Source organism: Oncorhynchus clarkii, chromosome 10 (assembly GCF_045791955.1).
Source record: "Oncorhynchus clarkii lewisi isolate Uvic-CL-2024 chromosome 10, UVic_Ocla_1.0, whole genome shotgun sequence".
In the NCBI taxonomy this organism is placed as follows: domain Eukaryota; kingdom Metazoa; phylum Chordata; class Actinopteri; order Salmoniformes; family Salmonidae; genus Oncorhynchus; species Oncorhynchus clarkii.
The window spans coordinates 7,947,082-8,019,170 of NC_092156.1; the positions used below are offsets into that span (position 1 = coordinate 7,947,082).

At 45.9% G+C, this 72,089-nt stretch overlaps 1 protein-coding gene across 6 annotated transcripts; it reads left to right on the plus strand.

Moving 5' to 3' along the window:
• The first annotated feature begins 5,540 nt into the window (after positions 1–5,540).
• Positions 5,541–13,155, plus strand: LOC139417972 (heterogeneous nuclear ribonucleoprotein A/B-like). Of its 6 annotated transcripts, none has more exons than XM_071167003.1 (10): positions 5,541–5,610; positions 5,719–5,823; positions 6,274–6,500; positions 6,823–6,991; positions 7,093–7,251; positions 7,369–7,524; positions 11,230–11,344; positions 11,597–11,797; positions 11,889–11,974; positions 12,507–13,155. In XM_071167003.1, the coding sequence occupies exons 3-9, from the start codon at positions 6,283–6,285 to the stop codon at positions 11,957–11,959; spliced, it is 1,089 nt and encodes a 362-aa protein (XP_071023104.1). In that variant the 5' UTR covers positions 5,541–5,610; positions 5,719–5,823; positions 6,274–6,282; the 3' UTR covers positions 11,960–11,974; positions 12,507–13,155. The 6 variants fall into 6 exon arrangements, with proteins under 6 accessions (XP_071023104.1, XP_071023107.1, XP_071023109.1 ...); XM_071167005.1 differs by having other exon boundaries at positions 5,579–5,610; positions 11,230–11,338; XM_071167004.1 differs by having other exon boundaries at positions 5,581–5,610; positions 11,230–11,341.
• Positions 13,156–72,089: the final 58,934 nt, after the last annotated feature.

Genomic DNA, 72,089 nt, shown 5'->3' on the forward strand with positions numbered 1-72,089 from the left:
TTACTTAGTAGTCTGTGCTGCATCACAAAGGAAACAAATAACATGTATCCAATCAAATTCATAATCAAAGATCAAACCAGATCATTCATTATTAACATCATTTAGGGAATTCAACAGTCCAGTTCATTAAGAAGTCAATAGTAATCATCCGCGAGTCATTTAGGCTCGTAACTATTTATCATAAATTATGAAAGAATACAAACAGTGAATGGTTATACAATCTATAATCCCATTATCAAAGTCAATCAGTTAGCAACAATGACGTTTCTCATTTCACTCTTTCAATTGTCTTCATGTGTACATATAATTAATTTCAATACACATAAACCATATCGATTGCATAATTGGCCTATGAGGATCCGTAGGGCCGTGATCATTGACAATTCACATTACACAATATGTTTGAAGCTGCGCTCCAAGCCGCGCTCCGCGGTAATAACTATTAACAGTAACTGAATGGCCCACTCTCCCGATCGCCACAGATAATTCAGATGAAAGGTAACATAGTCGGTGGATTCATGGACGCACAGAACTTCTGGATCAGATGGAGTTAAGGAAGAGAAAGCAGCGAGAGCAGGCGATGGCAATTTCCTCCTTTTATGGAGTTGAGATCTGTCGGACATTTCCACCTGACCTAATTAAAGCGCCCCTGGCCCAGCTGAGTAAATGGCAATGAATTAAAGGAGTATTCCACCAACTCCATGGGCCTTTTCTACAGCCACCCCGGAAATTTGTTAAATTCCACACTCCTCAAAAAAGGCTCATTGCCCAGGCATAGTCTTAGTTATATGGCCCACCGGCCAGGAGGCTCGAGGCAGCTGAGGGTCCACCATCATTACTACTTGGCCAGTTTCCAGGCTGGCCATTTCTCTCCGCCATTTCCCTCTGTGCTGTAGACATGGTAGGTAATCCCGAATGAATCGGGCCCAAAAATGGTCAGCTAAGATTTGTCTGTGTCGCCACCGGCGTCTGCCTACGAGGTTGGTATCAGCATACATGGCTTGAGGAAGTGATGCATCTCAGTGTCCCATCAAGAGCATAGTCGGTGTAACCGGATCGGGGTCAGCGATGTCTGCAGAGAGATATCCCAAGGGTTTGGAGTCAATTATAATTGGGTGGATAGCATCTGGGTCCAAAACCTCTGCTTGGCGCAGCCTCCCTGCGACTCTGATCACTCCAAGGATTGGATCATATTCTGGGGCAAGAGAGAGAAGACGGCTGTCCTTAGCCACTTCCCTACCGGCTTTCAGAGCTTTTAACTCCTCAGGGAAGCTAACTGCTTGTGCTTGCTGGAGGAGTGGTGTCTCTGCCGCGAGGGATGTAGGTATAGAAGCCACCCCATCTGAGGTCTGGTTTGTGGCGGTGATCAGATCCGGCAGTGTTTGGGATTGTGTTAGGTCAGGGAGAGCCGTTGTTGGTTCCGTAGAAATGCTGTAGCATTGGGCGGACCTCCTTAACTCATGAGCTTCAGTTGGTTGCGGAGGGGCCGTACGCCTGGGGGCTGTCGGCCACTCGTTCTCTGGTTGGGACAAGCCTGCCTTCACAAGGTTATGAATCTCTCGGTTATGAACTTCTGCAAGCTCAGGATTCTTCACCAGGCGTCGCTCCGTTCCACGCAGTAGTGGGAGTACAGCCCGTGTCGTGGTTGCCAGAGGAGGATGGTTGGGCACCCGTAGCAGTGGGGTTGCATACCTGCAAACGCCATCCATTTCAGTGGTGGTGGTGCTCTTCTCCAGGAGGTCTAATGCATAGGAGTCATGTTTCGAGCGAGTGACCTCCTGTAGCTTCCGGTTCGAGAATGTGTCCATCTTCCAGAGCATCTCAACATTCCGAAGGAGGTTAGTGGCTGCATCTGGATTGCTTCTGGTGAAGAGGACTTGCTGTGACTGTACAGCTTGGGTGGAGAGAAGTAGATGGGATGGACCTTGCACAGCCCAACCCAAGGATGTATGGACAGCAATGGGCCCTCCTTCTGGTCCAGCTCGTATAGGCTCAGTCGGGGTGACGAGATGTGGGTGGTCTGACCCAATCAGGATAAGTGGCGCTACTCTGGCCAGGTTAGGAAGAGGCAATCCTCGTAGATGAGGATATTGTTTCTGTAGAACACTTACCGGGCAGGAGTGCTCTGCGAGATTCAAGCCATGAAGGCATTGGTGATGTTATAGGCCACGTCCCTGTTTCCTGAAGGTGAAATGCTAAAGGTTACAGCAGAGCCTTTCATTTGGATAACATCATGTCGCACCGTTCTGAGATTAAGGGTCTCGGGGTCCCCTCCAGGTTAAGCTGACGGGTGGCCGCCGTGAGAATGATTGTTCTTTCTGACCCATCATCTAGAACAGCGAATGTATCAATGCTTCTCCCTTCACTTTTCAGAGTGACCTTGACCACCTTCAACATGACCCTTGGAGACCGGTTCTGCTGGTCGAGGTACAGCTCCTTTGCAGCTCCTACCATCAGCATACTCTGCTCCTTCTGTGCTTGCGGAATTAGATCATGCAACACGGTGAGATGGATTCCTTTACAGTGGTTGCAGGGTTTCCTCAATGTGCAGGTCTCCTCCGCCTTATGGCTACGGGCACACTTGTAGCATCGCTCGCCTGAAGTGATCCAGGCCTTCAATTGAGTTTGAGTGAGCTTTTTTACCCTGGGGCATGAGCCAAGGAAGTGCCCCTTACTATTGCATTATGGGTAGTAAGGCTGGAATTTGATGGTCTTGCTCTTGAGAGGGGTCTTCTTCCCAGGTTCCTCCCCGGCCTCACTATTTAAGTACATGGTAGTGGGATTTGGCCTTTTCTGTCCCTCGTGGCGTTCAAATTCCTTCCTTCCACCGGTGGCTATGGCTGAGATTGTGGCCTGGTGAGCGATGCTCTTCGCCTTTGCCTTCACCTCCAACCATGCGGCCAGGTCTCTAAGAGCATAGGTGCTTCTCGAGCCCTCTTTCAGGATGCCCTTATTCAAACAGTGTTCAATGAAACTGTCTCTGAGGTACACTGGAAGTTTGCTAAGAAGCCTGTCCATGTGGGAGCCACATTTCAGCTCGTTCCCGTCTTCTCCTTCAACGGATTGGAGCATCGAGGTCAGGGATTGGACAGCCAGGGAGAATTCTTGGAAGGCAGCATGGTCTCCCATTTTATTGGAGACGTGTTCAGGATGTTGTTTAGTTCATTCTGGACTAGCTGACGTGACTCACCATATCTCACCTTCAGGGCCTGGAGAGCAGCAGTGTTGCGGAGTGCATAAAGGATTGGGCCAGCCTGTATGCACTGGGAAACCGCAAATGATCCATTAGTACTTGGTATTTGTAGCGTTCTGACAGATGACTGTGAATACCCAGTAGGCTCTCCAATGCCATTTCCAAAAGGACAAATTCACTCTCCTTTCCGTTTTCAAAGTACGGCAGTTTGGGTTTGGGAATTCCATAGGCTGAGGCTACTAGAAGTTTCATAATGTTGGCTCCCTCTTCTGGTTGCGTGAAGGATAAACCCGGGACTTCTGATGAGCCCACTGTGGCCTCATTGGGCCGGTCCCCTACTGTCCCAGACCCACCATTTGTGGCAGCCGGAATAGGGCGAGAGCCCTCCGACCTGTTGTTTGAGGACTGGCCTGGCCCTGGACGAAAGAAACGATTTGCCTAGGTTGGTAATTGGCGGAAAGGCGAAGGAGTGATGCTTTGTCCAGATGGAGGAATGCTAACTTGTGTCACTGGCATAGAGGGCGTTGGCGGAGTGGCCTGTCTCCCGTGCTCCGTGTTGGCTGTTGACCCCGGAGCCTCCGGGGACTGTGGGCCATGCTGTACCAGAGGGTTATATATTCAAACATTTATTTAACAAATAAACAAATTCAAACGTGTATTGTACGTCAACAGGGATAGGCTAAATTATGAATGTAAAACTAGCTACTAAATAGAAGAGATAATGATCTAGTAGTTCATACAAGTAAATTAACTTTAAAAAATGTATTAGATAATGTTACTTTGCTGTCTACAGTTTTAAATTTGCTGTTGTGGCAAAATCAATTTGATTTCATCCCAGCAGGAACGCATCGAACCAAAATATTCCTTCGGGGAAGCTCCCAAGCCATCAAGACCCACGCCTCACGCCATTGGCCGTTCGCTTTCACCACGGCGTTCGAGGAGTAGCAGTCTGCCTACCACAGTGCCACATCCAACCAGCTAATAGTATGATTATTTACTGACAGATAGCAAGCTGATAGCAAGCTAAATGCCACCACACTCCATGTAAATTTAGCAAGCTAGCTAGCGGATTAGATAGAGTAAAATTGCTTGTTTTCAGATACAAAAATAGAGCTAAAGTTGCATCATTGGCATGGTGGTTTTGACCTGGGTCCACCCTATGTTTGAATAAAATCTTGGGGTAAGGATGACAGCAGTGGTGGAGCCGATGGACGATACGGATTTCACTTATTATTGACATCTACAGGTGGCCTCTCATTAGGCAGGATTAGGTGGCCTCTCATTAGAATCGGCCTTGATTATCACATTCACGGACATTGATTTTTGGTCCGACCAAATCCAAATCTATCATAGACGTCTATGTTTTGTTCAGATTTGGTGCGGTCTGGACCAGACAAACACAGACGTTTATAAATTACATTACATTTAAATTACATTTTCAATTTTCATTCAGAACTGAAAATGTACCTGATATCATAGTCTGGAAAATACGTATTTTTCAATGTCTTTAACGCCTTTTCAACATCCGGAATAATACGACTTTTCACCTTTTTATTCAGAACCTAAATTGAACCTAATTTTAACATCTGGAAAATACGTATTTTAGACGTCTTTTCAACGTGATTTTGCTTAATGGGACTATTCTACTTTTGCAGGGGCGGCATATTTTTGGTCTCGCCTAGGGAGGCAGAAAGGCAAGGACCGGCCCTGACCCCTTGCCTTGGGGGACATGGTAACTTTAGCAGGACAAAATGCAACTATACGGACAAAGTAGAAAGGGAGAGAGGAAGAGACAGTCCATCAACAGCATAACTGTAGTTTTTGTATCTAAAACCTGCAATTATATTTATAATTCAATCTAATTCGTTGGCTAGTTTGTCAGTTTACATATAGCTTTCATTGTATTTAGCTCGCTATCTGTCAGTCAATCGGAGCTGGCTGAATTTCTGCAGTCTCGTGACGCAGCCGGTAGCTAGCGAGCTACTTTGCCGCTTTGGATGCAGCAGGCAGACTACCGGCCGAGATCAGCCATGCTTTTCTTCGCCCTCATGCAGGCTAAATAGCGATATAAATCAACAGTCAATCCAGTAGGGTCTGGAAACTATAGTCAACTTCGATTGGTCAATCTCAACGGGATGTCGCGGAGTAAATTCAATAAAATAAAACAAATCACTTCATTCAAATGTTGGTTCTTCATTGAAAATGAATATTTGTTTTGAATATTGTGTTTTATCGCCCCCCAAAGTGTTATATGAATCTATTGTGAGTTTCTCCTTCGGGTGCAGCGGTGGAAGCGTTGCTGAGAGCCCATTGGCTATCGGAAAGGTCAATGTTGTGGGTATTGAAGGTTTGGGAGCTTTTCCCGGAAGAAACATTTCGGTTCAACTTGCCAGGAGGAACATCTCGTGTGACTTGCGGTAAGTAGGTGGCACTTTATTTTTTATTTTTTTTGCAAAGAAGCCAATAGGAAAACACTTATCATGATGACAACGTTTAGATACCCAATCTTAAATTACTTCTTACAGGAGCGCTCTCTTCCGGTAGTATAAAGATTGCCACGAGTTAGCTCGCGGAGTCGGAGAGTATCCATCTTGAAAAGCAGCCTCCGGCACCTTGCTCAATTTTAAACGGTAAACGCCATTTGTATTTGTTTACCGCTCACGTATTGAGTTATGTGATTCAACGATTTATGTCATCTGCCATTAAGCTAGCTAAATAATGTATTAGTTACCTTAACGTTAGCTATTGCTAACTAGATTTGTCAAGTCAGGCACCACTGGCAGGCCGCGAACACTAACAGAATAACCAACTAAATTTAGCTAGATTAATTGCTAGCTAGATCTGTTTTAAGATGTTTTTTTTTGTTGCAGGCGTTTGAATTGTTTCTGTACAATTTGCATGAATGTGTATGAAGTAAAACGTTGGCTCAAAGTGATTTGTGTTAGCAACATTACATGCTAACTAGCCAGAGAAGCCGGTTAGCTTTATGGCCTGCGTCAGAATGTGCACGAATGTCTACAACAAATGTCATGCATTTTTAGCTAACAGCCAGCTAACGTTTCCTTTATCCCCATGGGTAGGTGATCACTATGTCTGACGACGCAGAACAGCAATTAATGGAGACGTCCGAAAATGGAAACGAAGCAGAAGAGTTGAATGGAGCAGAAGAAGCCACATTACAGGCCGAGACGGAGGAACAAGACAAACAGAGTTGTGAGGAAGACGCTGCTGTGGAGGAAGTGGACGCCCAGAACGGAGCGGCAGAAGGGGGACAGATAAATGCAAGCAAAGGCGAGGATGACGCTGGGTAAGTTTATGAATGGTTGTTTTACATAGTCGTATTATAATAACGTTAGCTGCAAACGTTTTATCTTTTGTTTAGTCTTGGCGCCATGCCCAGCCCATTTGGGGGATGGGCTTCAACTGGCTGGCATTGTTACACTTATGCAATCGGTGTTTTGAGTTGCGGTGATACAACCGAAGTGTAAACTCCCAGTTTTATTGGCCTGTACAAGTTTGTAAGCCACAATGTGTGCCCCCCCCCGAACTTGAATGCAATTTAAGTGCCTGCTCAGTTGTCAGTTAGTGAGCTTTGTCCTCGGTCCTTACTGATCTGTGTTTCTCTGCAGCAAAATGTTTGTTGGTGGACTTAGCTGGGACACTAGCAAAAAAGACCTGAAAGACTACTTCTCCAAATTTGGAGAGGTGACAGATTGTACCATCAAGATGGACTCAAACACAGGAAGGTCACGCGGGTTTGGGTTCATCTTGTTCCAAACGGCAGCAAGTGTAGACAAGGTGTGTGTTCCATGGGAAAGGTGACATGATTTTGATATCTTGCATTTGTGGAAGTTGGGCTTTGTAGACAATTATTTTTATTTTTTTGGGCAACCTTGAAGGTTCTTGAGCAGAAAGAACACAGGCTAGATGGACGACAGATAGACCCAAAGAAGGCTATGGCAATGAAGAAGGAACCAGCCAAGAAGATCTTTGTTGGTGGTCTTAATCCAGAAGCCACAGAGGAGACCATCAGAGAGTACTTTGGAACCTTTGGGGAGGTTTGTCACTGTCCTTCTATCATTCTATGATGACCTCTGCAGGACCCTCCTGTGTTTCAGTAGCTACGGATGTTATTGATGTGTTATTAATTTGTCTCTTTCCTCAAACCTTTTTAGATTGAATCCATCGAACTCCCAGTGGACCCCAAATTCAAAAAAAGGAGGGGTTTTATCTTCATCACGTTCAAAGAAGAGTCCACTGTTAAAAAATGCCTTGAGAAAAAGTTCCACAATGTGTGTGGAACTAAAGTTACAGATGGAAAGGAAGGTCTTGTATGTATATTGATTTATTTTTCTACTTACTGTTGGTGGAGATGTGCATGCTGGGTGCATCCTATATCAATTTGGCTAAGCATCCTATCTGTGTGTGAAATGCAAACTTGTGTCTAATTGCAACTTTATTTGTGTATAGTCTTCATTCCCTGCTGAAATGCTTTGGGGCATGATCACTCACCCTGGCTTGAAATAATGTATCCTCACTAGGGCTGGGCGGTATACCATAATTTATGATATACCAGTATCGAAGTACGGACCGGTTTGGGTTTTTACTTTAACTTCTATACCGGTATTTGAATGTTTGGTTTGTTAAATGTGATAAGCTGTGGGTAACATCCATTTGCATAGTTTACTCGGCTACTTGAGTCATCTCTCTCTCTCCATGCCGCTTTCTACCGACCTAGCCCCGCCCCCTGTCATTCAAAGAGCGCATTGTTGTTCCTCAACCGCATGATCAATGCAGCACATACAACAATGATGCTGTTTTCACTTTGCTTCTTAATCTAAATCCACTAGCGTTCTATAATGACACTATTAGTTTGTTTCTTACATCAGCAAACCGCTCGTTTGTCTTAGCAAGTTGCCCTAAATCTGCAGGTGCTATTTGTTAGCCGCTAATAGCTATATGTTAGCTACATGAAGTAGCTAAGAGAACATGCAATGTATCTGATGTAATCGTTCTATTTCCAGGATTGCAACAGTTATGCTCAACTTTTACTTCACTGCATTCCTAAAGAAAATACAGTACTTTTTACTCCATACATTTTCCCTGACACCTAAAAGTACTCGTTACATTTTGAATGCTTAGCAGGACAGGGATATGGTCCAATTCACACAATTGTCAAGAGAACATCCCTGGTCATCCCTACTGCCTCTGATCTGGTGGACTCACTAAACAGAGAACATCCCTGGTCATCCCTACTGCCTCTGATCTGGTGGACTCACTAAACAGAGAACATCCCTGGTCATCCCTACTGCCTCTGATCTGGTGGACTCACTAAACAGAGAACATCCCTGGTCATCCCTACTGCCTCTGATCTGGAGGACTCACTAAACAGAGAACATCCCTGGTCATCCCTACTGCCTCTGATCTGGAGGACTCACTAAACAGAGAACATCCCTGGTCATCCCTACTGCCTCTGATCTGGAGGACTCACTAAACAGAGAACATCCCTGGTCATCCCTACTGCCTCTGATCTGGAGGACTCACTAAACAGAGAACATCCCTGGTCATCCCTACTGCCTCTGATCTGGAGGACTCACTAAACAGAGAACATCCCTGGTCATCCCTACTGCCTCTGATCTGGAGGACTCACTAAACAGAGAACATCCCTGGTCATCCCTACTGCCTCTGATCTGGAGGACTCACTAAACAGAGAACATCCCTGGTCATCCCTACTGCCTCTGATCTGGAGGACTCACTAAACAGAGAACATCCCTGGTCATCCCTACTGCCTCTGATCTGGAGGACTCACTAAACAGAGAACATCCCTGGTCATCCCTACTGCCTCTGATCTGGTGGACTCACTAAACAGAGAACATCCCTGGTCATCCCTACTGCCTCTGATCTGGAGGACTCACTAAACAGAGAACATCCCTGGTCATCCCTACTGCCTCTGATCTGGAGGACTCACTAAACAGAGAACATCCCTGGTCATCCCTACTGCCTCTGATCTGGTGGACTCACTAAACAGAGAACAACCCTGGTCATCCCTACTGCCTCTGATCTGGAGGACTCACTAAACAGAGAACATCCCTGGTCATCCCTACTGCCTCTGATCTGGTGGACTCACTAAACAGAGAACATCCCTGGTCATCCCTACTGCCTCTGATCTGGAGGACTCACTAAACAGAGAACATCCCTGGTCATCCCTACTGCCTCTGATCTGGTGGACTCACTAAACAGAGAACATCCCCGGTCATCTCTACTACCTCTGATCTGGAGGACTCACTAAACAGAGAACATCCCTGGTCATCCCTACTGCCTCTGATCTGGTGGACTCACTAAACAGAGAACATCCCTGGTCATCTCTACTGCCTCTGATCTGGAGGACTCACTAAACAGAGAACATCCCTGGTCATCCCTACTGCCTCTGATCTGGAGGACTCACTAAACAGAGAACATCCCTGGTCATCTCTACTGCCTCTGATCTGGAGGACTCACTAAACAGAGAACATCCCTGGTCATCCCTACTGCCTCTGATCTGGTGGACTCACTAAACAGAGAACATCCCTGGTCATCCCTACTGCCTCTGATCTGGTGGACTCACTAAACAGAGAACATCCCTGGTCATCCCTACTGCCTCTGATCTGGAGGACTCACTAAACAGAGAACATCCCTGGTCATCCCTACTGCCTCTGATCTGGAGGACTCACTAAACAGAGAACATCCCTGGTCATCCCTACTGCCTCTGATCTGGTGGACTCACTAAACAGAGAACATCCCTGGTCATCCCTACTGCCTCTGATCTGGAGGACTCACTAAACAGAGAACATCCCTGGTCATCCCTACTGCCTCTGATCTGGTGGACTCACTAAACAGAGAACATCCCTGGTCATCCCTACTGCCTCTGATCTGGCCGACTTACTAAACACACATGCTTTGTTTTTAAATTATGTCTGAGTGTGCCCCTGGCTAGCCATACATTTAAAAAAATAAATATGTATTTTTTTTTTTTTAAATACGTATTTTTTTTTTTAAATGTATGGCTAAAAAAAAACTAGAAAATTGTGCTATCTGGTTTGCTTATTATAAGGAATTTGAAGTTATTTGTACATTGATACTTAAGTACATTTTATCAATTACTTTTAATACTAAGTGTATTTAAAACCAAATTATTTTACTCAAGTATTTTACTGGGTGACTTTTTTACTTGAGTAACTTTCTATTAACAGTTCTTTACTTTTACTCAAGTATGACAATTGGTTACTTTTTCCACCACTGCAATTGGGTGCAGGAAATTATAAAAGTGCTGAAATTAGTTTTGTTTGCAGGTGAATTGTTTTATACTGTTCAATCAGAATGGAGAGACTCATTGAAACCACTTAGAATATGTGTTGCCACCCTAGGAGTTCTCACTACTAAAGCACCCTGGGATCGCTCACTGCTCCTGGAGCACCCTGGGCTCGCTCACTGCTCCTGGAGCACCCTGGGCTCGCTCACTGCTCCTGGAGCACCCTGGGCTCGCTCACTGCTCCTGGAGCACCCTGGGCTCGCGCACTGCTCCTGGAGCACCCTGGGCTCGCGCACTGCTCCTGGAGCACCCTGGGCTCGCGCACTACTTCTGGAGCAAATGTTGCGCTTTTATTATTCTAACTAAAAATACCATTAATTTTTTTAATACTGTGATATAATATTTTGGCCATATCTCCCAGCCCTAATCTCACCGACATTTTCATGTTGCATGCAAGAGTTTCAGACTTGTTTTCATGGTGTTAAATTATTTGACCGCTTCGTTACATCAATTTGAACACATTTTCTTATTTGCATTTTAGAATTCAGATCTACGTTTTTTTTTTTAAATGAATTGTATTGACATTCAGTGTCTGACTGAGATGGGGGTCCAGTGTGAGCTTTAAGCTAAAAATCAATGCTTCAACTTAAGATGTGACTTGTCTGAATAGCCCTAGCATGTTTGTACTCCATGCTGCAATCTCTTTGCAGCATCCTATATAATTAAATATCCTTGTTTGTCATCCCAGTGTGAGATAAAAATCGCCCAGCCCAAAGAGGTGTACCAGCAGCAGCAATTTGGAGGCCGTGGTGGCGCCAGCTATGGAGGAGGCCGGGGAGGCAGAGGCCGTGGTGGTGGTGGTGGTGAGTATTAACTCAACAGCGACATTTTGTTTTGAGTGACCAGGGCATAGAGAAGGTCTGTGTACAATGGGTTCTACCTGCAGGAAGACATTCTGGTCTAAGGCTGCGAGATGGGTGTGGTACTCTAGGCAGGGCCGGCTCTGAGAAACTGGATTGCTAATTGGCATCTCTGGACTATGAATATCTTTTATTTTTTATTTTTTTAAAAACATTTTTTAGTCTGACTTGGAACCACCTTTTTGTTTCCCTCAGGCCAAAACCAGTATGGCAACCAGGGTTATAATAACTACTGGAACCAGGGCTATGGCAGCCAGGGCTATGGCAACCAGGGCTATGGCAACCAGGGCTATGGTTATGGTGGGCAGCAGGCCTATGGGAACTATGGCGCTTACGGCAACTATGACTACTCTGCTGGATACTACGGAGGTGGCTATGGAGGGGGCTACGACTACAGTGAGTATACAGACCTCTGGCAAGCGCCTACCTGATTTATATGACTTGTCTTTGCACAGAAGCACTCAGTCCTCTCTCTCTATTCCTGCAGACCAGGGCAATACAAGCTATGGGAAAACTCCAAGACGTGGAGGTCACCAGGGTAGCTACAAGCCATACTGATCTCATGTAGTGCAGGTATGCATTTTAGTGCCTTGTAACATTGTGGTCCTATATATAGCTGTTAGATTTGTGGCATTGATGCCAACAATTCCTTGCCACGATTTAGTCTGGCCCAGGGGGAAGGCTATTGTGGATTAGAATGAAATTATCCACTGTTCATCAATTGGATTTAGAAAGTACCGTTGGGGGCAGGAAACTTTGTTTAAAAGGACACAACCTCAAACCCTCAAATTTGCCTGCATAATCTGCATCAAAGATGCACCCCTACAACTACACTACTGGATCAATAAGGGTTGATGTTGCGGTGGACCATGTTCTAGAGCGGGAGATGGGAGACTATCTGCTTAAAGCTGCACAGCAAATTTAACAAAATGTCTGCCGTTTCCCTTAATGCTATGCTATGACCGATCTAACCAGCAGCATTGGCTTCCTAATCATCCCCTTCTTGCATGCTTGTTGCTCTAGCTGTTTGCTCTTTGATTCAGGGTGGTGGGGGGTCGTGTCATAAGTGGTGTGGCAACAATTCCCTTTTTCTCCTCTCTTAAAGGACTCAAGTAATCCAGATTTGAGACTGGGGTGCGGCAGTGTGCAGGACTTCATTCTTTCCTTTGGGATGACAGACTTGAACTCCACTTTGTACAGACCATCTGAGGAACTGGGGAAGCAAATGTCACTTTTCCACAGTTTTTTATTTTATCTTTATTTTTATTTTTTGGTCCACATTTCCAGAGATGGAAGTAATTTTTACTGTACTTTTTGGTACCTTTGAATCTAATGTATTGTATGGTATTTTACATGGCGACTGGATTTACATGAGCATCGAAAGCTGTCAGAGCTTTTAAAATAAAGCAATTCTGAGTAATTTTTTTCTGGTTTCTAGATTACTTTATTTTCTGACTCTGCAAGTTGGCAACAGAACTTTCAACAAGGAATTCGGTGTAGGATTGGCGATCATGTAAAAAGGGATTTATCTGATTTTTTTTTTTTTTTCATTTAAGATTTGTCTCTAGAGAACGTCTGCTTGTAAATGGAAGCAACCAATATATTTTGGATTCATTTTTAATTTTGACCTGTGTTAAGTGGCATTTACACACCTAGTTTTATGCTTAAAATATTGCAGGGGGGGTTGCAGCCCCCTGGAATTACATTCCACCAGTGTCTTTGGCAAATTGTTAGAAATAAACATTTGTTTATAATTTGTGTCCATTTCTGTTTTAATGCATAACTTATGGATACTGTCCTTGGCGTTAAGTTCATCATGGCTAATTTACAATCCTCTTAAACTATTTGTGCTTTTCCAACGGAGGTTGCTGACAGGTTTTGGCATATTTAATTCTGTATTTTTTTTTTTTTAAACATTAGGCTTTCATTTTATGGCTGGGTTTACTTACACAGGCAGCCCAAGTTTGTTATTTTTGCCCAATTGGCGAAAGGTCTTCTCTTATCAGTCAAAACCAATGAAATATTTAAAATCCTATTTGGGCTGCCTATGTAAATGAAGCTGTACGCATTGCAAAAAGAACACGCAACTTACATGTAGGCGACGTGGACCGTGCTTTGCAATGGCAGACGGAAGTGTGTTAAAATTCGTTGAGTGTCTTGTCAGCTCTACAAAGGGACTTACCTCTAATCCTAAATTCCCACCTGTTAGTGTTCTGTTCTACGTGATTTAATTGCACAACTGGTGTACCAGGTCTAAATCTGTCCCTGATTAGAAGGGAACAATGGAAAAAAAGTGGAACTAGTGTTGGGGTCTATAGTTGAGTATTGAGGGGCTTCTACACAATCCAGTGACAAATTGCCTGTGAAGCGGCTCACTTATTATACAGACTTAGATCAATTGTAATTGAACATGGTGGCATTCTGTACATGTTTATGTTCTGGAATGTTCAATTGAACTGCAACAGTAGGGTACTGAATGACCAGTTGAACAATGTGGTGGGGAACATGGTTAGCATGACCACTGCCCTTTTTAAATGTCTTAATGATCTGTATTATGTTTTGCGTGAACCCCAGGAAGCGTAGCTGCAGCTAATGGGGATCCTAATATAAATACCAAAAAGGTCACTCATTGCTTCAAGCCACACCCAGCAAACGTACCCTAGACACTCTTCCAAAAAAGTTTGGGGGCAACTTGTCATTCAGTACTAACCGTTCTTCAACAGTTAGCAAACCAATGCACCTCATGTTTTTCCAGCCTCGTCCCAGATCTGTCTCCACCTATAGCCTGGTCCCAGATCTGTCTCCACCTATAGCCTGGTCCCAGATCTGTCTCCACCTATAGCCTGGTCCCAGATCTGTCTCCACCTATAGCCTGGTCCCAGATCTGTCTCCACCTATAGCCTGGTCCCAGGTCTGTCTCCACCTATAGCCTGGTCCCAGGTCTGTCTCCACCTATAGCCTGGTCCCAGGTCTGTCTCCACCTATAGCCTGGTCCCAGGTCTGTCTCCACCTATAGCCTGGTCCCAGGTCTGTCTCCACCTATAGCCTGGTCCCAGGTCTGTCTCCACCTATAGCCTGGTCCCAGGTCTGTCTCCACCTATAGCCTGGTCCCAGATCTGTTGTCTCCTATAGCCTGGTCCCAGATCTGTTGTCTCCTCCTATAGCCTGGTCCCAGATCTGTTGTCTCCACCTATAGCCTGGTCCCAGATCTGTTGTCTCCACCTATAGCCTGGTCCCAGATCTGTTGTCTCCACCTATAGCCTGGTCCCAGATCTGTCTCCACCTATAGCCTGGTCCCAGATCTGTCTCCACCTATAGCCTGGTCCCAGATCTGTCTCCACCTATAGCCTGGTCCCAGATCTGTCTCCACCTATAGCCTGGTCCCAGGTCTGTCTCCACCTATAGCCTGGTCCCAGGTCTGTCTCCACCTATAGCCTGGTCCCAGGTCTGTCTCCACCTATAGCCTGGTCCCAGGTCTGTCTCCAGCTATAGCCTGGTCCCAGATCTGTTGTCTCCTATAGCCTGGTCCCAGATCTGTTGTCTCCTCCTATAGCCTGGTCCCAGATCTGTTGTCTCCACCTATAGCCTGGTCCCAGATCTGTTGTCTCCTTCTATAGCCTGGTCCCAGATCTGTTGTCTCCTTCTATAGCCTGGTCCCAGATCAGTTGTCTCCTTCTATAGCCTGGTCCCAGATCAGTTGTCTCCTTCTATAGCCTGGTCCCAGATCTGTTGTCTCCTTCTATAGCCTGGTCCCAGATCTGTTGTCTCCTTCTATAGCCTGGTCCCAGATCTGTTGTCTCCTTCTATAGCCTGGTCCCAGATCTGTTGTCTCCTTCTATAGCCTGGTCCCAGATCTGTTGTCTCCTTCTATAGCCTGATCCCAGATCTGTTGTCTCCTTCTATAGCCTGGTCCCAGATCTGTTGTCTCCTATAGCCTGGTCCCAGGTCTGTTTGTGCTTTTGTCTACTCCATTATCAAGCCTAACAAGTTGGCAAGAGAGCAGAAACAGACTGGCACCCAGGCTATAATAGAGACTAGAAACAGACTGGCACCCAGGCTATAATAAAGAGAGACTAGAAACAGACTGGCACCCAGGCTAGCCACTAATCAATGTTTCTTGAGCTACATCTGCTATTCTGAGGTTCTGGGAAATGTGGAAGACTGCATCTGAAGAGATGAATATACTGGTTTTGATCTTTAGGCCTGTAGGAGAGATGAATATACTGGTTTTGATCTTTAGGCCTGTAGGAGAGATGAATATACTGGTTTTGATCTTTAGGCCTGTAGGAGAGATGAATATACTGGTTTTGATCTTTAGGCCTGTAGGAGAGATTAATATACTGGTTTTGATCTTTAGGCCTGTAGGAGAGATTAATATACTGGTTTTGATCTTTAGGCCTGTAGGAGAGATTAATATACTGGTTTTGATCTTTAGGACTGTAGTGTACTTTAATTTGAGGACTCATCCTGTTAACACGACAATGTAAGAAAAACAAACATATTTTTTTCAATGTCATCTTTATTACTCTGACTAAGGTGGTGTTTACACTGGCAACAACACAGATATTTTTTTCAGAGCTGATCTGATTGGTGAAAATAAGATTTGAATTTGGGCTGCCTGTGTAAACAGCCAGAAAGACATACAAAACAAATTGAGCCATTAAGTGCTTGGAAAAACTCCTGCTCCTCTGACTGTAACAGCCAATCCTAATACCCCTTTAGTATTTGACATGTGGAGCACCAGTGTGATAGTCTAGGTCTTGTTATAGTGGAGGTTCCCGGCAGACGGGCTTGATAAATCAAATTAAAATCTTCTCTTCCTCTGGTCAATGCGATTGCTCTCGCTTCCTCTCTTCGTCGATTGCTACAACAGAGAAACAAAGCAAAATGTTGAACCTTTTGCAATGAAGACGGCCATCTCTGATATTCATGAATAATAAACATTCCATTTACATTATTGAATGATGCGGATGATCCAATGACCTCTCATCCTCGTTTAAGGCAAAATGGTTGAGTGAGATGGCTGAGACACACCCTGACTCAGAAGGTCACTTTCACAGATTGCAGCTCTCGAGTTGAAGCACACATGTTGACTCATCACCACTGTCACCATGTAAAATGTATGTAAATTAGGAGAACATCTCCCCCTGTTTGGGACAGGGTACAGTACAAGGTGTCTTTTTACAAGGAATCTGTAAAACGATTTTGCTTAATCTGTAACATATTTGCATTTCCGTTGTCGAATCAACCTATTATATAGAATACCCCCTGAACACACACAGTTGCCCTTACATGGATGGGAGATCATTTCCCTTTTCTTTTGCCTGGTCATTTTGCTAGGGAGAGATGCCAGTATGAAGAGTGATCCGTCTAGCAGCCAATGGCACGCCTCACAGGGCTGAGCCCTGGCTCAAGTACATTCATCACACAGCTAGATTAACAAGATTCACTCACTTTCTTTGGTTGGCAATGGGTTCTTCACTCTGGTCTCCGTCTTCTTCAGCTTAGTCTTATCAAAGCAGGAGATTTCCCTCATGTTGGGTTTGTCAGACATGATGGCTGTAAGTGGAGAAAGAGAGCTGTAAATGAGACAGTAGTTAGTATCAATATGTTACTATCAGAATGGCTATGAGTATGGACACGCCTTAGAATGGAACATGACTCATGTCCTCAGAGTTTTAAGATTGCTACCGCTGTCTGTCTGTCTGTCTGTATGTGTATGTAGGTGGGTTGTGAAGGGCAGCTGGTTCTAAGAGGTTCATGGATGGGTGTTGGTCTCTCTGTCTGGCTGAGTTATACCTCATGTCTGCTCCTCAGATCCTCTATGTACTATTAGGCTTGGTCTTTGTTCTCCTCTTTACCATCCTTCTCTCTCTATCCCCCATTCTGTCTATCCCCTTTTCTACCATCCTCCATTCTGTCTATCCCCCTTCTACCATCCCCGATTCTGTCTATCCCCTTTCTACCATCCTCCATTCTGTCTATCCCCCTTCTACCATCCTCCATTCTGTCTATCCCCCTTCTACCATCCTCCATTCTGTCTATCCCCCTTCTACCATCCTCCATTCTGTCTATCCCCCTTCTACCATCCTCCATTCTGTCTATCCCCCTTCTACCAACCTTCTGTCTGTCTATCCCCCTTTTACGCCTCCTCCATTCTGTCTATCCCCCTTCTACCAACCTTCTGTCTGTCTATCCCCCTTTTACGCCTCCTCCATTCTGTCTATCCCCTCCTTCTACGCCTCCTTCATTCTCTCTATTTTCCCCTTCTACCCCTCGCTGTGAATCCAGCCCTTCCTTTCTCCTCCTAGAGGTATCATGTTAGAGGTAATCAATCACCACCCAGGGAGAGAAAGTGTCTCGTTATATTCCAGTCTATTAGTAATATCCCCTCCTAAAATGTCCTCAGTCTTTTTGGGTAAGGCTGTCTAATTGCCAGCCTGCTGTGATACTACAAGTAACTGACTTTATGGTCACAGTAAATGGGTGGCATATGGACTGTGATAGATAATATGGCATACTGACACAGATTGTGCGCTCAACCAATCTGTTAACGACGTCGGTTTCCCTGAAGACCACCCCACTGGCGGGGGGGGGTGAATGATGGCATTCACTGATATCATTTCACTGATATTAGGCTCATGGGCTAATGTTCCACATAAGCTAAAAGATGTAGCATATGTAATATGATATACATTTAATATATGTACCGATGTAATGGAGAGTGTGTCTTACCTTAGAGCAGGGTGTGCTGGTTCCAGAAGCTGCACGTGCCAGTGTCTATGTCTCTCTATTAGCGAGTCCAGAGCTGCGTCTGATACTGCATGTGTGTTTCAGAAGGGTGTGGGCAGGGGGGAAAGGGAGGTGGCTATTGATCTGCCCATCTCATCCTCCTCCATACATCCTGACACAACATTAAATATTCATGCCACGTAGTAGGAGGTGCAGCAGCACCAGTTCCCAGAGTAACACTGCTGATTCCACACTGATAGGAAAAACAGTGGGGTCTGAAATTATTGACACCCTTGACAAAGATAATGACTATAAAATAAATGATTCAAATACTGGGGAAATTATATTATTTTATAGTACTAATTGCTCAGAGAAATGGATTTTGTTTAAACAAGTAATCATTATTTTTCTCAAAAAGGTAGGGGTCAACATTATTAACACCTCTAAAGATTCTTATAAATAAAGTAGTCAAAAGTTTAGTATTTAGTCCCATATTCCCAGCACGCAATGACCACATCAAGCTTGTGACTCTACAAACTTGTTGGGTGCATTTGCAGTTATTTTTTGGTTTGATGTTATTTTGTGGCCAGTAAAAACAAGTGGTTATTAAATCATTTCTGGTGTCATTTCAGATGATCCTGAATGAACCGTGAATAATGATGAGTGGGAAAGTTACAGAGGGATAAAGGTTATTCTTCCAAGACATGCTAATGTCCCCTGTTATTGGTAATGGTGAGATGTTAGCATGTCATGGGGGTATGATATTACATGCTAACGTCCCGTTATTGGTAATGGTGAGATGTTAGCATGTCATGGGGGTATGATATTACATGCTAACGTCCCCTGTTACTGGTAATGGTGAGATGTTAGCATGTCATGGGGGTATGATATTACATGCTAACGTCCCCTGTTATTGGTAATGGTGAGATGTTAGCATGTCATGGGGGTATGATATTACATGCTAACGTCCCCTGTTACTGGTAATGGTGAGATGTTAGCATGTCATGGGGGTATGATATTACATGCTAACGTCCCCTGTTATTGGTAATGGTGAGATGTTAGCATGTCATGGGGGTATGATATTACATGCTAACGTCCCCTGTTATTGGTAATGGTGAGATGTTAGCATGTCATGGGGGTATGATATTACATGCTAACGTCCCCTGTTATTGGTAATGGTGAGATGTTAGCATGTCATGGGGGTATGATATTACATGCTGTTATTGGTAATGGTGAGATGTTAGCATGTCTCGAGGGTGGAATCTTTAGCCCCTCATCATTATTCAAAAATCAAATCAAATTTTATTTGTCACATACACATGGTTAGCAGATGTTAATGCGAGTGTAGCGAAATGCTTGTGCTTCTAGTTCCGACAATGCAGTAATAACAAGTAATCTAACTAACAATTCCAAACTACTGTCTTGTACACAGTGTAAGGGGATAAAGAATATGTACATAAGGATATATGAATGAGTGATGGTACAGAGCAGCATAGGCAAGATACAGTAGATGGTATCGGGTACAGTATGTACAAATGAGATGAGTATGTAAACAAAGTGGCATAGTATGGTATAAAGTGGCTAGTGATACAAGTATTACATAAGGATACCGTCGATGATATAGAGTACAGTATATACGTATGCGTATGAGATGAATAATGTAGGGTAAGTAACATTTATATAAGGTAGCATTGTTTAAAGTGGCTAGTGATATATTTACATCATTTCCCATCAATTCCCATTATTAAAGTGGCTGGAGTTGAGTCAGTGTCAGTGTGTTGGCAGCAGCCACTCAGTGTTAGTGGTGGCTGTTTAACAGTCTGATGGCCTTGAGATAGAAGCTGTTTTTCAGTCTCTCGGTCCCAGCTTTGATGCACCTGTACTGACCTCGCCTTCTGGATGATAGCGGGGTGAACAGGCAGTGGCTCGGGTGGTTGATGTCCTTGATGATCTTTATGGCCTTCCTGTGACATCGGGTGGTGTAGGTGTCCTGGAGGGCAGGTAGTTTGCCCCCGGTGATGCGTTGTGCAGACCTCACTACCCTCTGGAGAGCCTTACGGTTGAGGGCGGTGCAGTTGCCATACCAGGCGGTGATACAGCCCGCCAGGATGCTCTCGATTGTGCATCTGTAGAAGTTTGTGAGTGCTTTTGGTGACAAGCCGAATTTCTTCAGCCTCCTGAGGTTGAAGAGGCGCTGCTGCGCCTTCTTCACGATGCTGTCTGTGTGAGTGGACCAATTCAGTTTGTCTGTGATGTGTATGCCGAGGAACTTAAAACTTGCTACCCTCTCCACTACTGTTCCATCGATGTGGATAGGGGGGTGTTCCCTCTGCTGTTTCCTGAAGTCCACAATCATCTCCTTAGTTTTGTTGACGTTGAGTGTGAGGTTGTTTTCCTGACACCACACTCCGAGGGCCCTCACCTCCTCCCTGTAGGCCGTCTCATCGTTGTTGGTAATCAAGCCTACCACTGTTGTGTCGTCCGCAAACTTGATGATTGAGTTGGAGGCGTGCGTGGCCACGCAGTCGTGGGTGAACAGGGAGTACAGGAGAGGGCTCAGAACGCAACCTTGTGGGGCCCCAGTGTTGAGGATCAGCGGGGAGGAGATGTTGTTGCCTACCCTCACCACCTGGGGGCGGCCCGTCAGGAAGTCCAGTACCCAGTTGCACAGGGCGGGGTCGAGACCCAGGGTCTCGAGCTTGATGACGAGCTTGGAGGGTACTATGGTGTTGAATGCCGAGCTGTAGTCGATGAACAGCATTCTCACATAGGTATTCCTCTTGTCCAGATGGGTTAGGGCAGTGTGCAGTGTGGTTGAGATTGCATCGTCTGTGGACCTATTTGGGCGGTAAGCAAATTGGAGTGGGTCTAGGGTGTCAGGTAGGGTGGAGGTGATATGGTCCTTGACTAGTCTCTCAAAGCACTTCATGATGACGGATGTGAGTGCTACGGGGCGGTAGTCATTTAGCTCAGTTACCTTAGCTTTCTTGGGAACAGGAACAATGGTGGCCCTCTTGAAGCATGTGGGAACAGCAGACTGGTATAGGGATTGATTGAATATGTCCGTAAACACACCGGCCAGCTGGTCTGCGCATGCTCTGAGGGCGCGGCTGGGGATGCCATCTGGGCCTGCAGCCTTGCGAGGGTTAACACGTTTAAATGTCTTACTCACCTCGGCTGCAGTGAAGGAGAGACCGCATGTTTTCGTTGCAGGCCGTGTCAGTGGCACTGTATTGTCCTCAAAGCGGGCAAAAAAGTTATTTAGTCTGCCTGGGAGCAAGACATCCTGGTCCGTGACTGGGCTGGGTTTCTTCCTGTAGTCCGTGATTGACTGTAGACCCTGCCACATGCCTCTTGTGTCTGAGCCGTTGAATTGAGATTCTACTTTGTCTCTGTACTGGCGCTTAGCTTGTTTGATAGCCTTGCGGAGGGAATAGCTGCACTGTTTGTATTCGGTCATGTTACCAGACACCTTGCCCTGATTAAAAGCAGTGGTTCGCGCTTTCAGTTTCACACGAATGCTGCCATCAATCCACGGTTTCTGGTTAGGGAATGTTTTAATCGTTGCTATGGGAACGACATCTTCAACGCACGTTCTAATGAACTCGCACACCGAATCAGCGTATTCGTCAATGTTGTTATCTGACGCAATACGAAACATCTCCCAGTCCACGTGATGGAAGCAGTCTTGGAGTGTATTTCACCATTCATTCAGGATTGTCTGTAATCATGGTAGCATCCACATTCATGTAAAAGTGTTTAGAAATATATTATATTCTTATTTATAATAAAAGTGACTCCAAAATGTCACAATACATTATTTACCATTCATTTAACACAACCAAAACTAACTGCAAATGCATCCAACAAGTATGTAGAGTCACAAGCTTAATGTAATCATTGCGTGCTAGGAATATGGGACCAAGTACTAAACTTTTAACTACTTTATTCCTAAGAATATTTAAAGGGTGTCAATTTTGACCCCTACCTTAAAAAAAATAAATACTCGTTAAACAAAACCATAGTCTCTAAGCAATTGTATTAATTAAAAAAATAATATAATTTCCCAATTTTTTTTTAACATACAATATAGCTCAGTATTTGAATGTATTTATTTTAAACAGTCATCATTGCTCATCTTTATAAAGGGTGTCAATCACTTCAGACCCCACAGTATATTAAGCTGCATCATGACGAGGTTAAGAGAGGCAATTATGTCATGGATGAAAAATCAGGATTTTGAATAGCCGTAGGGAGATTATGCAGATGAGTCCATGCCGATGTGAAGTAGCAACAGGGGGTGTAGCCTGCCCAGAATGATAAAGATGAATTAGTTATGCCTGTTGAATTGCAGAGGCACTCTGACACTCCCCACCTGACTATGCCTCTCCAGGACATCTCCACCATTGCCATTATGTATCCGTTCATCTAATCTCTCCATTGCATAATCTACCTTTCCCCTCGGACTGAACACAACACTGGGGGTAGTTTTCACAGACATTTAGTTATAAGAGCCATAGAAATATACTGTGATAAATTCAGAAGACACATATGCACAAACTGGGACAATGTAGACTCAGCGAGAGCTGAGATAGACAAATATCAGTGTTCAAGGATACATTTTCGCCGTTCCACACCGACTGGATATGTCTGCTCAGGACAATAGAGGGGCCTACACTCTGCAGCCTCCGTGCTCCACACATGGTGCCCATTGGACGCGTAACGGATGTGAAACGGCTAGCTTAGTTAGCGGTGGTGCAGCGCTAAATAGCGTTTCAATCGGTGACGTCACTTGCTCTGAGACCTTGAAGTAGTGGTTCCCCCTTGGGACCAGGCTATAGGAGGAGACAACAGATCTGGGACCAGTCTACTGCATCCTGGATGTTCCATAAGAACAAGAGGAATGTCAGTCATTCAGACACACACAGCTGTTGATAGGGTCCAGGGTGCCTCTGTTATTCTGGGGTGGGGCAGGCAGGGTTGGGACACATCCAATCCCTGCTTTGAGGTGGCAGATGGCCATATGACAGAAACCTCTCAGTATCAATACAGTATTTAACAATAGTATGCACACATTAGATGCTGGAAAACTCTTGAATGGTCCACAAAATGTGTGGATAAAAGTTCCCATCATTGAAGGTAATGTTACTAACATGACTTTTTGGAATGGCACAGTTAGACCTCTAGTCAATATGAATATCCAAATATAACCTGAAGGAAGAGACCTTTGTTGACCTTTGTTGTACCACAATTATAGAATATTCTATTTGTTTCTACAAAATGCATAATAGGCCTATATAAAGCACTTGTGATAGCTTGGTTCTCGTAACTAACTGAACTGTCCGTACTCGCCAAGATTATCACCGACAGCGTTTATGGAAGTTTCAAGTTTCATCTTCACCACTTGATGGAGACAGAGCACACGTCATATTACAACGAGTAAAACCCTGCCTTGTGCACATGGCTTGTATATCAGACTCACTCAACCCAGGTCTGTATGTCTGTCGTCTGTTCAGGCTAGCTGGGGGGTTTGTATCTGTCTGGTTATGTTCACACTTTGACTGTGTGTTTGGTTATATATTGGTATGTGAAGAATAACTCCACTGAAAATATTAATATAGTGCCTCAATACAAGCACTGGGCAGCACAGCCTACATTCAATGCTGAATGAATATGTCAATTAGTCAGGCTACTGGTTGTTTCTGGTTTATGGACTCAGTTTGAGAATAACCATGACATCTCATTGCTCTTTTGCTGCAGTGTTTCACAACTCCAGTCCTCCAGTACCCCCAACAGCCGAACTCCAGTCCTCCAGTATCCCCAACAGCCCAACTCCAGTCCTTCAATACCCCCAACAGCCCAACTCCAGTCCTCCAGTATCCCCAACAGCCCAACTCCAGTCCTCCAGTATCCCCCAACAGCCCAACTCCAGTCCTCCAGTATCCCCAACAGCCCAACTCCAGTCCTCCAGTATCCCCAACAGCCCAAATCCAGTCCTCCAATAGCCCCAACAGCCCAACTCCAGTCCTCCAGTATCCCCAACAGCCCAAATCCAGTCCTCCAATAGCCCCAACAGCCGAACTCCAGTCCTCCAGTATCCCCAACAGCCCAACTCCAGTCCTTCAATACCCCCAACAGCCCAACTCCAGTCCTCCAGTATCCCCAACAGCCCAACTCCAGTCCTCCAGTATCCCCAACAGCCCAACTCCAGTCCTCCAGTATCCCCAACAGCCCAAATCCAGTCCTCCAATAGCCCCAACAGCCCAACTCCAGTTCTCCAGTACCCCCCAACAGTTCACATTGTTGTTGTAAGCCCTGGACAAACACACCTCATTCAGATCATTGAGGGCTTGATGATTAGTTGACAAGTTGAATGAGGTATACTTGTCCAGGGTTACAATAAAAATGTGTCCTGGAGGACCAGGGATGGGTTGTTGGGGGTACTGGAGGACCAGAGTTGGGTTGTTGGGGGTACTGGAGGACCAGGGTTGGGTTGTTGGGGGTACTGGAGGACCAGGGTTGGGGGTACTGGAGGACCAGGGTTGGGATGTTGGGGATACTGGAGGACCAGGGTTGGGGGTACTGGAGGACCTGGGTTGGGTTGTTGGGGGTACTGGAGGACCAGGGATGGGTTGTTGGGGGTACTGGAGGACCAGGGTTGGGGGTACTAGAGGACCAGGGTTGGGGGTACTGGAGGACCAGGGTTGGGGGTACTGGAGGACCAGGGTTGGGGGTACTGGAGGACCAGGGTTGGGGGTACTGGAGGACCAGGGTTGGGTTGTTGGGGGTACTGGAGGACCAGGGTTGGGTTGTTGGGGGTACTGAAGGACCAGGGTTGGGTTTTTGGGGGTACTGAAGGACCAGGGTTGGGTTGTTGGAGGTACTGGAGGATCAGGGTTGGGTTGTTGGGGGTACTGGAGGACCAGGGTTGGGATGTGGGGGTACTGGAGGACCAGGGTTGGGCTGTTGGGGGTACTGAAGGACCAGGGTTGGGCTGTTGGGGGTACTGTAGGACCAGGGTTGGGCTGTTGGGGGTACTGAAGGACCAGGGTTGGGCTGTTGGGGGTACTGAAGGACCAGGGTTGGGTTGTTGGGGGTACTGGAGGACCAGGGATGGGTTGTTGGGGGTACTGGAGGACCAGGGATGGGTTGTTGGGGGTACTGGAGGACCAGGGTTGGGTTGTTGGGGTTACTGGGGGACCAGGGTTGGGTTGTTGGGGGTACTGGAGGACCAGGGATGGGTTGTTGGGGGTACTGGAGAACCAGGGTTGGGGGTACTGGAGGACCAGGGTTGGGTTGTTGGGGGTACTGGAGGACCAGGGTTGGGTTGTTGGGGGGTACTGGAGGACCAGGGATGGGTTGTTGGGGGTACTGGAGGACCAGGGATGGGTTGTTGGGGGTACTGGAGGACCAGGGATGGGTTGTTGGGGGGTACTGGAGGACCAGGGATGGGTTGTTGGGGTTACTGGAGGACATGGGATGGGTTGTTGGGGTTACTGGAGGACCAGGGTTGGGGGTACTGGAGGACCAGGGATGGGTTGTTGGGGGTACTGGAGGACCAGGTTTGGGTTGTTGGGGGTACTGGAGGACCAGGGATGGGTTGTTGGGGGTACTGGAGGACCAGGGTTGGGTTGTTGGAGGTACTGGAGGACCAGGGATGGGTTGTTGGGGGTACTGGAGGACCAGGGATGGGTTGTTGGGGGTACTGGAGGACCAGGGATGGGTTGTTGGGGGTACTGGAGGACCAGGGTTGGGTTGTTGGGGGTACTGGATGACCAGGGTTGGGTTGTTGGGGGTACTGGAGGACCAGGGATGGGTTGTTGGGGGTACTGGAGGAAAAGGGATGGGTTGTTGGGGGTACTGGAGGACCAGGGATGGGTTGTTGGCGGTACTGGAGGACCAGGGTTGGGAACCACTGTTAGGTGAGTACAGGGTACAGTCTGGGCACACTGTCACACCCTAGGGCCCAGGTTTTTTAAAGTTATCTGATCAGATAGGATTAAATGTTAGAATTAGTATTTTCAAAACTGAAAAATTCGATTCTGATCCTCCCAATAGGGATTTGGTTTGGTAATCCAATCTGACCTTGAGGATTACATTTCATTTGTTCATTTTTCAAAGGTGTTTTGATGGTGAAAATCTGCATTATTTTGATCCCACTGGACAGGTGGATTCAGGGTGGATTTAGAAGCTTACAACCAATACATTTTCATGTAACTAAGGTAACGAGGTGTTACATTTTCTGAAAACTAAAGGTTCATTATGTTACATTTATAGGTAGCTGGTCAGTTGATATATTGAGAAATGTCAAATTAATGCACGTACTTACTGATATGTAGGCTAAATAGTATTTTTTTAATTATTATTTAGGTACCTTTATTCATGTATTTCACTCATCTCTGTTTCCCTTTGACATTGTAGCCGTAGTAGCACAAGATGTCCGTTAGATGGAAATGTGTCGACCTGTTCAAAGCACTGAAAACAAAGTGTTCCGTGATCTTGATATTGTTGTATCTGGATCAAAATAATCCTATCCCATTATTTTCAGAGAAATCACCTCAAAAACAGCCAGATTCATCAGATCCTGGATTGCAAAAAAAAATAAATAAATGTGATTAAAGAATGAAACGTTTAAACAAAACAAAAAAAATCTGGGCCCTGAATAAAGCGTTTTATCTCAAGATTTGTCATTTTTGTCAAGCAGTTTTCATCTTTGTCCACTAGGTGGCAGTGTAAGTCATTTTTGGTCATGTTCTGCAATAACGCACAGTGCCATCACAAAGTATTCATACACTTTGACGTTTCCACATTCTGTTGCATTACAGCCTGAATTCAAAATCGATTAATTATACTTTTTTTTCTCTCTCAATTTAATACATTTTTCTCACCCATTTACACACAATACCCCATAACTTTTTCATAAAAGTGAAAACATGTTATTGAAAATTAAATACACAAGTATTCACACACCTGAATCAATACTTGGTAGATGCACCTTTGGCAGCAATTACAGCTTTGAGACGTTTTGGGTATGTCCGTATCAGCTCTGCACATCTGGATTTGGGGATTCTCTCCCACTCTTTCTTGCAGATTTTTTCAAGCTCTTGTTAAATTAGACGGGAAGTGGCGATGAACAGCAATCTCCAAATCCTTCCGCAGATTTGTAATGGGATTCAAGTCTGGACTTTGGCTGGGCCACTCAAGGACTGTCACATTCTTGTTCTGAAGTCATTCCAGCGTTGCTTTGGCTGTATGCTTGGGGTCATTGTCCTGTTTCAATGTAAATATTCGACCCCAGTCTAAGGTCGTTTGCACTCTGAAGTAGGTTCTCATCAAGGGTTTGCCTGTATTTGGCTCCATTCATTGTTCCCTCTCTATCCTTACCAGTCTCCCAGTCCCTGCAGCTGAAAAGCATCCCCATAGCATGATGCTGCCACCAACATGCTTCACGGTAGAGATGGTGTTAGACAGGTGATGAGCTGTGCCTGGTTTTCTCCAGACATAGAGCTGTGCATTCAGGCCAAAGAGTTACATTTTTGTCTCATCAGACCACAGAATCTGTTGCATTGTGCTCGGTGTCTTTCACAAGCATTTTTGCAAACTCCAGGCATACTGTCAAGTGCCTCTTTTTCTCAGGAGTGGCGTCCGTCTGGCCACTCTCCCATAAAGACTAGAGTGGTGAAGAGCTGTAGAGACATCTGGCAGGTTCTCCCATCTCAGCCAAGGAACTCTGTAGTTCTGTCAGAGTGGTCTTTGGGTTCTTGGTCACCTCCCTGACCAAGGTCCTTCCTGCCCGGCTGCTCAGTTTGGTCAGACGACCAGCTCTAGGCAGAGTCTGGGTCGTTCCATATTTTTTTTCTTCCATTTTCCCGATGATGGAGACTGTGCTATTGGAAACTGTCAACACTCTAGAATTGTTTTTATTTCCCAGATATATAGTAACTTCAAAATGTGTGTCCAAAGTTTAATCTCTACCTCTTGCTGTCTGCATCCCCTACTGTTTATATCAGTCAGACTACCTGGTCGGCCCTGTTACCAGTGGTGGCTGCTGAGGGGAGGACGGCTCATAATAATGTCTGGAACGGAGCAAATGGAATGGCATCAAACACCTGGAAACCATGGAAACCAAGTGTTTGATGTATTTGATACCATTCTACTTATTCTGCTCTAGCCATCACCACGAGCCCGTCTGTCCTCCCCAATTAAAGGTGCCACCAACCTCCTGTGCCTGTTACCCCTCTTCAAATCCTTCAGCACTGTCAAATAGCGGCGAGGGAGAGAGCGAGAGAGCGAGAGGGAGAGAGAGAGAGAACTGTCACTGCAGACCACTTTTCCAGTCCCACTTCATCCTGAGTATCCTGTTAATGGGGCGGGTTTGAGAGGACAGAAAACATTTTGCAGTCAGAATAGCATTACAAATACCTCCTCTGCTCAGTCAGTCAGCATGAGAAACGTTGGTGTAGAGGTACACTTAGAGGGGATGACAACAGGGTGAAGACGAGTCATCCGGGAAAATAGTGCTTTTTCTTTTGTGTAGTTATTACAGCCCTTCTCACGACCACGACTGTCTGTTGTCTGTCTGTTGTCTGTTGACTGTTGACTGTTGTCTGTCTGTTGTCTGTCTGTTGTCTGTCTGTTGTCTGTCTGTTGTCTGTCTGTTGTCTGTCTGTCTGTTGTCTGTCTGTTGTCTGTCTGTTGTCTGTCTGTCTGTTGTCTGTTGTCTGTCTGTTGTCTGTTGTCTGTCTGTCTGTTGTCTGTCTGTTGTCTGTCTGTTGTCTGTCTGTCTGTTGACTGTTGTCTGTTGTCTGTCTGTTGTCTATCTGTTGTCTGTTGTCTGTTTGTTGTCTGTCTGTTGTCTGTCTGTTGTCTGTTGACTGTTGTCTGTTGACTGTTGTCTGTTGTCTGTCTGTTGTCTGTTGACTGTTGTCTGTTGTCTGTCTGTTGTCTGTTGACTGTTGTCTGTTGACTGTTGTCTGTTGACTGTTGTCTGTTGTCTGTCTGTTGTCTGTTGTCTGTCTGTTGTCTGTTGTCTGTCTGTTGTCTGTTGACTATTGTCTGTTGACTGTTGTCTGTTGACTGTTGTCTGTTGACTGTTGTCTGTTGTCTGTTGTCTGTCTGTTGTCTGTTGTCTGTTGTCTGTTGACTGTTGTCTGTCTGTTGTCTGTTGACTGTGGTCTGTTGTCTATTGTCTGTTGTCTGTTGTCTGTTGACTGTTGTCTGTCTGTTGTCTGTTGTCTGTCTGTTGTCTGTTGTCTGTTGTCTATTGTCTATTGTCTGTTGTCTGCTTGTTGTCTGTCTGTTGTCTGTTGTCTGTCTGTTGTCTGTTGACTGTTAGCTGTCTGTTGTCTGTTGTCTGTTGACTATTGTCTGTTGTCTGTTGTCTGTCTGTCTGTTGTCTGTCTGTTGTCTGTTGACTGTTGACTGTTGTCTGTTGACTGTTGTCTGTTGAATGTTGTCTGTTGTCTGTGGTCTGTCTGTTGACTGTCTGTTGTCTGTTGTCTGTCTGTTGTCTGTTGACTGTTGACTGTTGTCTGTTGACTGTTTGTTGTCTGTTGTCTGTCTGTTGTCTGTCCGTTGTCTGTTGTCTGTCTGTTGTCTGTTGTCTGTTGACTATTGTTTGTTGTTTGTTGTCTGTCTGTTGTCTGTCTGTTGTCTGTTGTCTGTCTGTTGTCTGTTGACTGTTGACTGTTGTCTGTTGTCTGTTGACTGTTGACTGTCTGTTGTCTGTTGTCTGTTGTCTGTCTGTTGTCTGTCTGTTGTCTGTCTGTTGTCTGTTGTCTGTTGACTATTGTCTGTTGTTTGTTGTCTGTCTGTTGTCTGTCTGTTGTCTGTTGTCTGTCTGTTGTCTGTTGTCTGTCTGTTGTCTATCTGTTGTCTGTTGTCTGTCTGTTGTCTGTCTGTTGTCTGTCTGTTGTCTGTTGACTGTTGTCTGTTGACTGTTGTCTGTTGTCTGTCTGTTGTCTGTTGACTGTTGACTGTTGTCTGTTGTCTGTTGTCTGTCTGTTGTCTGTTGTCTGTTGACTGTTGTCTGTTGTCTGTCTGTTGTCTGTCTGTTGTCTGTCTGTTGTCTGTTGTCTGTCTGTTGTCTGTTGACTGTTGTCTGTTGACTGTTGTCTGTTGTCTGTCTGTTGTCTGTTGACTGTGGTCTATTGTCTGTTGTCTGTTGTCTATTGACTGTTGTCTGTCTGTTGTCTGTTGTCTGTCTGTTGTCTGTTGTCTGTTGACTGTTGTCTGTTGTCTGTCTGTTGTCTGTCTGTTGTCTGTCTGTTGTCTGTTGTCTGTCTGTTGTCTGTTGACTGTTGTCTGTTGACTGTTGTCTGTTGTCTGTCTGTTGTCTGTTGACTGTGGTCTATTGTCTGTTGTCTGTTGTCTATTGACTGTTGTCTGTCTGTTGTCTGTTGTCTGTCTGTTGTCTGTTGTCTGTTGTCTATTGTCTATTGTCTGTTGTCTGTTTGTTGTCTGTCTGTTGTCTGTTGTCTGTTATCTGTTGTCTGTCTGTTGTCTGTTGACTGTTGACTGTTGTCTGTTGACTGTTGTCTGTTGACTGTTGTCTGTTGTCTGTGGTCTGTCCGTCGACTGTCTGTTGTCTGTTGTCTGTCTGTTGTCTGTTGACTGTTGACTGTTGTCTGTTGACTGTTTGTTGTCTGTTGTCTGTCTGTTGTCTGTCCGTTGTCTGTTGTCTGTCTGTTGTCTGTTGTCTGTTGACTATTGTCTGTTGTTTGTTGTCTGTCTGTTGTCTGTCTGTTGTCTGTTGTCTGTCTGTTGTCTGTTGACTGTTGACTGTTGTCTGTTGTCTGTTGACTGTTGACTGTCTGTTGTCTGTTGTCTGTTGTCTGTCTGTTGTCTGTCTGTTGTCTGTCTGTTGTCTGTTGTCTGTTGACTATTGTCTGTTGTTTGTTGTCTGTCTGTTGTCTGTCTGTTGTCTGTTGTCTGTCTGTTGTCTGTCTGTTGTCTATCTGTTGTCTGTTGTCTGTCTGTTGTCTGTCTGTTGTCTGTTGACTGTTGTCTGTTGTCTGTCTGTTGTCTGTTGACTGTTGTCTGTTGACTGTTGTCTGTTGTCTGTTGTCTGTCTGTTGTCTGTTGACTGTTGTCTGTTGACTGTTGTCTGTTGTCTGTCTGTTGTCTGTTGTCTGTCTGTTGTCTGTCTGTTGTCTGTTGTCTGTCTGTTGTCTGTTGACTGTTGTCTGTTGACTGTTGTCTGTTGACTGTTGTCTGTTGACTGTTGTCTGTTGTCTGTTGTCTGTTGACTGTTGTCTGTCTGTTGTCTGTTGACTGTGGTCTGTTGTCTATTGTCTGTTGTCTGTTGTCTGTTGACTGTTGTCTGTCTGTTGTCTGTTGTCTGTCTGTTGTCTGTTGTCTGTTGTCTATTGTCTATTGTCTGTTGTCTGTTGTCTGTCTGTTGTCTGTTGTCTATTGTCTATTGTCTGTTGTCTGTTGTCTGTTTGTTGTCTGTCTGTTGTCTGTTGTCTGTTATCTGTTGTCTGTCTGTTGTCTGTTGTCTGTTGTCTGTCTGTCTGTTGTCTGTCTGTTGTCTGTTGACTGTTGACTGTTGTCTGTTGACTGTTGTCTGTTGAATGTTGTCTGTTGTCTGTGGTCTGTCTGTTGACTGTCTGTTGTCTGTTGTCTGTCTGTTGTCTGTTGACTGTTGACTGTTGTCTGTTGACTGTTTGTTGTCTGTTGTCTGTCTGTTGTCTGTCCGTTGTCTGTTGTCTGTCTGTTGTCTGTTGTCTGTTGACTATTGTCTGTTGTTTGTTGTCTGTCTGTTGTCTGTCTGTTGTCTGTTGTCTGTCTGTTGTCTGTTGACTGTTGTCTGTTGTCTGTTGACTGTTGACTGTCTGTTGTCTGTTGTCTGTCTGTTGTCTGTCTGTTGTCTGTCTGTTGTCTGTTGTCTGTTGACTATTGTCTGTTGTTTGTTGTCTGTCTGTTGTCTGTCTGTTGTCTGTTGTCTGTCTGTTGTCTGTTGTCTGTCTGTTGTCTATCTGTTGTCTGTTGTCTGTCTGTTGTCTGTCTGTTGTCTGTCTGTTGTCTGTCTGTTGTCTGTTGACTGTTGTCTGTTGACTGTTGTCTGTTGTCTGTCTGTTGTCTGTTGACTGTTGACTGTTGTCTGTTGTCTGTTGTCTGTCTGTTGTCTGTTGACTGTTGTCTGTTGACTGTTGTCTGTTGTCTGTCTGTTGTCTGTTGTCTGTCTGTTGTCTGTCTGTTGTCTGTTGTCTGTCTGTTGTCTGTTGACTGTTGTCTGTTGACTGTTGTCTGTTGACTGTTGTCTGTTGTCTGTCTGTTGTCTGTTGTCTGTTGACTGTTGTCTTTCTGTTGTCTGTTGACTGTGGTCTGTTGTCTATTGTCTGTTGACTGTTGTCTGTCTGTTGTCTGTTGTCTGTCTGTTGTCTGTTGTCTGTTGTCTATTGTCTATTGTCTGTTGTCTGTTTGTTGTCTGTCTGTTGTCTGTTGTCTGTTATCTGTCGTCTGTCTGTTGTCTGTTGACTGTTGACTGTTGTCTGTTGACTGTTGTCTGTTGACTGTTGTCTGTTGTCTGTGGTCTGTCCGTCGACTGTCTGTTGTCTGTTGTCTGTCTGTTGTCTGTTGACTGTTGACTGTTGTCTGTTGACTGTTTGTTGTCTGTTGTCTGTCTGTTGTCTGTCCGTTGTCTGTTGTCTGTCTGTTGTCTGTTGTCTGTTGACTATTGTCTGTTGTTTGTTGTCTGTCTGTTGTCTGTCTGTTGTCTGTTGTCTGTCTGTTGTCTGTTGACTGTTGACTGTTGTCTGTTGTCTGTTGACTGTTGACTGTCTGTTGTCTGTCTGTTGTCTGTCTGTTGTCTGTTGTCTGTTGACTATTGTCTGTTGTTTGTTGTCTGTCTGTTGTCTGTCTGTTGTCTGTTGTCTGTCTGTTGTCTGTCTGTTGTCTATCTGTTGTCTGTTGTCTGTCTGTTGTCTGTCTGTTGTCTGTCTGTTGTCTGTTGACTGTTGTCTGTTGACTGTTGTCTGTTGTCTGTCTGTTGTCTGTTGACTGTTGTCTGTTGACTGTTGTCTGTTGTCTGTTGTCTGTCTGTTGTCTGTTGACTGTTGTCTGTTGACTGTTGTCTGTTGACTGTTGTCTGTTGTCTGTCTGTTGTCTGTTGTCTGTCTGTTGTCTGTCTGTTGTCTGTTGTCTGTCTGTTGTCTGTTGACTGTTGTCTGTTGACTGTTGTCTGTTGACTGTTGACTGTTGTCTGTTGACTGTTATCTGTTGTCTGTCTGTTGTCTGTTGTCTGTTGTCTGTTGACTGTTGTCTGTCTGTTGTCTGTTGACTGTGGTCTGTTGTCTATTGTCTGTTGTCTGTTGTCTGTTGACTGTTGTCTGTCTGTTGTCTGTTGTCTGTCTGTTGTCTGTTGTCTGTTGTCTGTTGTCTGTTTGTTGTCTGTCTGTTGTCTGTTGTCTGTTATCTGTTGTCTGTCTGTTGTCTGTTGTCTGTTGACTGTTGTCTGTCTGTTGTCTGTTGTCTGTTGACTATTGTCTGTTGTCTGTTGTCTGTCTGTCTGTTGTCTGTTGACTGTTGACTGTTGTCTGTTGACTGTTGTCTGTTGTCTGTGGTCTGTCTGTTGTCTGTCCGTTGTCTGTTGTCTGTCTGTTGTCTGTTGTCTGTTGACTATTGTCTGTTGTTTGTTGTCTGTCTGTTGTCTGTCTGTTGTCTGTTGTCTGTCTGTTGTCTGTTGACTGTTGACTGTTGTCTGTTGTCTGTTGACTGTTGTCTGTCTGTTGTCTGTCTGTTGTCTGTCTGTTGTCTGTTGTCTGTTGACTATTGTCTGTTGTTTGTTGTCTGTCTGTTGTCTGTCTGTTGTCTGTTGTCTGTCTGTTGTCTGACTGTTGTCTGTTGTCTGTTGACTGTTGTCTGTTGTCTGTTGTCTGTTGTCTGTTGTCTGTCTGTTGTCTGTCTGTTGTCTGTCTGTTGTCTGTTGACTGTTGTCTGTTGTCTATTGTCTATTGTCTGTTGTCTGTTGTCTGTTGTCTGTTGACTGTTGTCTGTTGACTGTTGTCTGTTGACTATTGTCTGTTGTCTGTTGACTGTTGTCTGTTGTCTGTTGACTGTTGTCTGTTGTCTGTTGACTGTTGTCTGTTGTCTGTTGACTGTTGACTGTTGTCTATTGTCTGTTGTCAGTTGTTGGTAGTCTGTTGTCGGTTGTCTGTTGTCTGTTGATTCCTTAAAGCTGAAACTGCCACAGCATCCCACATCTGTTAAAAGGTAGAATTTGACCATTTGAGGATCAAGCGAGTTGAACAATAATCAAAGGTGTTTTGATGTTGTAGTAGCCCGTATCATTTCAAAAAATATACATCCCTATTGGTCCTTGCAACCAGTTTGTTGTTTGTCCCCATCTCACTGTTCTGCCCACTGTATAGGCTCCCCACTGTATAGGCTGCCCACTGTATAGGCTCCCCACTGTATAGGCTGCCCACTGTATAGGCTCCCCACTGTATAGGCTGCCCACTGTATAGGCTCCCCACTGTATAGGCTGCCCACTGTATAGGCTCCCCACTGTATAGGCTGCCCACTGTATAGGCTGCCCACTGTAGGGTCTGCCCACTGTATAGGCTGCCCACTGTAGGGTCTGCCCACTGTATAGGCTGCCCACTGTAGGGTCTGCCCACTGTATAGGCTGCCCACTGTATAGGCTCCCCACTGTATAGGCTGCCCACTGTATAGGCTGCCCACTGTAGGGTCTGCCCACTGTATAGGCTGCCCACTGTATAGGCTGCCCACTGTAGGGTCTGCCCACTGTAGGGTCTGCCCACTGTAGGGTCTGCCCACTGTATAGGCTGCCCACTGTATAGGCTCCCCACTGTATAGGCTGCCCACTGTAGGGTCTGCCCACTGAATAGGCTGCCCACTGTATAGGCTCCCCACTGTAGGGTCTGCCACTGTATAGGCTGCCCACTGTATAGGCTCCCCACTGTAGGGTCTGCCCACTGTATAGGCTGCCCACTGTATAGGCTGCCCACTGTATAGGCTGCCCACTGTAGGGTCTGCCCACTGTAGGGTCTGCCCACTGTAGGGTCTGCCCACTGTAGGGTCTGCCCACTGTATAGGCTCCCCACTGTATAGGCTGCCCACTGTATAGGCTCCCCACTGTATAGGCTGCCCACTGTATAGGCTCCCCACTGTATAGGCTGCCCACCGTATAGGCTCCCCACCGTATAGGCTGCCCACTGTATAGGCTGCCCACTGTAGGGTCTGCCCACTGTATAGGCTGCCCACTGTATAGGCTGCCCACTGTAGGGTCTGCCCACTGTAGGGTCTGCCCACTGTAGGGTCTGCCCACTGTATAGGCTGCCCACTGTATAGGCTCCCCACTGTATAGGCTGCCCACTGTAGGGTCTGCCCACTGTATAGGCTGCCCACTGTATAGGCTCCCCACTGTAGGGTCTGCCCACTGTATAGGCTGCCCACTGTATAGGCTCCCCACTGTAGGGTCTGCCCACTGTATAGGCTGCCCACTGTATAGGCTGCCGACTGTATAGGCTGCCCACTGTAGGGTCTGCCCACTGTAGGGTCTGCCCACTGTAGGGTCTGCCCACTGTATAGGCTGCCCACTGTATAGGCTGCCCACTGTATAGGCTGCCCACTGTAGGGTCTGCCCACTGTAGGGTCTGCCCACTGTAGGGTCTGCCCACTGTATAGGCTGCCCACTGTATAGGCTGCCCACTGTATAGGCTGCCCACTGTAGGGTCTGCCCACTGTAGGGTCTGCCCACTGTGTAGGGTCTGCCCACTGTATAGGCTGCCCACTGTATAGGCTGCCCACTGTATAGGCTGCCCACTGTAGGGTCTGCCCACTGTATAGGCTGCCCACTGTAGGGTCTGCCCACTGTATAGGCTCCCCACTGTAGGGTCTGCCCACTGTAGGGTCTGCCCACTGTATAGGCTGCCCACTGTATAGGCTGCCCACTGTATAGGCTGCCCACTGTATAGGCTCCCCACTGGGATTCTCCCCTCACTGCCCACCACCACCCATTACTGTTGACATGACAGGAGTCTATGGTTAGCTTATACCAATGCATGTCTTAGTCCCCTATCATCCCCAAGGAGCCAGTATAGTATCCACCCATGGAGATGCAGGAGAGAGAGAGAGCTGCTTGCCGGGAAGAAGCTGTTGTCATGGAAACAGTGTACCGATGGAAACACATGACAATGAGAGAGAGAGAGAGAGAGAGAGAGAGGAGACACACAGAGAGAGAGAGAGAGAGAGAGAGAGAGAGAGGGAGCTGAGACAGAGAGAGGGGGGGAGCTGAGAGAGAGGTAGAGCTGAGAGAGAGGGGGGAGCTGAGAGAGAGGTAGAGCTGAGAGAGAGGGAGAGCTGAGAGAGAGGAAGAGCTGAGAGAGAGGGGGGAGCTGAGAGAGAGGGACAGCTGAGAGAGAGGTAGAGCTGAGAGAGAGGGGGGAGCTGAGAGAGAGGGAGAGCTGAGAGAGAGGAAGAGCTGAGAGAGAGGGGGGAGCTGAGAGAGAGGGAGAGCTGAGAGAGAGGGGAGCTGAGAGAGAGGGGGGAGCTGAGAGAGAGGTAGAGCTGAGAAAGAGGGGGGAGCTGAGAGAGAGGTAGAGCTGAGAGAGAGGGGGAGCTGAGAGAGAGGGGGAGCTGAGACAGAGGGGAGCTGAGAGAGAGGGAGAGCTGAGAGAGAGGGGGAGCTGAGAGAGAGGTAGAGCTGAGAGAGAGGGGGGAGCTGAGAGAGAGGTAGAGCTGAGAGAGAGGGGGGAGCTGAGAGAGGTAGAGCTGAGAGAGAGGAAACGGAGACAGAGAGAGAGAGATGCTTATTTATTTTCCCTTGTGTACCCTTTTTTTTTTACCTTTATTTAACCAGGCAAGTCAGTTAAGAACAAATTCTTATTTTCAATGACGGCCTAGGATCAGTGGGTTAACTGCCTGTTCAGGAGCAGAACAACAGATTTGTACCTTGTCAGCTCGGGGATTTGAACTTGCAACCAACTAGCCCAACGCTCTAACCACTAGGCTACACTGCCGCCCCCTTAACCATTTGTACATCATTGCAACACTGTATATATATATATATATATATATATAAAATATGACATTTGTAATGTCTTTATTGTTTTGAAACTTCTGTATGTGTAATGTTTACTGTTAATTTGTATTGTTTATTTCACTTTTGTATATTATCTACCTCACTTGCTTTGGCAATGTTAACACGTTTCCCATGCCAATAAAGCCCCTTGAATTGAATTGAGAGAGCTGAGAGAGGGAGCTGAGACACAGAGAGGTAGAGAGCTGAGAGGTAGAGAGCTGAGAGAGAGGTAGAGAGCTGAGAGAGAGGTAGAGAGCTGAGAGAGAGGGAGCTGAAAGAGAGGTAGAGAGCTGAGAGAGAGAGGTAGAGAGCTGAGAGAGAGAGGTAGAGAGCTGAGAGGTAGAGAGCTGAGAGAGAGGTAGAGAGCTGAGAGAGAGGGAGCTGAAAGAGAGGTAGAGAGCTGAGAGAGAGAGGTAGAGAGCTGAGAGAGAGGTAGAGAGCTGAGAGAGAGGTAGAGAGCTGAGAGAGAGGTAGAGAGCTGAGAGAGATGGAGAGAGCTGAGAGAGAGGTAGAGAGCTGAGAGAGAGAGGTAGAGAGCTGAGAGAGAGAGGTAGAGAGCTGAGAGAAAGAGGTAGAGAGCTGAGAGAGAGAGGTAGAGAGCTGAGAGAGATGGAGAGAGCTGAGAGAGAGGTAGGAGGCTGAGAGAGAGGGAGAGAGCTGAGAGAGAAGTAGAGAGCTGAGAGAGAGGTAGAGAGCTGAGAGAGAGGTAGAGAGCTGAGAGAGAGAGGTAGAGAGCTGAGAGAGATGGAGAGAGCTGAGAGAGAGGTAGAGAGCTGAGAGAGAGGGAGAGAGCTGAGAGAGAGAGAGAGCTGAGAGAGAGGTAGAGAGCTGAGAGAGAGGGAGAGAGCTGAGAGAAGGAGTGGAGACACAGAGAGGTAGAGAGCTGAGAGAGAGGGAGCTGAGAGAGAAGTAGAGAGCTGAGAGAGGGGGAGCTGAGAGAGAGAGGTAGAGAGCTGAGAGAGAGGGAGCTGAGAGAGAAAAAAATAGAGGGAGCTGAGAGAGAGGTAGAGAGCTGAGAGAGATGGAGCTGAGAGAGGTAGAGAGCTGAGAGAGAGGTAGAGAGCTGAGAGCGATGTAGAGAGCTGAGAGAGAGGTAGAGAGCTGAGAGAGAGGTAGAGAGCTGAGAGAGAGGTAGAAAGCTGAGAGAGGTAGAGATCTGAGAGAGTAGAGATCTGAGAGAGAGGTAGAGAGCTGAGAGAGAGGGAGCTGAGAGAGAGGTAGAGAGCTGAGAGAGAGGGTGCTGAGATAGCGAGAGAGACAGAGAGCGAGGGAGCTGAGAGAGAGAGGGGGAGCTGAGAGAGAGAGAGAGAGGGAGCTGAAAGAGAGTGAGAGAGAGGGAGCTGAGAGAGAGGGAGATGAGAGAGCAGTCAATGGGAGAGATCCATTCCTCTGTGCACATTACACACTGACCAGGTCTGGCATCGGCAAGGTAGAGGCACTGAACGCTTAAGGGTCAGTACAGTACGGAAGAAGAGTCTCATTATGTGTGAAAGCACTTGTCATACACAACACAGCGGCTTGAGACGCAGCAATCACTCTATGGCAGGTACTTTAATGGACTAGAGGCAGGTGTAGATAGTTTAATGAACTAGAGGCAGGTGTAGATAGTTTAATGGACTAGAGGCAGGTGTAGATAGTTTAATGGACTAGAGGCAGGTGTAGATAGTTGGACTAGAGGCAGGTGTAGATAGTTTAATGGACTAGAGGCAGGTGTAGATAGTTTAATGGACTAGAGGCAGGTGTAGATAGTTTAATGAACTAGAGGCAGGTGTAGATAGTTTAATGGACTAGAGGCAGGTGTAGATAGTTTAATGGACTAGAGGCAGGTGTAGATAGTTTAATGGACTAGAGGCAGGTGTAGATAGTTTAATGGACTAGAGGCAGGTGTAGATAGTTTAATGGACTAGAGGCAGGTGTAGATAGTTTAATGAACTAGAGGCAGGTGTAGATAGTTTAATGGACTAGAGGCAGGTGTAGATAGTTTAATGGACTAGAGGCAGGTGTAGATAGTTTAATGAACTAGAGGCAGGTGTAGATAGTTCAATGGACTAGAGGCAGGTGTAGATAGTTTAATGGACTAGAGGCAGGTGTAGATAGTTTAATGGACTAGAGGCAGGTGTAGATAGTTTAATGGACTAGAGGCAGGTGTAGATAGTTTAATGGACTAGAGGCAGGTGTAGATAGTTTAATGGACTAGAGGCAGGTGTAGATAGTTTAATGGACTAGAGGCAGGTGTAGATAGTTTAATGGACTAGAGGCAGGTGTAGATAGTTTAATGAACTAGAGGCAGGTGTAGATAGTTTAATGGACTAGAGGCAGGTGTAGATAGTTGGACTAGAGGCAGGTGTAGATAGTTGGACTAGAGGCAGGTGTAGATAGTTTAATGGACTAGAGGCAGGTGTAGATAGTTGGACTAGAGGCAGGTGTAGATAGTTTAATGGACTAGAGGCAGGTGTAGATAGTTTAATGGACTAGAGGCAGGTGTAGATAGTTTAATGGACTAGAGGCAGGTGTAGATAGTTTAATGGACTAGAGGCAGGTGTAGATAGTTTAATGGACTAGAGGCAGGTGTAGATAGTTTAATGGACTAGAGGCAGGTGTAGATAGTTTAATGAACTAGAGGCAGGTGTAGATAGTTTAATGGACTAGAGGCAGGTGTAGATAGTTTAATGAACTAGAGGCAGGTGTAGATAGTTTAATGGACTAGAGGCAGGTGTAGATAGTTTAATGGACTAGAGGCAGGTGTAGATAGTTTAATGGACTAGAGGCAGGTGTAGATAGTTTAATGGCCTAGAGGCAGGTGTAGATAGTTTAATGAACTAGAGGCAGGTGTAGATAGTTTAATGGACTAGAGGCAGGTGTAGATAGTTTAATGGACTAGAGGCAGGTGTAGATAGTTTAATGAACTAGAGGCAGGTGTAGATAGTTTAATGGGCTAGAGGCAGGTGTAGATAGTTTAATGGACTAGAGGCAGGTGTAGATAGTTTAATGGACTAGAGGCAGGTGTAGATAGTTTAATGGACTAGAGGCAGGTGTAGATAGTTGGACTAGAGGCAGGTGTAGATAGTTTAATGGACTAGAGGCAGAAGGGGTTAGAAAGGAGTGTGGTAGGGGCTGTGCCAGACATTTCCTTCCTCTCCTGCTGAGCTCTCTCTGTAAGAAGGTGCACTCTCCCTTCCTGTTACATAAATTCTCCACGCTTGTGGAGGCGGCTTACATAAGCATTGGAGCTTAATTCTCCATCAAGACGTTCGTTCCTCGCTGGCCGACAATTCACATAGTCCCCCCCCCCCCCCCCCCCGTTAAAGCCCCACTCTCTCGCTCTCTCCCACTCTCCCACTCTCTCCCCCTCTCTCTCTCGCTCTCTCCTTCTCTCTCTCCCTCTCTTCCACTCTCCCCCCCTCTCTCTCTCGCTCTCTCGCTCTCTCCCTCTCTCTCTCCCTCTCTTCCACTCTCTCCCCCACTCTCTCCCCCTCTCTCTCTCCCTCTCTCTCTCCCTCTCTTCCACTCTCTCCCCCACTCTCTCTCCCTCTCCCCCACTCTCTCCCCCTCTCTCTCCCTCTCTGTCTCTCATTCTCTCGGTCTCACACTCAATTCAATTCAATGTAATGGCTTTATTGGCATGAGAAACATATGTTAACGTTGACAAAGCAAGTGAAGGAGATAATTAACAAAAGTGAAATAAACAATAAAAATGAACAGTAAACATTAGACTCACAGAAGTTCCTAAAGAATCAAGACATTACAAATGTCATATTATGTGCAAATAGTTCAAGTACAAGAGGGAAAATAAATTAGCATAAATATGGGTTGTATTTACAATGGTGTTTGTTCTTCAATGGTTGACCTTTTCTTGTGGCAACAAGTCACAAATCTTGCTGCTGTGATCGCACACTGTGGTGTTTCACCCAGTAGATATGAAAGTTTATCAAAATTGGATTTGCTTTCAATTTCAATGTCTCTCTAATATGGTCATACATTGGGCAGGAGGTTAGGAAGTGCAGCTCAGTTTCCACCTCATTTTGTGGGCAGTGAGCACATAGCCTGTCTTCTCTTGAGAGCCATGTCTGCCTACGGCGGCCTTTCTCAATAGCAAGGCTATGCTCACTGAGTCTGTACATAGTCAAAGCTTTCCTTATTTTTGTGTCAGTCACAGTGGTCAGGTATTCTGCCGCTGTGTACTCTCTGTTTAGGGCCAAAATAACATTCTAGTTTGCTCTGTTTTTTTGTTAATTCTTTCCAATGTGTCAAGTAATTATCTTTTTGTTTTCTCATGATTTGATTGGGTCTAATTGTGCTGCTGTCCTGGGGCTCTGTGGGGGGTGTTTGTGTTTGTGAGCAGAGCCCCAGGACCAGCTTGCTTAGGGGACTCTTCTCCAGGTTCATCTCTCTGTAGGTGATGGCTTTGTTATGGAAGGTTTGGGATTGCTTCCTTTTAGGTGGTTGTAGAATTTAACGGCTCTTTTACGGGGAGCAGGCTACTACCACTACAGCAGACTTTTATGGATTTTGATAATTAGAGGGTATCGTCCTAATTCTGCAATGCATTATTTGGTGCTTCACGTTGTACACAGAGGATATTTTTGCAGAATTCTGCATGCAGAGTCTCAATTAGTTTTTTTATCCGATTTTGTGAATTCTTGGTTGGTGAGCGGACTCCAGACCTCACAACCATAAAGGGCAATGGGTTCTATAACTGATTCAAGTATTTTTAGCCAGATCCTAACTGTTGTGTCAAATGTTATGTTCCATTTGATGCCATAGAAGTTCCTTCTTGCCTCGTCTCTCAGCTCATTTCTCAGTTTTATGGAAGTTACCTGTGGCGCTGATGTCACGGCCATCAGTGGAAGAAGGTGAGGACCAAAGCACAGAACGTGTTCATCATTTTAATGGTAACGCTGAACACCATACAACAAGCAACAACTGAAACAGCTCCATCAGGTGCAAACCACACTAAACAGAAAATAACTACCCACAAAACCCATGTGGGAAAAGGCTGCTTAAGTATGGTTCTCAATCAGAGACAACGATAGACAGCTGCCTCTGATTGAGAACCACACCCGTCCAAACAACAAAAACAGAACATAGAAAATGAACATAGAATGCCCACCCTAGTCACACCCTGGCCAAAGCAAAATAGAGCATAAAAGCCTCTCTATGGCCAGGGCGTGACAGCTGATGTTTAGGCCGAGCTATGTATGGAATTTGTATTTGTAGTACTGGCAACTGGACCTTTCTTGGAACACCATTATTTTTGTCTTACTGAGACTTACTGGATGATGTTAACGAGCTTTAGTATAGCCATTTGGAATTTGTTGTCTGTATATTTGATCATTTCATTGAGGATACCATCATCACCACAGGCCTTTTTGTGTTGGAGGGTTTGTATTTTGTCCTGTAGTTCATTCAATGTAATTGGAGAATCCAGTGGTTTCTGGTAGTCTTTAATAGTTTATTCTAAGATTTGTTTTTGATCATGTATATGTTTCTGCTGTTTGTTCTTTGTTATAGGATTGGAGAAGTGGAGAAGTGGTTTACCCATACATCTCCATTTTGGATAGACAACTCTTCGTGTTGTTGTTAGTTTTCCAACTTTCCAAAGTGTTTAGAGTCTATGGATTCTTCTCCTCTCTCTCCCTCTTGTTCTCCCTCCCTCTACCTCTTCTTCTCCCTCTCCCTCTTTGTCCTCTCTCTCTTTCTCCCTCTTGTTCTCTCTCTCTCTGTCTCTGTCTCTCCCTCTTGTTCTCCCTCTCTCTGTCTCTGTCTCTCCCTCTCTCCCTCTTTTTCTCCCTCTCTCTCTCTCTCCCTCTTGTTCTCCCTCTCTCTGTCTCTGTCTCTCTCTCTCTCCCCCTCTTGTTCTCCCTCTCTCTGTCTCTGTCTCTCCCTCTCTCCCTCTCTCTCTCTCTCCCTCTTGTTCTTCCTCTCTCTCTCTGTCTCTCTCTCTCTCCCTCTTGTTCTCCCTCTCTCTGTCTCTGTCTCTCCCTCTCTCCCTCTTTTTCTCCCCCTCTCTCTCTCTCTCTCTCTCTCTCTCTCTCTCTCTCTCTCTCTCTCTCTCTCTCTCTCTGTCTCTGTCTCCCTCTTGTTCTCTCTCTCTCTGTCTCTCCCTCCCTCCTTCTTGTTCTCCCTCTCTCTGTCTCTGTCTCTCCCTCTCTCCCTCTTGTTCTCACTCTCTCTGTCTCTGTCTCTCTCTCCCTCTTGTTCTCCCTCTCTCTGTCTGTCCCTCTCTCCCTCTTGTTCTCTCTGTCTCTGTCTCTCCCTCTCTCCCTCTTGTTCTCCCTCTCTCTGTCTCTCTCTCTCTCTTCTCTCTCTTCTCTCTCCCTCTTGTTCTCTGTCTCTGTCTCTCCCTCTCTCCCTCTTGTTCTCCCTCTCTCTGTCTCTGTCTCTCTCTTCCTCTTGTTCTCCCTCTCTCTGTCTCTGTCTCTCTCTTCCTCTTGTTCTCCCTCTCTCTGTCTCTGTCTCTCTCTTCCTCTTGTTCTCCCTCTCTCTGTCTCTGTCTCTCTCTCTCTTCCTCTTGTTCTCCCTCTCTGTCTCTCCCTCTCTCCCTCTTGCTCTACCTCTCTCTGTCTCTCTCTCCCTTTTGTTCTCCCTCTCTGTCTCTGTCTCTCCCTCTTTCCCTCTTGTTCTCCCGCTCTCTGTCTCTCCCTCTCTCTCCCTCTTGTTCTCCCTCTCCCTCTCCCTCTTTGTCTTCTCTCTCTCTCTTTTGGTTAACATTGCTGGGGGGATTTTCCTGTCCTGGCTTGTGAGGGTTCATGTTCACACTGCTGTTGTAAAGTTCATCTCCATCACATCCTCCTACTGTATGAACACTTATTCCTAATGTTGATGAGAATATCCAGACAGCGATAATACGTCATGGCTGATTTAGTGAGTGACATTAATTATATTATATTATCTCTCCATCAGTGTAATTAATAAGACCTAAATCTCTGAGTGATGTCTCAAACACATTAGTGGCTGAACATTACATGCTGCAGAGCTGTAGATGGACCTTCTTCCACATGAGCTGAGGAGAGTTACAACAAACACAGCACATGACAAAACAAACTCCAAGCAGATATTATTGACAAACATTTGTTTACTTTTCTCCTATCCACCAGAGAAATTGAACTGAATTGGCCCAAGCCCAGTATTAACCTATTATTTTGTAGAGGGTAAAGTGTTTGTCTATTTGGGAGTTCATGTTGAATCATGTGAAAAGTCAATCTGTCCTATGCATGGTCAAAGGGGAATAGTCTGTGAAAACTTAACTCCCCAGAGTCACTTAAAAAGAACCTTCCCAGTCACCTATAAAATACCTCCCCAGTCACCTATAAAATACCTCCCCAGAGTCATCTAAACTTTGAGATATCAGCTGATGTACGAAGGGCTATATAAATAAATTTGATTTGATTTGACCTCCCAGTCACCTAAAAAAGACCTCCCCAGAGTCCTCTAAAAAAGACCTCCCCAGAGTCCTCTAAAAAAGACCTCCCAGTCACCTAAAAAATACATCCCCAGAGTCATCTAAAGAAGACCTCCCAGTCACCTAAAAAAGACCTCCCCAGAGTCATCTAAAGAAGACCTCCCAGTCACCTAAAAAATACCTCCCAGTCACCTAAAAAATACCTCCCAGTCATCTAAAAAAGACCTCCCAAGAGTCAATGTTTTGGAAAAGGGTTTCCTGGGTCCCTAAGGTGTGAGTCTGAGAGACAGAGTATACAAGGGTGACGGTGAGAGAGAAAAGTTTGTGAAACAGAAGTTTATGAATCAAAATCTGTATGGACCTTCACATAGCTCCCGAGGAGATGTACAGTAGCTGCCGGCACTCTATCTTACAGATCAGCTTCTTTCTGACCTATTTCACAGCAGCCGGAATCGCCATCAGCTGCTTGACGCAACATCCACAGTACTCACTAACATCCCGGGGCAGGCAGATGATCTGAAGGGGAGCTGAGAGAGGGGAAATATTTATCCCGTAGTCTTCACTAGCCAACTATCTTCCATATCAAAGGAATCCACTGCTTTCCCCCTGAAACAGGAATCCACTGCTTTCCCCCTGAAACAGGAATCCACTGCTTTCCCCCTGAAACAGGAATGCACTACTTCCCCCCTGAAACAGGAATGCACTGCTTTCCCCCTGAAACAGGGATGCACTGCTTTCCCCCTGAAACAGGAATCCACTGCTTTCCCCCTGAAACAGGGATGCACTGCGTTCCCCCTGAAACAGGAATCCACTGCTTTCCCCCTGAAACAGGGATGCACTGCTTTCCCCCTGAAACAGGAATCCACTGCTTTCCCCCTGAAACAGGGATGCACTGCGTTCCCCCTGAAACAGGAATCCACTGCTTTCCCCCTGAAACAGGAATGCACTGCTTTCCCCCTGAAACAGGGATGCACTGCTTTCCCCCTGAAACAGGAATTCACTGCTTTCCCCCTGAAACAGGAATGCACTGCTTTCCCCCTGAAACAGGAATGCACTGCTTTCCCCCTGAAACAGGAATTCACTGCTTTCCCCCTGAAACAGGAATGCACTGCTTTCCCCCTGAAACAGGAATGCACTTATTTCCCCCTGAAACAGGAATGCACTGCTTTCCCCCTGAAACAGGAATGCACTGCTTTCCCCTGAAACAGGAAATCACTGCTTTCCCCCTGAAACAGGAATGCACTGCTTTCCCCCTGAAACAGGAATGCACTGCTTTCCCCCTGAAACAGGAATGCACTGCTTTCCCCCTGAAACAGGAATTCACTGCTTTCCCCCTGAAACAGGAATGCAATGCTTTCCCCCTGAAACAGGAATTCACTGCTTTCCCCCTGAAACAGGAATTCACTGCTTTCCCCCCTGAAACAGGAATTCACTGCTTTCCCCGCTGAAACAGGAGTGCACTGCTTTCCCCCTGAAACAGGGATGCACTGATTTCCCCCTGAAACAGGAATTCACATACAGTAGTACAAACAGTCTAGTACAGTATAGTACAGTATAGTATAATATAGTATAGTACAGTACAGTGTAGTTCAGCACAGTACAGTCTAGTACAGTACAGTCTAATAGTCTAATATAGTCTAGTACAATACAGTACAGTCTAACACAGTACAGACTAAAAATGTTTAGTACAGCACAGTACAGTACAGTCTAGTACAGTCTAGTACTGTACAGTCTAATACAGTATAGTACAGGCTAGTATAGAACAGTACATTCTAGTACAGTTTAGAACATTACAGTCTAATAATCTAGTAGTCTAGTACAGAACAGTCTAATAAAGTATAGTACAGTACAGTCTAGTACAATACAGTACAGTCTAGGACAGTACAGTAGTCTAGTACAGTACAGTCTAATAAAGTATAGTACAGTACAGTCTTGTACAATACAGTACAGTCTAGTACAGTACATTCTAGACTAGTACAGTCTAGTACAGTACAGTACAGTTTAGTACAGTACAGTCTAGTAGTCTAGTACAGTACAGTCTAATAAAGTATAGTACAATACAGTCTAGGACAATACAGTACAGTCTCGTACAGTACAGTCTAGTACAGGGACCAGGCTACTATTACTACTTGTTCAGGGACCAGGCTACTACCACTACTTGTTCAGGGACCAGGCTACTACCACTCCTAGTACAGGGACCAGAATACTACCACTACTAGTACAGGGACCAGGCTACTACCACTCCTAGCACAGGGACCAGGCTACTACCACTACTAGTACAGGGACCAGGCTACTACCAATCCTAGCACAGGGACCAGGCTACTACCACTACTTGTTCAGGGACCAGGCTACTACCACTCCTAGTACAGGGACCAGGCTACTACCTCTACTTGTTCAGGGACCAGGCTACTACCACTCCTAGTACAGGGACCAGGCTACTACCACTCCTAGTACAGGGACCAGGCTACTACCACTACTGGTTCAGGGACCAGGCTACTACCACTTATAGTACAGGGACCAGGCTACTACCACTCCTAGTACAGGGACCAGGCTACTACCACTACTAGTACAGAGACCAGGCTACTACCACTCCTAGTACAGGGACCAGACTACTACCACTCCTAGTACAGGGACCAGGCTACTACCACTCCTAGTACAGGGACCAGGCTACTACCACTCCTAGTACATGGACCAGGCTACTACCACTACTGGTTCAGGGACCAGGCTACTACCACTACTTGTTCAGGGACCAGGCTACTACCACTCCTAGTACAGGGACCAGGCTACTACCACTACTAGTACAGAGACCAGGCTACTATCACTCCTAGTACAGGGACCAGACTACTACCACTCCTAGTACAGGGACCAGGCTACTACCACTCCTTGTTCAGGGACCAGGCTACTACCACTCCTAGTACAGGGACCAGGCTACTACCACTCCTAGCACAGGGACCAGGCTACTACCACTACTTGTTCAGGGACCAGGCTACTACCACTCCTAGTACAGGGCTACTAGTACAGGCTACTAGTACAGGGACCAGGCTACTAGCACTCCTAGCACAGGGACCAGGCTACTACCACTACTAGTACAGGGACCAGGCTACTACCACTCCTAGCACAGGGACCAGGCTACTACCACTCCTAGTACAGGGCTACTAGTACAGGCTACTAGTACAGGGACCAGGCTACTAACACTCCTAGCACAGGGACCAGGCTACTACCACTACTAGTACAGGGACCAGGCTACTACCACTCCTAGCACAGGGACCAGGCTACTACCACTACTTGTTCAGGGACCAGGCTACTACCACTCCTAGTACAGGGACCAGGCTACTACCACTCCTAGCACAGGGACCAGGCTACTACCACTACTTGTTCAGGGACCAGGCTACTACCACTCCTAGCACAGGGACCAGGCTACTACCACTACTAGTACAGGGACCAGGCTACTACCAATCCTAGCACAGGGACCAGGCTACTACCACTACTTGTTCAGGGACCAGGCTACTACCACTCCTAGTACAGGGACCAGGCTACTACCACTCCTAGTACAGGGACCAGGCTACTACCACTACTGGTTCAGGGACCAGGCTACTACCACTTATAGTACAGGGACCAGGCTACTACCACTCCTAGTACAGGGACCAGGCTACTACCACTACTAGTACAGAGACCAGGCTACTACCACTCCTAGTACAGGGACCAGACTACTACCACTCCTAGTACAGGGACCAGGCTACTACCACTCCTAGTACAGGGACCAGGCTACTACCACTCCTAGTACATGGACCAGGCTACTACCACTACTGGTTCAGGGACCAGGCTACTACCACTACTTGTTCAGGGACCAGGCTACTACCACTCCTAGTACAGGGACCAGGCTACTACCACTACTAGTACAGAGACCAGGCTACTATCACTCCTAGTACAGGGACCAGACTACTACCACTCCTAGTACAGGGACCAGGCTACTACCACTCCTTGTTCAGGGACCAGGCTACTACCACTCCTAGTACAGGGACCAGGCTACTACCACTCCTAGCACAGGGACCAGGCTACTACCACTACTTGTTCAGGGACCAGGCTACTACCACTCCTAGTACAGGGCTACTAGTACAGGCTACTAGTACAGGGACCAGGCTACTAGCACTCCTAGCACAGGGACCAGGCTACTACCACTACTAGTACAGGGACCAGGCTACTACCACTCCTAGCACAGGGACCAGGCTACTACCACTCCTAGTACAGGGCTACTAGTACAGGCTACTAGTACAGGGACCAGGCTACTAACACTCCTAGCACAGGGACCAGGCTACTACCACTACTAGTACAGGGACCAGGCTACTACCACTCCTAGCACAGGGACCAGGCTACTACCACTACTTGTTCAGGGACCAGGCTACTACCACTCCTAGTACAGGGACCAGGCTACTACCACTACTTGTTCAGGGACCAGGCTACTACCACTCCTAGTACAGGGACCAGGCTACTACCACTCCTAGTACAGGTACCAGGCTACTACCACTACTTGTTCAGGGACCAGGCTACTACCACTACTTGTTCAGGGACCAGGCTACTACCACTCCTAGTACAGGGACCAGGCTACTACCACTACTTGTTCAGGGACCAGGCTACTACCACTCCTAGTACAGGGACCAGGCTACTACCACTCCTAGCACAGGGACCAGGCTACTACCACTACTAGTACAGGGACCAGGCTACTACCACTCCTAGCACAGGGACCAGGCTACTACCACTACTTGTTCAGGGACCAGGCTACTACCACTCCTAGTACAGGGACCAGGCTACTACCACTACTTGTTCAGGGACCAGGCTACTACCACTCCTAGTACAGGGACCAGGCTACTACCACTACTTGTTCAGGGACCAGGCTACTACCACTCCTAGTACAGGGACCAGGCTACTACCACTCCTAGTACAGGTACCAGGCTACTACCACTCCTAGTACAGGGACCAGACTACTACCACTCCTAGTACAGGGACCAGGCTACTACAACTCCTAGTACAGGGACCAGGCTACTACCACTCCTAGTACAGGGACCAGGCTACTACCACTACTAGTATAGGGACCAAGCTACTACCACTCCTAGTATAGGGACCAAGCTACTACCACTCCTAGTATAGGGACCAAGCTACTACCACTCCTAGTATAGGGACCAAGCTACTACCACTCCTAGTATAGGGACCAAGCTACTACCACTCCTAGTACAGTGGACCAAGCTACTACCACTCCTAGTACAGGGACCAGGCTTCTACAACTCCTAGTACAGGGACCAGGCTACTACCACTACTAGTACAGGGACCAGGCTACTACCACTCCTAGCACAGGGACCAGGCTACTACCACTACTAGTACATGGACCAGGCTACTACCACTCCTAGTACAGGGACCAGGCTACTACCACTCCTTGTACAGGGACCAGGCTACTACCACTCCTAGTGCAGGGACCAGGCTACTACAACTCCTAGTACAGGGACCAGGCTACTACCACTCCTAGTACAGGGACCAGGCTACTACCACTCCTAGTACAGGGACCAGGCTACTACCACTACTGGTACAGGGACCAGGCTACTACCACTCCTAGTGCAGGGACCAGGCTACTACAACTCCTAGTACAGGGACCAGCCTACTACCACTACTGGTACAGGGACCAGGCTACTACCACTCCTAGTACAGGGACCATGCTACTACCACTACTGGTACAGGGACCAGGCTACTACAACTCCTAGTACAGGGACCAGCCTACTACCACTACTGGTACAGGGACCAGGCTACTACCACTCATAGTACAGGGACCATGCTACTACCACTACTGGTACAGGGACCAGGCTACTACCACTCCTAGTACAGGGACCAGGCTACTACCACTCCTAGTACAGGGACCAGGCTACTACCACTCCTAGTACAGGGACCAGGCTACTACCACTCCTAGTACAGGGACCAGGCTACTACCACTACTGGTACAGGGACCAGACTACTACCACTCCTAGCACAGGGACCAGGCTACTACCACTACTTGTTCAGGGACCAGGCTACTACCACTCCTAGTACAGGGACCATGCTACTACCACTACTGGTACAGGGACCAGGCTACTACCACTCCTAGTACAGGGACCAGGCTACTACCACTCCTAGTACAGGGACCAGGCTACTACCACTCCTAGTACAGGGAACAGGCTACTACCACTACTGGTACAGGGACCAGGCTACTACCACTCCTAGTACAGGGACCATGCTACTACCACTACTGGTACAGGGACCAGGCTACTACCACTCCTAGTACAGGGACCAGGCTACTACCACTCCTAGTACAGGGACCAGGCTACTACCACTCCTAGTACAGGGAACAGGCTACTACCACTACTGGTACAGGGACCAGGCTACTACTACTCCAAGTACAGGGGACCAGGCTACTACCACTCCTAGTACAGGGACCAGGCTACTACCACTACTGGTACAGGGACCAGGCTACTACTACTCCAAGTACAGGGACCAGGCTACTACCACTACTGGTACAGGGACCAGGCTACTACTACTCCAAGTACAGGGGACCAGGTACTCTATATGATAACCTGCAGAAAAACAGTTTTTTGGACGCGGAGTGAGTAGGTTCATGTTTCTTTGGCTGTTGGCTACAAAAACAGTGAGCAGTATTGCTGATGTGAGTTTACACAGCAAGACCAGCTCCTACCAGAGAAGAAGCATCTGACTGACTTGGGGGTGAGGAAAGAAGAAGCTGCGTTTCCAGGAGGGTTGCTCCCTCTCCAGATGACTGGGGAGGGAGGTGATGTAGTGCTGACACCAACTGGGAGGTAAAGAGCTTATCTGCCGAGGAGCAGGCTGGACCCAGGAGATTGCAGCATAAGTGCCTCCATGGTATCCCTGGGCTTTGTCACAGGTGGAAATCAATGATTTATTCTAGCCAAGCTGGTCTGCTTGGAGTAAAACACTTGACTTTAGAGTTGCTCTTTAAGTGCCAAGATTTCTCAAGAAAGTGTGATATTTTGGTTAAAATCTGAAATGTATGAGATGCAGTATGACAATTGGGGATTTACACAAAATAGCTAAGTATCTCAGGGGTGCAGTGCACTGTAGAGAAGTCTTTGCAGGAATACATTAGCTGGAACTAACTATTTGTTTTTGGTAGGATACTTTTTAATGGGTGCCATCTGCTTACATGGATACAGAGCATGCAAATTGCAGTCATTCCTCAAATAATGCTATTGTGTTCTAGCTATTAAATTATATTTAACCTTCGGATAACGTTTGGGGCACAGACTCCCTCTCGCTCTCTCTTACTGTGTTCCAACTCTGTCTACTTGCCCAGGGTCATGGAATCTCTCATTGATTTTATGGAATATCCCCTCTGAGTGTTACTCAGAGGAATATTCATGTTCCTGCTACACTCACAACATCACGCTGTGCCACAGAATTATATTGCCAATCAGTGTTGTGAGAAGACGACCAATTTTCTTGGAGACTATGGCAATACATATAGGCGTCCTGCACAGAAAGCCTATCATCTGCTGTTCCAGCTGAGCCCCCTCCAGAAAAACCCCCCTCACTGCCCGAATATTGGCGTGCATAAAGAGAGAGGCTGTGTACAGCAGCCATGATGGAATATAGTATGCTCTCTGTGCAGTGTAATGATGAGGGTTTCTATGGAACAACTTAAAGACAGCAGCTGGGTTTCGATCCAATTGGTGACAGATTTTTACGCGAAAATTCTAGAATCAGCATAAATAAAATATGCACATTGTCCCTTCAGTGATACACTACAGTGCATTCGGGAAAGTATTCAGACTCTTTGCCTTTTACCATATTTTGTTACATTACAGCCTGATTGTTATTTTTTTATTTAGTCAATTCTTTTTACCCCTTTTTCTCCCCAATTTTGTGATATCCAAATGCGATCCAATTACGATCTTGTCTCCTCGCTGTAACTCCCCAACCGGCTCGGGAGATGCGAAGGTTGAGTCATTCTTCCTCTGAAACATGACCCGCCAAGCCGCGCTTCTTAACACACACTCGCTTAACCCGGAAGCCAGCCGCACCGCTGTGCGCCGCCCTATGGGACTCCCGGGCACGGCCGGTTGTGACACAGCCTGGGATAGAACCCCAGTCTGTAGTGATGTTGCAACACTGCACCTGCAGCCTCTCGGGAGGCCCGTTACAGCCCTATTCTAAAATGGATTACATTGTTTTTCCCCCCTCAATAATCTACACACAATAATGAAATAATGACAAAGCAAAAACAGTTTAATTTTTGACTTTTTGCAAATTTATAAAAATCAGCTACTGAAATACATTTTAACATACAATTGAAGTCGGAAGTTTACATACACTTAGGTTGAAGTCATTAAAACTTGTTTTTCAACCACTCCACAAATTTCTTGTGAACAAACTATAGTTTTGGCAAGTTGGTTAGGGCATCTACTTTGTGCATGACACAAGTCATTTTTCCAACAATTATTTACAGACAGATTATTTTACTGTCTCACAATTCCAGTGGGTCAGAAGTTTACATACACTAAGTTGACTGTGCCTTTAGTTGACTGTGCCTTTAAGTGAAAATTTTACCTCCCCGGTGTCATGTGACTCGTTAGTGTTACAAGGTCTCAGGTGGGAATGAGGAGCAGGTGTGTTAAATTTGGTGTCATCGCTCTCACACTCCCTCATACTGACTGGTCACTGGAAGTTCAACATGTCACCTCATGGCAAAGAACTCTGAGGATCTGAAAAAAAGAATTGTTGCTCTACATAAAGATGGCCTGGGCTATAAAAAGATTGCCAAGACCCTGAAATTGTGCTGCAGCACGATAGGCCAAGACCATACAGCGGTTTAACTGGACAGGTTCCACTCAGAACAGGCCTCGCCATGGTCGACCAAAGAAGTTGAGTGCACGTGCTCAGCGTCATATCCAGAGGTTGTCTTTGGGAAATAGACGTATGAGTGCTGCCAGCATTGCTGCAGAGGTTGAAGGGGTGGGGGGTCAGCCTGTCAGTGCTCAGACCATACGCCGTACACTGCATCAAATTGGTCTGCATGGCTGTCGTCCCAGAAGGAAGCCTCTTCCAAAGATGATGCACAAGAAAGCCCGCAAACAGTTTGCTGAAGACAAGCAGACTAAGGACATGGATTACTGGAACCATGTCCTGTGGTCTGATGAGACCAAGATAAACTTATTTGGTTCAGATGGTGTCAAGCGTGTGTGGCGGCAACCAGGTGAGGAGTACAATGACAAGTGTGTCTTGCCTACAGTCAAGCATGGTGGTGGGAGTATCAAATCAAATCAAATTTATTTATATAGCCCTTCGTACATCAGCTGATATCTCAAAGTGCTGTACAGAACCCCAGCCTAAAACCCCAAACAGCAAGCAATGCAGGTGTAGAAGCACGGTGGCTAGGAAAAACTCCCTAGAAAGGCCAAAACCTAAGAAGAAACCTAGAGAGGAACCAGGCTATGTGGGGTGGCCAGTCCTCTTCTGGCTGTGCCGGGTGGAGATTATAACAGAACATGGCCAAGATGTTCAAATGTTCATAAATGACCAGCATGGTCGAATAATAATAAGGCAGAACAGTTGAAACTGGAGCAGCAGCACGGGCAGGTGGACTGGGGACAGCAAGGAGTCATCATGTCAGGTAGTCCTGGGGCATGGTCCTCCGAGAGAGAGAAAGAAAGAGAGAAGGAGAGAATTAGAGAACGCACACTTAGATTCACACAGGACACCGAATAGGACAGGAGAAGTACTCCAGATATAACAAACTGACCCTAGCCCCCCGACACATAAACTACTGCAGCATAAATACTGGAGGCTGAGACAGGAGGGGTCAGGAGACACTGTGGCCCCATCCGAGGACACCCCCGGACAGGGCCAAACAGGAAGGATATAACCCCACCCACTTTGCCAAAGCACAGCCCCCACACCACTAGAGGGATATCTTCAACCACCAACTTACCATCCTGAGACAAGGCTGAGTATCATGGTCTGGGGCTGCATGAGTGCTGCCGGCACTGGGGAGCTACAGTTCATTGAGGGAACCATGAATGCCAACATGTACTGTGACATACTGAAGCAGAGCATGATCCCCTCCCTTCGGGGACTGGGTCGCAGGGCAGTATTCCAACATGATAACGACCACTAACACACCTCCAAGACGACCACTGCCTTGCTAAAGAAGCTGAGGGTAAAGGTGATGGACTGGCCAAGCATGTCTCCAGACCTAAACCCTATTGAGCATCTGTGGGGCATCCTCAAACGGAAGGTGGAGAAGTGCAAGGTCTCTAACATCCACCAGCTCCATGATGTCGTCATGGAGGAGTGGAAGAGGACTCCAGTGGCAACCTGTGAAGCTCTGGTGAACTCCGTGCCCAAGAGGGTTAAGGCAGTGCTGGAAAATGAAGGTTGGCCACACAAAATATTGACACTTTGGGCCCAATTTGGATATTTTCACTTCACTTGTTCTCACTTTTGTTGCCAGCGGTTTAGACATTAATGGCTATGTGTTGAGTTATTTTGAGGGGACAGCAAATTAACACTGTTATACAAGCTGTACACTCACTACTTTACATTTTAGCAAAGTGTCATTTCTTCAGTGTTGTCACATGAAAAGATATACTCAAATATTTACAAAAATGTGAGGGGTGTACTCACTTTTGTGATGTACTGTATACACAAATGTACCAAGAAGTGGTGGGCCACACAAGCTCACAGAACGGGACAGCCAAGTGCTGAAGCACGTAGCGTGTAAAAATCGTCTGTCCTCGGTTGCAACACTCCCTACAGAGTTCCAAATGCCCCTGGAAGCAAAGTCAGCACTTCGGGAGCTTCAGGAACTGGGTTTCCATGGTCGAGCAGCCGCACGCAAGTCTAAGATCACCATGCGCAATAGCAAGCATCGGCTGGAGTGGTGTAAAGCTCGCCGCCATTGGACTCTGTGCAGTGGAAACGCATTCTCTGGAGTGACGAATCACTCTTCACCATCTGCAGTTCGACGGACAAATCTGGGTTTGGTGGATTCCAGGAGAACGCTACCTGCCCCAATGCATAGAGTTTGATGGAGGAGGAATGATGGTCTGGGGTTGTATTTCATGGTTTGGTCTAGTCCCCAGTGAAGGGAAATCTCAATGCTACAGCATACAATGACATTCTAGACAATTCTGTGCTTGCAACTTTGTGGCAACAGTTTGGGCAAGGCCCTTTCCTGTTTCAGCATGACAGTTCACCTGTGCACAAAGCGAGGTCCTTACAGAAATGGTTTGTCGAGATCGGTGTAGAAGAACTTGACTGGCCTGCACAGAGCCCTGACCTCAACCTCATCTAACACCTTTGGGATGAATTGGGAAACCTGACTGCGTGCCAGGCCTAATAGCCCAACATCAGTGCCTGACGTCACTAATGCTTTTGTGGCTGAATGGAAGCAATACTTTTGGTCATGTGGGGTATGTTTCCACAAAACTGACTTTTTGCAGATGAAAACATCAGCGTGATGTTTTCAAGGACTGAATAAAAATCTAAAGGTCAATGTGTTTCCATCACATTATCAACTCTAAAAACCGTTAAATATCTAAATGTGCCTCCTCTGGTCTTGCACCTGCACTCTAGCCAACAGCTCACAGATTCTGTGAGGGTAATCTGTGAGGGTAGTCTGTGAGGGTAGGCTGTGAGGGTAGGCTGTGAGGGTAGGCTCTGTGGGTTGTCCGTGTCTACATGAGGAGATAATTTGTATTTTTCAAACGGCAGTCAAGCATCGATCATCATGTCACCAGAAAAAGACCCTCAATATTTATTGCATCAAGCTCATCTCTGTGCACTTTCACCACGCTGTGAGGTTCATCATCATTTATTTAATCTGGAGCCTAATAAACTGCATGGTTTTCTAAGTCATAGTGAGAGGATCATACACCATACATCATACATCATACACCATACATCATACACCATACATCATACACCATACATCATACATCATACACCATACACCATACATCATACATCATACATCATACACCATACATCATACACCATACAACATACACCATACATCATACATCATACACCATACATCATACACCATACATCATACATCATACACCATACACCAAACATCATACACCATACACTATACATCATACACCATACATCATACACTCTACACCATACAATCAAACACCCTACATCATACACCAAACACCAAACACCATACATCATACATCATACACCATACACCATACATCATACACCAAACATCATACACCATACACCATACACCATACACCATACATCATACACCAAACATCATACACCATACATCATACATCATACACCATACATCATACATCATACACCATACATCATACATCATACAATCAAACATCATACATCATACATCATACATCATACACCAAACACCCTACATCATACATCATACACCATACATCATACACCATACATCATACACCAAACACCAAACACCATACACCATACATCGCTTGACTTAGATATGATGATTATTATATCAAGAACATAATGACGTTTCCATCGCTATTTCCCCGCATAATATATTTAACCCACAAAAAAATATCCCACCATGTGGAACAAGTAAATGTGTCTGTCGAGATCTAGAAAAGCACACTGAAATGTCCTGTTTCCATCACAGCTTTTAATCAATACAATAGGACTTTACTTGCATAAAGAGTGTGGATGGAAACGTGGTTAGTGGTAGAGGAGCAGTTGTCCGCCTGCCATCCATACCTGTTAAGAGGAAAGACATGGAGAGATGGAAGGAGAGGGTGATCGCTGGCACGGCACACATCATGGAAACCACGCTTTTCAATCCATTTCCTCTGCGGAACCACGACAACCACCCACGACTCCTATATCATTCTAAAGGATGCCTGCTATTTATATTGGGGATTTGAAAAGATTGAGGAAACAAGTTATTTGCAGGAATGTGGCGATGCCGGAAACGAGTGTGTGTGTGTGTGTGTGTGTGTGAATCACTTCAGAAATTAACCCTTAATGGTGTGTCAACAGAGACTGTCTCCTAACCCAGGGGGAAAGCTCCTCTCCAGTCTGTCCTAATTGAACCCCTGGTCAAGAGATTGTGATGCCCACTGAGTTGATGATTTTTGCTATACTGCTGAGTGAAAGCGCAAGGTGTCAAAATGTCAGTATCCATCCTTGTGACAAATGTGACACAGTGGAGGGAGGTAACAGCCAACACACGAGGTGCCTCATCACATCAACCCCGGGGGGAAAGCCCCCTCCCGTGACCCAAGGTCTCTCTTGACAACTCCAGTTCTCTCCTCAGAAAGAAACAGTCTATCAATAAGACCACCCCTGTCATTGTTGTCAAACGAAGGTTAAATGGAATAATGACTCCAGAAGTGATCATGAGTAGAATATCTAAAGGGTATGTGTAAATGTCTGTTCTCTAAAGGCTGATTCAATGTCTGTTCTCTAAAGGCTGATTCAATGTCTGTTCTCTAAAGGCTGATTCAATGTCTGTTCTCTAAAGGCTGATTCAATGTCTGTTCTCTAAAGGCTGATTCAATGTCTGTTCTCTAAAGGCTGATTCAATGTCTGTTCTCTAAAGGCTGATTCAATGTCTGTTCTCTAAAGGCTGATTCAATGTCTGTTCTCTAAAGGCTGATTCAATGTCTGTTATCTACAGGGTATGTGTAAATGTCTGTTCTCTACAGGGTATGTGTAAATGTCTGTTCTCTACAGGGTATGTGTAAATGTCTGTTCTCTACAGGGTATGTGTAAATGTCTGTTCTCTAAAGGCTGATTCAATGTCTGTTCTCTACAGGGTATGTGTAAATGTCTGTTCTCTACAGGGTATGTGTAAATGTCTGTTCTCTACAGGGTATGTGTAAATGTCTGTTCTCTACAGGGTATGTGTAAATGTCTGTTCTCTACAGGGTATGTGTAAATGGCTGTTCTCTACAGGGTATGTGTAAATGTCTGTTCTCTACAGGGTATGTGTAAATGTCTGTTCTCTACAGGGTATGTGTAAATGTCTGTTCTCTACAGGGTATGTGTAAATGTCTGTTCTCTACAGGGTATGTGTAAATGGCTGTTCTCTACAGGGTATGTGTAAATGTCTGTTCTCTACAGGGTATGTGTAAATGTCTGTTCTCTACAGGGTATATGTAAATGTCTGTTCTCTACAGGGTATGTGTAAATGTCTGTTCTCTACAGGGTATGTGTAAATGTCTGTTCTCTACAGGGTATGTGTAAATGTCTGTTCTCTACAGGCTGATCCAATGGCTGTGATTGTAAGGGCATCATCATCATGTAATGGATGACTTGAATTCCAGCTAGACATCAGTGAGGATGACACTTTTCCGTGTGCTGCTGTAACCGTCGGCCCGCCCAAGGCTGTGATCCACTAACTGGGTTGATTAGGATGTCCTGCTCTCACTAATTAAACATTAACGACATGAGAGGAGTTGGGTTCCAACTGGCTGGATGGATGCATATTCATTAAAATGATGAAGGTGACCCATTCAGATCCACATGCTGACCTCTGGGACTGTATTGGCTGCTGGAACCACTGGGAAGAGTGCTTCATGCTTGTTTGGGATTTGAGGTTGTAGTGAAGAAACCTTCTCGATGACAGGCTTTGACACAACGCTATCAATTAATCCATCAACAAATCAATCAATCAATCCATTTATCAAGAAATCAATATACATGATTACATAGAAAAACTGTCACCTCCCACTCTCATTTTTGTCTTCTCTTTTATTTTCTCAGCATGAGGTTTGTCATGGCAACCTGGTCTCAGGGCAATTCGTAGGATTTGGTATGTACATATTCCTCCATTCAGTATGATATTTTATTTGGGACTGGGGGGCAGTATTGAGTAGCTTGTATGAATAAGGTGCCCAGAGTAAACTGCCTGCTACTCAGGCCCAGTTGCTAATATATGCATATCATTAGTAGATTTGGATAGAAAACACTATGAAGTTTCTAAAACTGTTTGAATAATGTCTGTGAGTATAACAGAACTCATATGGCAGGCAAAAACCTGAGACAAAAATCCAACCAGGAAGTGGGAAATCTGAGGTTTGTAGTTTTTCAACTCATGCCCTATCGAAGATACAGTGGGATATTGGTCATATTGCACTTCCTAAGGCTTCCACTAGATGTCAACAGTCTTCAGAACCTTGTTTGAGGCTTCTACTGTAAAGGAGGGGCTCATAAGGGCTCTTTGAGTCAGTGCTCTGGCAGAGTGCCACAAGCTCGTGACGCTCATTCACGTGAGAGTTAGCTCGCATTCCATTGCTTTTCTACAGACAAAGGAATTCTCCGGTTGGAACATTACTGAAGATTTATGTTAAAAACATCCTAAAGATTGATTCTATACATCGTTTGACATGTTTCTACAGACTGCAACGGAACTTTTTGACATTTTGTCTGCTCCTAGTGAACGTGCTTTGTGAGTTTGGATTTGTTTACAAAATGCGCTAACAAAAGTAAAGCTTTTTGGAAATCTGACACAGCGGTTGCATTAAGGAGAAGTGTATCTAAAGTTCCATGCATAACACTTGTATTTTCATCAACATTTACTATGAGAATTTCTGTAAATTGATGTGGCTCTTTGCAATCAAAGGATGTTTTTGGAAGTACTGAACATAACGCACCAATGTATACTGAGATTTTTTGATATAAATATGAACTTTATCAAACAAAACATACATGTATTGTGTAACATGAAGTCCTATGAGTGTTATCTGATGAAGATCATCAAAGGTTAGTGATTAATTCTATTTCTATTTCTGATTTTTGTGACTCCTCTCGTTGGCTGGAAAAATGGCTGTGTTTTTCTGTGACTTGGCTCTGACCTAACATAATCGTTTGTGGTGCTTTCGCCGTAAAGCCTATTTGATATAGGACATTGTGGTGGGATTAACAAGAAGTGTATCTTTAAAATGGTGTGAAATACTTCTATGTTTGAGGAATTTTAATTGAGAGATTTCTGTTGTTTTGAATTTGGTGCCCTGCACTTTCACTGGCTGTTGTCATTTCGATCCTGTTAGCGGGATCTCAGCCCTAAGAAGATATATAACTTTACTTTAGGTTACAAATAGCGGTCGTACAGTATCATACGAATTAGAGGACGTATAGTATCATACCTCTTACCCGGTCGTACAATATCATACAAATGACAGGACATATAGTATTATACGTATTTCTCTGAGACCAGGATGTTTGTTGTGTTGTAACAGCAAAGGAGAGTTAGGGGGATAATTTACACTGGTGATTAAGGAGAACTAACGACAAATGTTTGGGTAATTTACATAGCAGGTTAGGTGAAATGGGTTAAGGTTGGAATTAAGGTTAGGGTTAGGGTTAGCTAAAATTCTACAGTTGTCCAGGCAACCTTTGAAATGCTAGACAGTCACACTATCTACACACACATCCTCCCGATCAACCTCCCTACTGTAATTTCTGTCTAAAATAAGTAGACCATTAGTACATATCATACGTCTTGGAGGTGCTCAGAAATATGTATAGGCTCCTTTCTGTGTTTGCAAACACTGCGGCACGAGGACGATGTGCGCAATTTTGTTTGCGAAACACGGTTCTCATAGACCACCAGCAGAAAAAGCCTCAATTTACATGTTGCTTATGAGTGCACTTCACACTAGTTTTTGATTATTTTAAGGCTCGTATGAATGTCTTACTTAATATAATGTTTGTGTCAACATCGCAAATCAACTACATTATACTTTAAAAACACTTCAACTTCAACCAGTAAAATGTCTCTTTGGCTAGCTTTTCTTCCAGCCTACTGTAGGTTAATGGATGTTAGCATTTTAGCTAACAACTGCTGCATCCAAAATAGGTATTTTGCAAAGATCACAACCAAATGTAATCTTAGGGATTGTTAAAGCAATAATAAAAAACAACATTGTAAGAGAATCCCAACAAGTTGTTTTGTTTAGAAGTGATAAATGGTTATTTATTTAACCAGGCAAATCTTCTTCTGTATCGGTGTCCCTTCCACGGGACGGTTCAGCTAACATAGGCTAATGCAATTAGCATGAGGTTGTAAGTAACAAGACCATTTACCAGGACACAGACATGTCTGATATTGGCAGAAAGCTTAAATTCTTGTTAATCTAACTGCACTCTCCAATTTACAGTAGCTATTACAGTGAAATAATACCATGCTATTGTTTGAGGAGAGTGCACAATTTTGAACACGAAAAGTTATTAATTAACAAATTAGACACATTTGGGCAGTCTTGATACAACATTTTGAACAGATATGCAATGGTTAATTGGATCAGTCTAAAACTTTGCACAAACACTGGGCTACACCCGGGCTGCAATAATACATTATGTCCTTTCTCTTGCATTTCAAAGATGGTGGTACAACAAAAATACAAAAGAACGGTTGTTTTTTTCTTTGTATTATCTTTTACCAGATCTACTGTGTTATATTCTCCTACATTCCTTTCACATTTCCACAAACTGCAAAGTGTTTCCTTTCAAATGGTATCAAGAATATGCATATCATTGCTTCAGGTCCTGAGCTACAGGCAGTTAGATTTGGGTATGTCATTTACAATGGCAGCCTACCCCGGTCAAACCCTTCCCTAACCACACTGTACCAATTGTGCACCACCCTATGGGACTCCTGATCACAGCTGGTTGTTATACTGCCCGGGATCAGACCAAGGATTGAGCTAGGGTCTGTAGTGACGCCTCTAGCACTGAGACTCAGTGCCTTAGACCGCTGCACCACTCGGGAGTATTAAATCTAGGTTATGTTGAATGGGCACAGATGGCGATGGCTTTCTTTCTGCATCCATGTGTGATGTCAGTGTGTCATGTACAGAAAAGGGGCCTATACTATCTAGACTTCATTTTGTATTGGAGATGTTTAATATGTGTCTGGAAGGAGAGTTTACAGTCTAGCCAGACACCTAGGTATTTGTAGTTGTCCACATATTCTAAGTCAGAACCGTCCAGAGTAGTGATGCTAGTCTGGTGGGTGGGTGCGGGCAGCGATCGGTTGAAGAGCATGCATTTAGTTTTATTAGCGTTTAAGAGCAGTTGGAGGCCACAGAAGGAGTGTCGTAACCTAACCTGAACATTTACATTAACCTGACCATGTACGTTAACCTGACCATGTACGTTAACCTGACCATGTACATTAACCTGACCATGTACATTAACCTGACCATGTGCATTAACCTGACCATGTACGTTAACCTGACCATGTGCATTAACCTGTGGGTTGGGACTTACGTAAGGTATTAATTTACAGGTCAGCTCAGCGATGTTCTTTGAAAGTACAGAGCTTGTACAGACCGAGATGGACTGGGTAAGACTATGTTTGAGAGGCCTCTGCTGTCTGTCACCTACTTCAGAATATGAAATTACATTTTACTTATAAAAGGTGCTCCCTGTCTCATGTCACCTAAAGTCTTGTAGCTGAGAATGAAGGAATCAAATCCAAGTTATACTTATACACTTCCCTTCATGTGTTTCTTGTTCATTCGTGATAAGAATATTCTACAAGTCTTTGCTCCTATACCCGTAGAATAATCATTCAGGAGTCACAGTAGATAGTAAACCAAATAGATTAATTTGAGAGTGATTGGGGTAAGTTAATTCATATTGGGTTGGGTTTATATCTGTCCCTGGTGGCTTATGAGGCCAATTACCAGAACCCAGTAGAGCCTAACATGGAAATCATAGAACAAGAGAAAGGGGAGCAAAAATGTCTCTGTAATGTAGAGTGATGCAGAGAAAGGGGAACCAAAATGTCTCTGTAATGTAGAGTGATGCAGAGAAAGGGGAGCCAAAATGTCTCTGTAATGTAGAGTGATGCAGAGAAAGGGGAGCCAAAATGTCTCTGTAATTTAGAGTGATGCAGAGAAAGGGGAGCCAAACGGTCTCTGTAATGTAGAGTGACGCAGAGAAAGGGGAGCCAAAATGTCTCTGTAATTTAGAGTGATGCAGAGAAAGGGGAGCCAAAATGTTAATGTAATTCAAATCAAATCAAACTTTATTAGTCACATGCGCTGAATACAACAAGTGTAGACAAGAACCTTTTTGATTGGCCTATACCTGTTGTTCGTGTCCCCTCATTTTTGCCACAAACTATGAGCCGGCCTGTGACATTACCGTGAAATACTTACATACTGTAACGGTTTTCTGTATGAGAAGGAGAGTCGGACCAAAATGCAGCGTGTAGATGCAGCGTGTAACCTGAACCTATAGGGGAGGGTCTGGGTGGGCATGTGTCCGCGGTGGCGGCTCTGGCGCTGGACGTGGACCCCACTCCATAATAGTCTTAGTCCACCTCCTTAGCGTCCCTAGATAGGTTACCCTCCTTAATGACAGCTCGGGACAGAGGGGCAGCTCGGGACAGAGGGGCAGCTCGGGACAGAGGGGCAGCTCGGGACAGAGGTAGCTCGGGACTGATGGGTAGCTCAGCACTGAGAGGAAGCTCAGCACTGAGAGGAAGCCCAGGCAGGTAGTTGGATCTAGCAGATCCTGGCTGACTGGAAAATCTGGAAGAGTCTGGTCGACTGGCAGATCTGGAAGAGTCTGGTCAACTGGCAGATCTGGAAGAGTCTGGTCGACTGGCAGATCTGGAAGAGTCTGGTCGACTGGCAGATCTGGAAGAGTCTGGTCGACTGGCAGATCTGGAAGAGTCTGGTCGACTGGCAGATCTGGAAGAGTCTGGTCGACTGGCAGATCTGGAAGAGTCTGGCTGACTGGCTGCTCTGGCTGCTCCATGCTGACTGGCTGCTCCATGCTGACTGGCAGCTCTGGCTGCTCCATGCTGACTGGCTGCTCCATGCAGACTGGCTGCTCTGGCTGCTCCATGCTGACTGGCTGCTCTGGCTGCTCCATGCAGACTGGCTGCTCTGGCTGCTCCATGCAGACTGGCTGCTCTGGCTGCTCCATGCAGACTGGCTGCTCTGGCTGCTCCATGCAGACTGGCTGCTCTGGCTGCTCCATGCTAACTGGCGGCCCTGGCTGCTCCATGCTGACTGGCGGCCCTGGCTGCTCCATGCTGACTGGCGGCTCTGGCTGCTCCATGCAGACTGGCGGCTCTGGCGGCTCATTGCAGACTGGCAGCTCCTTGCAGACTGGCAGCTCTATGCAGACTGGCAGCTCCTTGCAGACTGGCAGCTCCTTGCAGACTGGCAGCTCCTTGCAGACTGGCAGCTCCTTGCAGACTGGCAGCTCTATGCAGACTGGCAGCTCCTTGCAGACTGGCCGTTCCGAACAGGCGGGAGACTCCGGCAGTGCTGTAGAGGCGGAAAGCTCTGACAGCGCTAAACAGGCGGGAGACTCCAACAGCGCTGGAGAGGAGGAGGGCTCCGGCAGCGCTGGACAGGCGAGGCGCACTGTAGGCCTGATGCGTGATGCTGGCACTGGTGGTACTGGGCCGAGGACACGCACAGGAAGCCTGGTGCGGGGAGCTGCTACCGGAGGGCTGGGGTGTGGAGGTGGTACTGGAAAAACCGGACCGTGCAGGCGCACTGGAGCTCTTGAGCACCGAGCCTGCCCAACCTTACCTGGTTGAATGCTCACGGTCGCCCTGCCAGTGCGGCGAGGTGGAATAGCCCGCACTGGGCTATGCAGGCAAACCGGAGACACCGAGCGCAAGGCTGGTGCCATGTAAGCCGGCCCAAGGAGACGCACTGGGGACCAGATGCGTCCGCACCGGGCTATGCACCCGCACTGGAGACACCGTGCGCACCACTGCATAACACGGTGCCTGTCCGGTCTCTCTAGCCCCCCGGTAAGCACAGGGAGTCTGCCCAGGTCTCCAACCTGGCGTAGCCATACTCCCTGTTAGCCCCCCCCAAGAAATGTTTGGGGCTGCCTCTCGGGCTTCCATCCGCGTCGCCGTGCTGCCTTCTCATACCAGCGCCTCTCTGCTTTCACCGCCTCCATTCTACGATAACCTTCCTCGCACTGCTCCAGCGAATCCCAGGCGGGCTCTGGCACTCTCCCTGGGTCGACCGCCCACCTGTCTATTTCCTCCCAAGTCGTATACTCCATACTGTACTCCTCTTTGGGCTGCTCCTGTTGTTTCTTCTCCCGCTGCACCTTTGGGCGGCTACACTCCCCTGGTTTAGCCCAGGGTCCTCTCCCGTCGAGGATTTCCTCCCATGTCCATTCCTCTTTACGCTGCTGTTGCTGCCTGTTGACACGCTGCTTGGTCCGTTGGTGGTGGGTGATTCTGTAACGGTTTTCTGTATGAGAAGGAGAGTCGGACCAAAATGCAGCGTGTAGATTGCGATCCATGTTTTAATAACCAAACGTAAAACACGAATCAATACAAACACTACAAAATAAAGAACGTAATGAACGTAACGAAAACCTAAACAGCCCTATCTGGTGAAAACACATAGACAGGAACAATCACCCACAAACACACAGTGAAACCCAGGCTACCTAAATATGGTTCCCAATCAGAGACAATGACGAACACCTGCCTCTGATTGAGAACCATATCAGGCCGAACATAGAACTGGACAAACTAGACATGTAACATAGAATGCCCACTCAGATCACACCCTGACCAACCAAAACATAGAAACATACAAAGTAAACTATGGTCAGGTATGGTATGGTATGGTTTCGAACATTCTGTTAAAAATCGCCCAACTTTTCAGCGTCCTGCTACTCATGCCAGGAATATAGTATATGCATATGATTAGTATGTGTGGATAGAAAACACTCTGTGACTATAACAGATCGTGTGTTTCATCGAAAAGCGCAAGAAAAACTGCTCTCTGAAAGCTAAAAATAATTTCCATGCGTCACTTTCATGGGTTGTTAAAAGGGCACAAAATTAATTATGGACCTGCATGCAATTCCTACAGATTCGCCATTGTCGTCATTTTCCAGGGAGTTTTTTGTTGGTAAATCCAACTAACTGGATTCAATTTCTTCCGGTCTCCGCCAGGATGTTGTGAAGTGCACATTTTCAGCCATTGATTTGAAGACTAGGAGCTATTGAATACACATCGCCCTGTAATCATTTTGATAGATTATAAACGTTTACTAATACCTAAAGTTGGATTACAAAAGTATTTCGAAGTGTTTTGTGAAAGTTTATCGTCGACTTTTTTAATTTTAAAAAATGACGCTGCGTTTTAAAACGATGTTTTTTTCTGAATTACACAGCTTCCATAGAAAGCTATTTTGGGTATATATGGACCGATTTAAACGAAAAAAAGACCCAATAGTGATGTTTATGGAGCATATAGGAGTGCCAAGAAAGAAGCCCGTCAAAGGTAATGAATGTTTTATATTTTATTTCTGCGTTTTGTGTAGCGCCGGCTACGCTAAATCTTTGTTTACATCGCATTCAGGCATTTTGGGGTGTTGCATGCTATCAGATAATAGCTTCTCATGCTTTCGCCGAAAAGCATTTTAAAAATCTGACTTGTTGGCTAGGTTCACAACGAGTGTAGCTTTAATTCAATACCCTGCATGTGCATTTTGATGAACGTTTGAGTTTTAACGAGTACATTTAGCATATAGCGTAGCGCATTTGCATTTCCAGGTGTCTACTTGAGACATCTGCGTCTCAAGTAGGAGCAAGAAGTTAACAAACAGTGCAGTTCAAGAAGAAGAAAATATTTAGGCTAAAATAAAAAGTAATAACAAAAAGTAACACAATAAGAATAACAATAGCGAGGCACCGGTACCGAGTCAGTGTGCCGGGGTACAGGCTAGTTGAGGTAATCTGTACATGTAGGTGGGGGCGACGTGACTACATAGGTAACAAACAAACAGCAAGTATCAGCAGTGTACAAGGAGGGGGGGGGGCATTTTTATGAATTGTTCAGCAGTCTAAGGGCTTGGGGGTAGAAGCTGTTGAGGAGCCTTTTGGTCCTAGACTTGGTGCTCCGGTACCACTTACCATGCGGTAGCAGAGAAAACAGTCTATAACTTGGGAGACTGGAGTCTCTGACAATTTTATGGGCTTCCCTCTGACACCGCCTATTATATAGGTCCTGGATGGCAGGAAGCTTGGCCCCAGTGATGTACTGGGCTGTTTGCACTACCCTCTGTAGCACCTTACGGTCAGATGCCGAGCAGTTGCCATACCAGGCGGTGATGCAACCGGTCAGGATGCTCTCAATGGTGCCGCTGTAGAACCTTTTGTTGATACCAAATCTTTTCAGTCTCCTGAGGGGGAAAAGCTGATCCTCAACACGGGGGGGGGGGGGGGCCCTCAGGGGTGCGTGCTCAGTCCCCTCCTGTACTCCCTGTTCACTCATGACTGCACGGCCAGGTACGACTCGAACACCATTATTAAGTTTGCCGATGACACAACAGTAATAGACCTGACCACCGACAACGATGAGACAGCATATAGGGAGCAGGTCAGAGACCTGTGGGGGGCCAGGACAACAACCTCTCCCTCAACGTGATCAAGACTAAGGAGATGATTGTGGACTACAGGAAAAGCAGGACCGAGCACGCCCCCCATTCTCATCGACGGGGCTGTAAGTGGAGCAGGTTGAGAGCTTCAAGTTCCTTGGTGTCCACATCACCAACAAACTCACATGGTCCAAGCACACCAAGACAGTCGTGTAGAGGGCACAACAAAACACCTGTTGTATTCGGTGCATGTGACAAATAAAATGGGATTTGATTTGAATATTCCCAGCTGGGGCAGAGACGGGGTTAACTGGTTTACCAACGTGTATCTCCCAAATAGTAACCTGAGTCTATCGGGTTTCTTATATTTCCACCCCCTCTCTAGTCTTTGTCATAAAACACAAGTGTAGTCACTGCAACCCCTTAGGCCTGTCGCTGTCTCACTCACAAAACTTGGAGGTAGAACTCTAACCGCATGGTCACACTCATGGTCAAACACACACACACACACACACACACACACATTTACATTTCTCAGGCAGAGACAGCTTGCTGGATCATTACTGACATGACATTAATCATTGAAAAGGCTCTGCTGTTCCTCCACCCAGGAGAAAATCCTCAATACACCTCTCTCATGGTTACAGCCTTTACACACACACACACACACACACACACACACACACACACACACACACACACACACACACACACACACACACACACACACACACACACACACACACACACACACAGAGAGAGAGAGAGTTGAATGCCTCAGTAATGCTTGAGTGCTTCCATACATCTCGTCAGATGAGTGCATCCATACATCTCGTCAGATTATTTTTCCAGTATGAGCTACTCCAGGTCAGATGATAACATGTTGGTTTTCCATGTAAGGCTTGTGCTCAGGAGTATATTCAAGTTACATATGGGTTATAATAAAGGGAACAATGCCTGCTAAATGGCCCAAGTCATTTATTTACAAGGTGAGCTGACGACAGCTATTTGGGTGACACTTTATATTAGGTTAGGGTTAGGGTTAGGGTTAGGGTTGGGGTAAGGGTAAGGGTAGGGTAGGGGTAAGGGTTGGGGTAAGGGTTAGGGTTAGGGTTAGGGTTGGGGTTGGGGTGAGGGTAAGGGTAAGGGTTGGAGTTAGGTTAGGGTAGGGTAGGGTAGGGGTTGGGGTTAGGGTTAGGGTTGGGGTAAGGGTGAGGGTTGGGGTTAGGGTAGGGTAGGGTAAGGGTTGGGGTTAGGGTTAGGGTAAGGGTAAGGGTAAGGGTTAGGGTAAGGGTTAGAGTAAGATTAGGTTTAGGGTAGGGTTGGGGTTAGGATAAGGGTTGGGGTAAGGGTTAGGGTAAGGGTAAGGGTTGGGGTTAGGGTAAGGGTTAGGGTTAGGGTAAGGTTTAGAGTAAGGTTAGCGTTGGGGTTAGGGTTGGGGTAAGGGTTAGAGTTACGGTTAGGCCAAGTTTAGGTTTAGGGTAAGGGTTAGTGGTGCTGCTGTAAGTACCAGTCTAGGGTTATGATCACCTAACCCTAATCCAACACTGCTGTAAAGTGTTTTAATGCAGTACGTCTCTGTTACAAACACATGATTCTAATGATGTCATGATCCTACTTGCACTCATGAGCTATTTTACAGCACTTGGTATCATTAGTCAGTGGTCTGGTCATGGTCTGGTTCAATTGGATAGACAAAATAATGAGTGCCAAGTTCATCTATCAGTTCCTCCCTCTATTCCACATTCGGCTGCTCTAGAGTACATTCCCACCGTGGAGTGGCTGACCAGTTGAAATGGGAAACATTTACTGTGACTCAGATTGATTTAAATTGCTTTTCACGCAATCACGAGGAAAATAGACATACTGTAGGGGAATGGTTCCCCCAGTCATTTCCTCCATACGTCTTATCAGTGCCAGATAAATCACCGTGACAGCCAAACAGAAGCCAGCAAGCCCCCCCCCCCCCCCCCCCCCCCCCCCCCCAGGGCGAGTCACTGTGACTCCTGCTGAACACAACACACCAAACACCACACCTCACCCCTCCCCTCCCCTCACACCACACCCCTCCCCGCACCACACCTCACCCCTCCCCTCCCCTCACCACAGCACACCACACCACACCACACCCCTCCCCGCACCACACCTCACCCAAACCCACACACATCAACACACCACCTTATTACAATAACGACACACTGACTGACAGCCATATGCTGAAGGATCCTTCCATCGCTCCAAACAAACTCTTTCAAAAGGGACACAGCGGCGTTCGGGTGATGAAGAGAGACTTGTAATCGCTTCTCTTGACACTGTGATAGTAGGAGACCGGGTGGGAAGTGAAGTTGTCACTTACCATGGGAGACTTCTCACTTGTCCTATGGTTAGGGAAAAATGGGAATTAAGCCAACTGAAGGGAAGAGACGTTGTGTTACCTCATCCAGACCTTTTTATATGGTATGGATCAGTATGGTAAGGATCATTATGGATCAGTATTGCATGGATTAGTATGGATCAGTATGATATGGATCAGTATGGATCAGTATAGTATGGATCATTGTGGATCAGTATGGTATGGATCAGTATGGAATGGATCAGAATGGTAAGGATAAGGATGGTATGGATCAGTATGGATCAGCATGGTATGGATCCGTATGGATCAGTATGGTACAGATCAGTATGGTATGGATCACTGTGGATCAGTATGGTATGGATCAGTATGGTATCGATCAGTATGGATTAGTATGGTATGGACCATTGTGGATCAGTATGGTATGGATCGCAGTGGGTCAGTATTGTATGGATAAGTATGGATCAGTATGCTACGGATCAGTATGGTATGGATCAGAATTGTATGGATAATTATGGATCAGTATGGTATGGCTCAGTATGGTATGGATCATTGTGGATCAGTATGGCATGGGTCATTGTGGATCAGTTTGGTATGAATCAGTATGGATCAGGATGGTATGGATCATTGTGGATAAGTATGCTATGGATGAGAATTGTATGGATCATTATGGATCAGTATGGTATGGATCAGTATGCATCAGTATGGCATGGATCATTGTGGATCAGTATGGATAAGTATGGAATGGATCAGAATGGTATGGATCAGTATGGTATGGATCAGTATGGTATGGTTCAGAATGGATCAGTATGGTACAGATCAGTATGGTATGGATCTCTGTGGATCAGTATGGTATGGATCAGTATGGATTAGTATGGTATGGATCACTGTAGATCAGTATGGTATGGATCATTATGGATTAGTATGGTATGGATAAGTATGGATCAGTATAGTATGGATCATTGTGGATCAGTATGGATCAGTATGGTATGGATCAGTATGAATAAGTATGGAATGGATCAGAATGGTATGGATAAGTATGGTATGGATCATTGTGGATCAGTATGGTATGGATCAGTATGGTATGGATCCGTTTGGATCAGCATGGTACAGATCAGTATGGTATGGATCACTGTGGATCAGTATGGTATGGATCAGTATGGTATGGATCAGTATGGTATGGATCATTGTGGAGCAGTATGGTATGGATCAGTATGGATCAGTATGGTATGGATCATTGTGGATCAATATTGTATGGATAAGTATGGATCAGTATGCTATGGATCAGTATGGATCAGTATGGTATGGATCAGTATGGTATGGATCACTGTGGGCCAGTATGGTATGGATCAGTATGGTATGGATCAGTATGGATCAGTATGGTATGGTCCATTGTGGACCAGTATGGTATGGATCAGTATGGTATGGCTCATTGTGGATCAGTATGGTATGGATCACCGTGGGTCACTATTGTATGGATAAGTAAGGATTAGTATGCTACGGATCAGTATGGTATGGATCAGAATTGTATGGATAGTTATGGATCAGTATGGTATAGCTCAGTATGGTATGGATCATTGGGGATCAGTATGGCTTGGGTCATTGTGGATCAGTTTGGTATGAATCAGTATGGATCAGTATGGTATGGATCATTGTGGATCAGTATGGTATGGATCAGCATGGAATGGACCATTGTGGATCAGTATGTATGGATCATTATGGATCAGAATGGATCAGTGTGGTATGG

Coding starts and splice junctions, on each gene's coding strand:
- LOC139417972 (XM_071167003.1), top strand. CDS start 6,283: ATGTCTGACGACGCAGAACAGCAATTAATGGAGACGTCCGAAAATGGA. Junction 6,501..6,822: donor AAAGGCGAGGATGACGCTGG/GTAAGTTTATGA, acceptor GTTTCTCTGCAG/CAAAATGTTTGTTGGTGGAC. Junction 11,345..11,596: donor AGGCCGTGGTGGTGGTGGTG/GTGAGTATTAAC, acceptor TGTTTCCCTCAG/GCCAAAACCAGTATGGCAAC.